Source organism: Dendrobium catenatum, unplaced genomic scaffold (assembly GCF_001605985.2).
Source record: "Dendrobium catenatum unplaced genomic scaffold, ASM160598v2 fragScaff_scaffold_133, whole genome shotgun sequence".
NCBI lineage: Eukaryota > Viridiplantae > Streptophyta > Magnoliopsida > Asparagales > Orchidaceae > Dendrobium > Dendrobium catenatum.
In genome coordinates, this window is record NW_021318595.1 from 7337161 (window position 1) to 7409249 (window position 72089).

At 32.8% G+C, this 72089-nt stretch overlaps 4 protein-coding genes across 8 annotated transcripts in view; 3 read left to right on the forward strand and 1 right to left on the reverse strand.

Moving 5' to 3' along the window:
- Window positions 1-156, forward strand: part of LOC110096926 (trihelix transcription factor ASIL2-like) — a 1663-nt gene extending 1507 nt beyond the window's left edge. Inside the window, exon 1 of the mRNA XM_020823076.2 lies at window positions 1-156. This exon is cut by the window's left edge and continues 1507 nt beyond it. The gene's annotated coding sequence lies outside the window, so the exon portion shown is untranslated.
- A 6665-nt stretch (window positions 157-6821) lies between these two features.
- Window positions 6822-31491, forward strand: LOC110096928 (homeobox-DDT domain protein RLT2). 5 transcript variants are annotated; one of them, XM_020823081.2, is made up of 20 exons: window positions 6823-7367; window positions 7446-7931; window positions 12697-12776; window positions 15060-15159; window positions 15252-15341; window positions 15440-15546; window positions 15658-15738; window positions 15821-15976; window positions 16384-16603; window positions 16988-17088; window positions 17456-17542; window positions 23678-23830; window positions 23931-24077; window positions 24209-24418; window positions 24495-25181; window positions 25275-25739; window positions 27861-28460; window positions 28542-28646; window positions 29482-29733; window positions 30420-31491. In XM_020823081.2, exons 1-20 carry the CDS (start codon window positions 7241-7243, stop codon window positions 31032-31034), a joined length of 4869 nt encoding a protein of 1622 aa, XP_020678740.1. In that variant the 5' UTR covers window positions 6823-7240; the 3' UTR covers window positions 31035-31491. The 5 variants fall into 5 exon arrangements, with proteins under 5 accessions (XP_020678744.1, XP_020678740.1, XP_020678743.1 ...); XM_020823084.2 differs by having other exon boundaries at window positions 15821-15910; XM_020823082.2 differs by having other exon boundaries at window positions 6824-7367; window positions 15443-15546.
- Window positions 31492-35266: 3775 nt separating this feature from the next.
- On the forward strand, window positions 35267-37589 carry LOC110096924 (multiprotein-bridging factor 1b). Its single transcript, XM_020823075.2, has 4 exons — window positions 35267-35524; window positions 36296-36379; window positions 37107-37189; window positions 37274-37589. The coding sequence occupies exons 1-4, from the start codon at window positions 35383-35385 to the stop codon at window positions 37391-37393; spliced, it is 429 nt and encodes a 142-aa protein (XP_020678734.1). The 5' UTR covers window positions 35267-35382; the 3' UTR covers window positions 37394-37589.
- A 5919-nt stretch (window positions 37590-43508) lies between these two features.
- Window positions 43509-48641, reverse strand: LOC110096930 (tubby-like F-box protein 1). Its single transcript, XM_020823087.2, has 4 exons — window positions 48155-48641; window positions 47828-47915; window positions 44854-44983; window positions 43509-44439 (listed from the first exon to the last, which is right to left on the reverse strand). The coding sequence occupies exons 1-4, from the start codon at window positions 48500-48502 to the stop codon at window positions 43857-43859; spliced, it is 1149 nt and encodes a 382-aa protein (XP_020678746.1). The 5' UTR covers window positions 48503-48641; the 3' UTR covers window positions 43509-43856.
- Between the last annotated feature and the right edge of the window lie 23448 nt (window positions 48642-72089).

Consider the following 72089-nt stretch of genomic DNA (forward strand, 5'->3'; position numbering starts at 1 on the left):
CTGATTTAATTTGGGTACTTTCTCTTATCTTCCTTCGTGTTCATCTGTCTGGTGATGATGTTTCTGTTTATAAAAATTCAATCTACTATTGCTTGTTTTTGTATTTGCTGACACTTCGAACAATTCTATTTTAATATTGGTTTAGTGTTCCACGCATATACTTTGGATTTTGGATGAATATCCCCTTTTTTGCTACCATGCTTTGTGTTTTTTTGTTGCAAGTTGCAACTAACAACCAAGTATATAATAGCTTTTAACTCAACCTGTTCGGCGTTCTGGGATTTCCTTTAAATAAATCTTTCATACGACGAAGGGTCACCACAAAGGATTTTAATCGTGATTTAGAAAATGGAGTTGCTTTAGTTAGGGCCATAAACATTGAGATTTTGCTACTTTGCTACTAAGGCGGTTTTTGGATTTTAGTTTATGAGGAAGAGATTTGAATCCTACTAAGTAATAGCCGAATCATTTGGTTGACTATGAAGAACTAAGTGTTTCAGATGCCTTGGTTGAGGTTTTGCTACATTGCTCTTGGGAAATGGGAAGCTTTTATGTAAGGGCATCTCCAACCGAAGTCCAAACCCTTGAATGACGTCGCTCGTGAGCTCCAGCCGAACACTAAAACTTCCGCTATTTGGTTGCGGGTGAACAGTGGGACGCCAATATTGGCGTTGCACTGTTAATCTCCGCTATTTTTTTTGTCTCTACCGAACTTGCCGAATATACACGCCAAAAAAGAGAACGACCGTTACCTTCACAAAAGGGGGTAAAATGGAGTTTGGTCGCAGACGAATCACAACATTTTTTAGTGTCACGGTATTTTGGAGTGAAAAATGAGATTTTTGGTTGGAGATGCCCTAAGGAAGTTTGGTAGTTCGGATATCAAGCTTAGAAAATCTTATTTTGTTACTTGATCATATTGCTTTACCTTCTCCATGAATATGTGAAGAGTAAAAGGGTGATCAAACTTGCTAGGGTTCATTTCCAGTGCATTTTGTTTTCTTTGCCTTAATAGTTTATGATGGATTCTTGCACTTGAATTCATTTGACGATCGAGTAAAAGGGTCTGAGTAAAAAGGCTGATGTATGTGGGTGGGTCGAAGTATATGCTATTATTAGTAATAATTTCTTGTGGGAGTTAGGGAAATTCCTGGTGCTCGCTTAGTCAGCTTGAATAATGTGTCTAAAACATGGTATTTCTTCCAGACATTGCTTTCAAGCATAGTATATTATGCATTCAGTTAGAAACAACTGTTACGGCATCATAGTTGACATCCCCACTAAATTTAGAGAAATTATTACGTGTGGCCATTAGACGTCGTCCAGCGGCGAATCAGGATGCAGTAACATTACCATTTGCTGTGTATCGGTGCTGTGTACCACTATGTACCAGAGTGATATGGCGCATCTTGATTCGCCTTTGAACCGTCCGGTGACTGCACATAATAATTTCTCCTAAATGTAAAGTCCTCTTTATAGTTCATCTATGATGCACCGACACTTCGTTTTAAGAGGCAGTGCAGTGTCGGACACGTGTCGGACACGGACACGCGCCCGACACGGCGGGGACACATGTCCGACACGGTTTGAGCGTGTCCAGAATTCTTTTTGAAAAACTTAAGTCGGACACGCGTGTCGGACATGCGTGTCCGGCTATTTCATATTTTAAATTAAAAAAAAAAAACACTTAAAGCACCGGTTCACTCCCTATTCCGCCCTAATCCCATTTCCGTTGTTTGCTTCCATTCGAGCGAAAGGAGCAGCCGCACACGCGACTCGCGAGCAGCCGCACCCCACCCACGCACCGGCGAGGTTCTTCCCGCACCATCGCCGCACTCGCGACCATACGTCGAGGTTCTTCCTTCTCCGTGCTGTCGAGGTTCTTCCGCCGCACCCGCGACTCGCGAGCAGTCGCACCCCACACCCGCGCACCGGCGAGGTTCTTCTCGCACCGTCGCCGCACTCGCGAGCAGCCGTCAAGGTTCTTCCTTCTTCGTGCTGTCGAGGTTCTTCCACCGCACTCGCGAGCAACCATCGGCCCTAAAAAAAAAAGAAATTTACTGTAAGTTAGATTTCTTTTTTTTTTTTTTTGCTTTTGGTTCATATGATTGTGTTTAAATGCTGAAATTTCTTTTGATCAAATCCTGCTAAAAAAAAAATTAACAATGGTTGAATGTAAAACATATTATGTCCTAGTTCCTATTTTTTGGGAGTTGCATCAATTAGTTGCAGATTAGATAGATTTAGCCTTTCTATTTAGGTTTTACTTCATAATGGCACCCTTTAACATTATTTGCATTGCCAATATTTACTTGTAATATCATTATTTTAAATTTGTAGAAACTTTCTGTGGCAAATCCTGAACTTCCGTTGGTGGTCTTTAATTCCCATGAACTCTCTATTTACATCTAATTTTATTCTTATGGTATAGTTATGTAGGGAAGAAAGATAAGCTAAACAAGTTATCCTGACTTTGATTTAATATTGCTTGCCATTTTTAATATAATATTACCTTAATTTATATATATTATATTTAAAATTATTATGCCGTGTCCACGCTGCACCCGTGTCCTATATTTTTAAAAAATGCCGTGTCCCGTGTCCGTGTCATGTCGTGTCCGTGTCGCCGTGTCCGTGCATCTTAGTAGTTCATTCATATCATACAACTTCAGCATTTTTGTGCTGTTCTGCCAGTTGACATTTTCTTTCTTTTCTCACTAAGCAGTTGATGTGATAAAGTGGTCTCATGGCATTAATTTTTATGTCAGTCTATATTTCATGATTTTGGTTTGTTTTATTGTGTCTTCTCCTTGACTTACATCATCTCTTTCTTGGAAATCCAAATGGATTATTGCTTAATCATGTCATCACTGAGCTAACTCTTCTATATTAGCTTTAGTGTAGTAATAATTATTTATGTTGTGTTTTTCTCTGGTCTCAAATATAGCAGGATTAGATGAAGCAATGTTGGGATATTTTTATTTTTCAAATTTTAAGATTTTGTATGTGATAATTTTTATGTCTAATTATTCTTCTGAAAGGCATTTGATTTTTTGTATTAAATTTAATTCTCTTACTACTTTAGGACCTTAGTAAATTTCCTATTCTTGTTGTCTAGGCTAGAGAAAATTTAGTGATGGTGACCCGTTTTTGCAATTCTTGATTTTAGGTGCTTTTGAAGCCTTGAGTTTTCTTTTTTAGCTCTTTTTTCCTTTTAAGTAGCAGGACTAATTAGTAATTAATTTGTATGGAAATGTTAGTGTTGTTAGTAATTATCATTTATCTCTATCAGATTTAGAATTTGTTTGGGATGACTGCGACATTTTATATATTGGGTTGTTGAGTTGCTGAAGTAACTTAGCTATTTTTAGGCTTCGTTTGGGACGGCTTTTTTACTGCTTCTTAAAATAGTTTTTTAGTGCAAAAGATGCTTTAGAATACAATAAGAAAGTTGTCCCAAATGAAGCCTTAGGCTTCGTTTGGGGCCGGCTTTTTTTCTGCTTCTTAAAACAACTTTTTAATATAATTTTTTTAATTTTTGCACTAAAAAGTTGCATTATGAATCAGTAAGAAAGCCGTCCCAAACGAAGACTTAGGTTTCGTTTGGGACGGCTTTTTTATTGCTTTCTAAAACGGAGTTTTAGTACAAAAGATGCTTTAGAATGCAATAAGAAAGTTGTCCCAAATGAAGCCTTAGGCTTCGTTTCAAAAAGCAGCTTTCCACCTCACAGAAATATTTGAAAAGCAATGAGAAAGTAATAGCCAAGTGAACACATGGCTCTCTCCCTACTGCCAATCTATAATTGCCTTGAATAATTTTATTCATATGTATAATTGGATTATATATTTTAAAAATTTCAGATTAAGCTCTGAATTACAAGCATATAATTTATAACAGTAATTTAATTAATAAATTAATAGAGATGAATTACGTTACTTTCAATGATTTTGGTTATTACAGATTTTCAATTTTGGTCATAGATATTTTTTAAATTTTAACTACATCTAGATATAAAAAAAAAATGCAAAAAAGATAGGAAATAATAGACCTTTTTGTTATTTATAAATAATTTTGGATTACATATGCGATTGGAGAATAATGACTGCATTTTGGAGTGGAAAATGGGTTTCTAGGCTGCAGATGCCCTAATGGTCGAGATCCAAGTTCTACATATAAATTACCAAAGTGAAATCCGCATTCCCGAAGATCTTAATGCGATCTTTCTCTTGACTTTGGCTTTGTTTGGGATTGTTTTTTACTGCTTAAAGCAGTAAGAAATTTGTCACAGACGAAACTTTTATCCCTTTTGAATCTTAAGCTAATCCTCTCATGCCGACTCTCTCAAAGATTTTTGATCAAAGGTTTAGCCTTTCGCTCTTGAGAGTTGCCTCCCTTCACAAAATAGTAGTATACGTTGTTTAAGGTTTCGTTTGGCGATTTTTTATTGCTTTTTAAAACTGTTTCTTAATTAAAAAAAAAATTTTGTACTAAAAAATTGCTTTAAGAAGCAGTAAAAAACCGTCCCAAACGAAGCGTTTGATAGCTTTCTTACAGCTTCTTAAAACATCTTTATAATAAAAAAAATTTAATTTTTTAAGTAAAAAAATGCTTTAATTTTTGTATTAGAAAGCAACTTTAATTTTTATATTAGAAATTTGCTTTAAGAAGCTGTAAGAAAGCCGTCCCATTTGTGATAACTTTTTACTGCTTTTTAAAGTAGTTTTTAAGTACAAATTTTTTAAATTAGAAATTTTTGTAATGTTTTAGAAATCAAGAAGAAAGCTGTTCCAAATAAAATCTAAATGAAACTATGATTGCGTTTGAAAAATAAAGTAGCGATCTGCCTCAAACAAAATTTTAATTATTGCAAAGTTGTGATTGATTATATCAAATTAATATTCTTGTACTCAACATATCCATTAAAATCTGTTTACATATCAAAGTTTAGTTAATATAAAGAATTAATTAAAAAATAATAATATTTATTAGCAGATTTTACTATTTTAAGAACGTTAAATTTTAATTTAAAATACTCAAGGGAAAAAAAGAGTGTCTCACTCTCATCTTCTGAACTTTATTTGGTCCGGTCACCTGACGTAGCTCTACGTTCGAACGCCAGTAAAATAGTGCCATGTGTTCTCACTATTTACTGCGCGGCCCGACAACCCCGACCCGAAACAGAGACGGGATTGCTATGTTCGCGTGTTGCTAGGTATTGCTCGGTATTGGTCGATTTTGCTCGACAATAACGAGAAGTACAATTCTGTGAAGACCAATACCGCGCAATATCAGGCAATACTGAGAAATACCGAGAAAAACTCTCAGTATTGGTCTTCACAGAGCGATATTTTTTATTATTGCCAAGCAATACCTAGCAATACGGGAACATAGCAATCCCGGGTCAAGTCGTCGGGCCGCGCGGTATTAAGTAAGACCACGTGGCGATATGTTATTGGCTTTCGAACGTAGAGCTACGTTAAGTCACCTGACCTAATAATTGTTCCATCTTCAAAGCCAAACATATGTGAAGTGCATAATTGAAAAATGATTTTGAAAATTTATATAATATATCTAATATAATCCATGTATGTTCTTTTTTATTAGTTATTTAAATATAAAATTGATTACTATAAAATCAATCTAGTTAAATATTATTTAATTTAATGACTGGATTTTAAATGTTATAATTTATAAATTGAATGCGAAATGTTAGAATATTAATTAAAGTTAATATCAATTTAAAATTAATTTTAATCATTCAATGTATTAATTTATCTTTCTAATTTGAAAATTGAGCCAATGTGCTCTAAATTAAATCATTAATATCCTTACAAAAAATATTCTAAATATGAATTAAAATGACTGATTATTTTTAAGAAAAAAAATGTATATAATCTTAAATTTTATCTAAAAAATAATCTTATCCGATTATTATAATATTATTTTTCTTATTTTAATGAATTTAAATACATTATTATATGTGCATTATATTAAAGTGAGGTTGTTACATCTTTAATATAATATAATAATATTTTTTTATTTAACTTATAATTATAAAATAATTCAAATTTAAATTTATTATCTATTAATCCAATTAAAAATAAGTTCTAAGATTTTTTTATAGGATTTATGTATAATTGAATTTCTATACCATAGTACTTATATTTATTTTATGTGAATAATATGAAAAAGTTATGAATACTAATTCTTCTAAAATGCAATAAATATTATATTATATATATAAATATAATTTAAAATATACATTTATAAATAAATAAAATTTAATAATATTCATGTAAATTTTTTTAAAAAATGTGGGGAACGATAACGGCAGTCCGTCCCCGAAAACTGGGAGATCCGTTTGCACACTTTTTATAGGGGTGTCAATTCGGGTCAACGGGTTGGGTTCGGGTCAACCCGAACTCGAGTCAACCCGTCCCGACACGAGTGACCCATAGTTGACCTAAAATTGCTAGTTTTTGGGTCAAAAATCGAGTCAATCGTTTATTTTCAGGTCAAAATCAAGTCAAAAACGGGTTAATCTCGGATTTCCGAGTCAAATAGGAGTTTTCGTGGCAATTTCGGGTCATTTTCGGGTTGTTGGGACAGCCCGAACCCGATCCGATTTTTAAAATGGGTTGATTTGTTGAACTCGAACCCGATCCGTTTTGGCTCCGGGTTGACCCTAACCAGAATTTTTTCGGATCAAATTCGGATCGTATCAAAAATTGACACCCCTAACTTTTTAGCTTGTAGCAGGAGGATCCTGCATCCTTAAATTTTTATTTTTATTTTTTTTCCAACGAGATCGAGAAAAAGTGAAAAACCTTAATAAAAGAATGCAGGGGAAAGCCCTACCGTTTTTCTCCAGTTGTTGTCCTGATTACCCTCAGAACACTTCCAAAATCTTTTCTTTTGTTTTCTTCGTCACTTATAGCTGTCAAACCTCTCTTTCGACTTCTGAGCTGCTCCCTTTATTTCTTCCGGTTTTTACGGTTTCAGCTTTACTTTCCCTGTTCTTCCACCAAACTGTTCTCGTCTCTGGTCCCGCCGCTATTCGCCCTTCTCTGGTTTTTGTCCGATGGAAATCTCCTCCCTTGAATCTCTCAGCAGATCCTTGCATTTGAGAAGAGAGGGTCGAGATAGTGGGCTTCCGTGCGAGGAGAAATACTTACCTTTCATCTTCCTGTTCGTTTTGTATCGTGAACCCTAACTTTGCAACAGGGTTCTTGTTATAGAATGGAGTTTGGGGAAGGAGGAGGCGGTGGATCGCCTCGTGTTGCCGTAGATGGTGTTCCTAAGCAGCAAGCAAAGAGGAAGATGAAGACTCCCTCTCAAATAGATGTTCTTGAGAAGGCTTATACTGGTTTGTGGATTCTTTACTTACTACCCTTTAGTCAAAGTTCCAGATTTGGTTACTATAAATTTATTTTGATGCGAACAGTTTCGTCGAGGTTGTCGGAGCAGATGAGGCAGGAGCTGGCCCAGAAGACAGAACTATCATCCCGGGAGATATCAATGTGGTTTGCGAACAAGAGGTTTCAGGGGAAACAGGCCCATTTGCCCAGGGAGCCTAAAAAGGAGGAGTTCAGTCCACTCCCACTTCACTCTAGCCCTAATGGCGGTGGAAGCGGATTTGTGTTAGCTGCTTGCCATTTCATGGATTCCGACACAAACGAATCATCGATTAGAGAAGTGTGTAGTAAGCTTACCCGACCAAAGCCGGCAGCTCCACAGCTCAAAAAGAAGACTCAATTGCAGCATATGATGTCACAACAGCAGCCATCACATGAGGCATTGGATCCTTTGGTGCTGACTTTTATGGAGAGGAAGTTGGGAGGAAGGCTAAGAGAGGATGGTCCACTTGTTGGAGTAAATTTTGATCCTCTGCCGCCTGGTGCATTTGGATCCCCATTGTGTGGTGGCAATGGTATTTAATATTTTCTGCAATTCCCAGGCATTTTTTGACTGAACTTTTATGGTAATTGGGCTTTTCTATTTCTGCGGAGAATTATCAATCATATGTTGAAATGCATCTTATTGTGGTTTGGAGCATTGTGTTATATGGAATATATTATGTTAAGGCCATCTTTGGACATCATGCCATTGGTGGCATATGCCCACTTAAGATCTAGTTAATTTAGGCTTCGTTTGGGATGGATTTCTTACTGCTTCTTAAAGCAGCTTTCTAGTACAAATATTTTAATTTTTGTACTACAAAGCTGCTTTAAGAAGCATTAAAAAAGCCGTCTCAAACGAAGCCTTAACTCATGATTATTATACAAAAAATGCCAAGCACTGTGTTGTCTTGAATTTGAATACTTTCATTAGGGTTGCCTCTTTTAGTTTTGACTTTTAAGTCAACACATATTTACCCATATGTGGTGTCTATAGTATGTATGGCTTTCTGGTCCTTAATGTTGAATTTTGAACTGTAGATTAAGTATTATTTTTTATTTAGAAGTTCATATAGAAATAGTTGAAAAGTTAGCAGTTTGATTTATTCTTTGCGTGATCGATTGTTTTTGAGGTTGTTTTTGAAAATACTAGGCACTAGCAGAATAAATTTGCTGCTTTATTTTACAATTTGATTGGATGGAAGTAACGTAGCTTGGGGGAAGGAAGGAATGGATGGGCTTTATTGAAAGTAGTGCTTCAAATAGGTTGTTATAAGGCTTAGGTTTTATTTATCTTTTATCATTTTTCTTGAGTAAGACTTTAACCATATGCATACTGAATCTATGCTTGTTTGACTTAATATAGATAGGATCATAAAAAATACACACATGTACAAAAGCAATAACATACATGCACAAAAGCAATAACATACATGATGCATACAGACGCACTTGCTTCCACCCACGCACTTAGAGATGTTCATATGCACAATTCATTGCCATTTCACTCTACACAATCAAACTTGTACATATACAAGAATGCATACTTATATAGATTGCTAGATCCATATATTAATCCATACTAAACTTAATTATATGCACTAACATGCATTATGGAGTTGATCAATGTGTTATTCTGACATAATTCTACTTACGTTTTGCTAAGTTCTTTTCACTTGATTTATTAAAAGCATCACTCGACTATAAAGATTCTCTACTTTTGAAATTATTGTTGATTGATTTTCATCTTTGATCGTTATTTTCTACTCAATAAGCTGCGCTTCCATCAAATATTTTTTTCCCCAAAAATGTGGCATGAATTGTAGATGTTAGATATTGGCGTGAATGACTCCTCATCATCAGCCTTAGCGGGATGGTTGGAGGCCAGCTGTAGGGATTATTGGTCTACATTCAATCCTTTAAAGATAATAGGGTGCCGATTTATTTATTTTTTAATAATTGGGAACTTCTTCTGGGCATTTTTAGTAAAGCTGATGCGGACATCAAACCGTCCATGCCTATCCGAGGGGAGCTGAGATCGACGCACGTGATCGTCTTACATTATCTTAAATTTTTATTTGTAATTTTTATTTTAATTATGCATTTTTCATTATTACCCTTAATGGTCTAATCTTATGTAAGCCCTAGGGGCATAATCATCTTATTTTAGTTTATTTTATTTCTGAGGCCTATATATAGAGGCCCTTGTTAGTGTAATGGTATGATGTAGTTTTAATAAAAATTTTGTTATGCAATTTTATTCCTTGGGTGGACTTAGATGAGATTCCTATGGGAGGGAATCGTAGTTTCCACCAGCCGCAGGATAGGTTCGGGCGCGTGGCTTGAAGTCCCTTGGTGAAGGGCAACACATCATCCGTCAGCCGCATGAAGTGTCCGGGCTCACGGCTTATTTTATTTCTCTAATCCCCCACCTCCTCCTTTAACCGCCGGCTAAATCTTCCCCTAGCCGTCGGCATTCTACCTCCCATCCTCTTCCCCACCACCGGCCGCTCACCCCCTTTTCTTTTCAACCGTTGGCCACCACCCTCCCCTTCTTCCAACTGCTGGTCTCCTCTCCATGTCCACCACAAACTGCCACCTTTGGGTTTCCGAAAACCCTAGCCGTCGACGCCTTGAATCCAAAGTGGTCCTTTCCTTTGCTACTTCCCAAAGTTAGGTTATGAAGATTGAGAGGGAAAATAATTCAAATTCTTATTTCAAATTCAAATTTGAAATCTTTCCTAATTTAGCATGATCTTTATTTGAAATGTTTTAAACCATTCGATTTAAATTTCAAATTTAAATTTAGAGGAAATTGGAGTAATCAATTCCTCCTAATTTAATTAGCCTTATTCAGGAAACCCCATTAAACCTTCCCCTAACCCTCCTCTTTGAAGCTGCTGACCCCCTTCCTCTCTCCCTCCATTCAACTAATTTCTTTCCCCTTATTGCTCCCCAATTATAACTCCCATCTCTTTATTTTGAAGTTTAAATTTTGAAAGGTCTTTAATCCTTTTCCTAATTTAAGATTTTAATCAAAGAATCATTTAATTACCCCATTATCATCTTCCTAATTTAGCTCTATCTTATTTGGAAAGATTTCGTAATTCATATTCAAATGAATTTGAATTTTAAATCTTTCCTAAATATCCTACACCTATTTTAAGAAATTCCCCTCAATTAGTGCAAATATGAATTAAATGATTGGATTTGAATTTAATTCTCCCTATTCAATGTATGTGGACACATACATTGAATGTGGACAATTCTCCCTCTCCCTATCTCTTTGGCCGACCCCCATCCCTCCCTTCTCCAATTAATTTGAAATTTAAAAGTTCACATGACACCCCCCTCCCGTTCTATATAAGTTTGGTATTAGAGCATGGTTACCCGGGATGCGGGCTCGACTGAGTCGAGCTTTTTTCCACCCTGGGAGAATGAGGCAGACATCCAACCATCCATGCCTATCTGAGGAGCTGAAGATCGACGACCATGATCATCCTACGTTATCTTAAATTTCTATTTGTAATGTTTATTTTAATTATGCATTTTTCGTTTTTACCCTTAAGGGCCTAATCTTATGTAAGCCCTTGGGGTATGATCGTCTTATTTTAGTTTCTTTTATTTTTTAGGCCTACATATAGAGGCCCTTGCTTGTGTAATGGTAGGATGGAGTTTTAATAAAAAATTTTGTTTTGCACTTTTGTTCCTTGGGAGGACTTAAGTGAGATCCCTATGAGAGGGAATCATAGTTTCCACCAGCCGCAGGATGAGTCCGGGCTCGTGGCTTAAAGTTCCTTGGTGAAGGGCAATACATCACCCATCAGCCGTAGGAAGTGTCCGGGCACACGGTTTATTTTATTTCTCTAATACCCCACCTCCTCCTTTAATCGCCAGCTAAATCTTCCCCTAGTCGCTGGCATTCTACCTCCCATCCTCTTCCCCACCACCGGCCACCCACCCACTTTTTTTTTTCAACTGTCGGCTACCACCCTCTCATTCTTCCAACCGCCAATCTCCTCCCCATCTCCACTACAAACCACCACCTTTGGGTTTCTCAAAACCCTAGCCGTCGGCCCCTTGAATCCAAAGTGGTCCTTGCCTTTGCCACTTCCCAAAGTTAGGTTATGAAGATTGGGAGCGAAAAAATTCAAATTATGATTTCAAATTCATATTTGAAATCTTTCCTAATTTGACATGATCTATATTTGGAAAGTTTTAAACCATTCGATTCAAAATTCAAATTTAAATTAAGGGAAATGTGAGTCATCAATTCCTCCTAATTTAATTAGCCTTATTTAGGAAACCTCATTAAACATTTTCCTAACCCTCCTCTCTTTGAAGCCGCCGGCCCCCTCCCTCTTTCTCCCTCCATTCAATTAATTTCTTTCTCCTTTATTGCTCCCCAATTAACTCCCATCTCTTCATTTTGAAGTTTAAATTTTGAAAGGTCTTTAATCCCTTTCCTAATTTAAGATTCTAATTAAAGAATCATTCGATTACCCCATTATCATCTTCCTAATTTAGCCCTATCTTATTTGGAAAGATTTCATAATTCATATTCAAATGAATTTGAATTTTAAAATTTTCATAAATATCCTACACCTATTTTAGGAAATTCTCCTCAATTAGTGCAAATTTAAATTAAATGATTGGATTTGAATTTAATTCCCCCTATTCAATGTATGTGGACTCATACATCGAATGTGGACAATTCTCCCTCTCTCCTCTTTCTTTGGCTAAACCCATCCCTCCCTTCTCCAATTAATTTGAAATTTAAAAGTTCACATGACACCCCCCTCCCGTTCTACATCAAAAGCTAACTCATTTAGCTTCCAAGATGTTCTTTAGTATCTCCACTGCTGTGCTTTTTCTGTTTCTTAAATTGTTAACAGAGAATAGTTTCGCTAATGTATGAGCAACATGCATGCTTCTGTATTTTGTAGTTTGAACTGAAACGCCTTGAATTACAACTTAAGTAAAATACCATCCATAATACGTTGAATCTGACCTAACTATAAGCAACTCACTGTGAGTCACGAATATATTCATAGCATATTCTTTATGCCTTTTTTTGTTTTGTTTTAATTTCTTTCGTGGAACCTACCATGAAATAGTTATATTAGAAAAGCATTGAGATGCTATGCTGCTGTATGATTTTACAAGCTCTTTGAAGATTTCACTTTTGTACTCTTTCCAGCCAAACCATTACTTATCCTGTAGCTGGTCAATTTGAATTGCCATTCACAGCCTTAAATGAGTAGTAATCTTGGCTGTGTTAAACTCTTTCTCAAGCAGAAACGGTGAGGAAGCTAAAACAGCCAACTCGAGCTCCAAAAGGCAAATCTATTTTGAAACAGAATGCGGGATCCAGTAAGGTACTTATTTAATTAGCCACTTGTTTTTCTTGTTCTTGATCTTTATGGGTAATTAGGTTAGCTGTTTCATGCTTCTTGTGTTCATTTAGTACTCCATACAATGTCAGTGATATGTTTTTTTATTTACTGCATCAGACATAAGACAAAAAAAAAAAAGTCTTATTGGGTTTTTAGTATACATTGGACTTGAATGCCTCAAATTTCTCTTAAAAAAACCTTCCATTTCGGATTCTAAGCTGGAATAAGAAAGGTTGAGGGCCAATGTTTGGTCAAGAACTAGTCACATACATTTTGTCAAAATTAACGAAATAGATTTAATTTTAAACCGTGTTAGTACTAATGTGTAGTCTAAAAGTTAGTTAGTTGTGGAGCTTAATTTTTTGCATTATGAAGAAATACATTACACATACTTGGTATTATTTTTATATTTTAAAAAAAATGTATAAAAAATGAATAAGTATAATATTAAAATAATTTAGAAATAATAAGACATTTAAGGTTAAAATAATTAATATTGGGGTATCGAGAGTCGGGCTTCGATGCCGTGTATCAGGCATCGAGAGAGGAGACGATAATGCTGTTGAGAGTCGGGCATAGATGTTATGCAGTAAGTAACTAAGTATCAGACACTTGTCATTGATGTTGAGAGGGTGTTGGTCGTCAATGTTAAAAAGATGTCAGACAAAGATGAGCTGTCAAGTTATGGGTGTAGAAATTGCTGGCGTTGAGCATCAATTTCAGTAAAAGCCATAAGACTTATCCAAATATCTAATGTTTGGGAAACTTCTAAATGAAGTAACAGTTCTCAAAATCAAATTACCGGACAACTTCTAAACAAAGACGTAGCCCCAAACTAAACCAAATTTTCGGGCAACTCCTAAATGGAGCCATAAGCCCCATCATAAATAAAAAATATGTGCAACCCGTAAGTGGAGTCGTAAGCCCCGATCTTAATCAAACATACGGGCAACTGCTAAGTGGAGCGGTAAGCCCCGACCTAAATCAAACATACGGGCAACTCCTAAGTGGAGTCGTTAGTCTCATCCTAAACTAAACCCTCGGACAACTTCCAAGGGAAGCCGTAAGCCCCAAACTAAACCAAATTACCTGACAACTTCTAAGGAACTTATAAACTCTATTCTAAACCAACATAACGGGCAACTCCTAAGTGGAGTTGCAAGCCTTGAACCAAACTAAACAAACGTGCAACTTCTAAATGGAGTCGTAAGCCCTGACCTAAATCAATCTACTGGCAACTCCTAAGTGGAGCTGTAAGCTCCATCCTAAACTAAACTCCCGGGCAACTTCCAAGGGGAGCCATAAGCCCCAAACTAAACCAAATTATCGGGCAACATCCAAGGAAAGCCGCAAGCCCTATCCTAAACCAACATAACATACAATTCCTAAAAGAAGCCATAAGCCCCAAACTTAAATAAAAAATCAAAATCAATCTCTAACCACCGCAGCCTATTCGGGATCCCTGAGAGGAGGCAACCTATGACTGCTAATTAGAGTCCCTGGACGCTACAACTAATGGTTTGTTAACGTTGGTTGATCGAGATTTACAGTATTCTCGAGATGACGAAACCATGGGATCTTAATCGGGTCTACCTCCATCTCCCACAAATGAGACGAACTTAAAATTTCTAAGTTATACTAAAGTGATTCATCCTTAATTGAGTGTTCTCTCCTACAAAGTAGGATGATAACTATGAGAGCTTGCGCTCACAGGAAGTAGACCTTGATCTAAATAAACCATGATACATGCATCGGGGGAAATTTGGTTAACTAAAAATCAATCTACCTTAAGGAGAACGGAATTCTAAGTCTGAAAAGCAGGATTCATGCATAAGCGCCATTTTTCTTAAGCAAATAAAATCATACAAACCAATCTAATACTAGGAAAAAATCTAATAGAGAGCGCATGTTCTTCTTATTATCTATTCATCTCCTGCATGCTCCATAAATAGAAATTGACAATTACAAAATAAAATAAAATAAAATAAACTATCAAATTAAATCAGATAAACTTTGCTCGAATTTTTGATTGAAGCGATGCTTCTGATGACAAACAAATAATACAATTCAAAATGAGAATGGATAGACCTAAGGTAAGCTCGATAGAATCTATTGAAAATGATTTGTGAAGAATGTGTTTAACTCCTTATGTATCAAATAAAATATGAGTATTCATAAAGCTAAATTTTAAATAATTGGGATGTGGCGAATGCTGCTGTTGATGATTATTTTTTATTTTCTAAATTTGTAATTTATTTATTGCAGGTGTCATCTGTATTCCAACGAACAGATTCTAGCTGTATGCAAAACCCAATTTGGAGAATGCCAATTGATGAAGTTGGTTCTTCAGTTAATCTTGATTCAGGTCTAGGAATATTGGCATCCCTTTCAATGAAGTTAGACATTTGTCAAGGATAGATAGAATCATTATTAATTCCCATCTTCATGAATTTTCAGTTCATAATCTTGGTAGTAAGTTGCCATGTTTTTCTTCTGGGAAGCAGCATCCTCAAAAAAAAGAAATGCATCCAAGCCATTCTCTTCAAGGTCAGATATCTCTAGCAGCCTTTGACTCAACAAGAGAGGTGGCTTCTTCTGATTTCAACAGTTTATGGTAGTTATCTACATCACTACACATTTTGCAGCAGATGCTCAATTTACCATTTACCCAGTCAATGATATTGTGGATAAATTTGTATTGACTGATACGCTGACCAATGATGTTACTTCTCAAATGGAGAGGCTACACAAGGTATATATGTGGTTCACTTAAACAACTCATGCTCTTTTATATCCATTATGTGCTTGCAACCAGCTTATGCTTTTTTATATCCATTATGTGCTTGCAACATTTACTACACAGAGTAAAGAGACTCAAACAACAGACAAAGTTGAAGTCTTGGATAGGTTGGTAGCATGTGAGAAACAATGTATTAAAAGAAAGGTGATTATATTTGTACTAAATATACATCTATCATTTACTTCCTTTATATAGAAGACTAAATCATTAAAGGTTTTTTTGCTAGAGTGAGGTGCAGGCACTGATTGACAAAGAGATGTATGATCATGAAAGGCACAATGGAGAAGCTGTTATTCTTGAAAGACGATCTAATGAGGTGACTTTGCAGTATGTTGATCAACCTGTCTGCTACAAAAAGGCACTGAATAAAGTAAACATGGAAGTAAGATATAATTTGATAGCAGAAATTCATTTAGAGGGTTCTTAATTTAATTTTAGTGATATAGTAGTTTTTAATATAGTGGTATTATTTAGGTAGTACTATTATTGAGATAATATTGTTTTTAACAGTACTAAATATTTTCAAGGCTTATCTTGGTTAATAATGCAAAACTATCTTGAAGAATCAATGATGGTTCTAGCCTTTCTTTTCTCGTGAGTCGTGTCTTTCACCTATGACAATTGAGACTATTAACGTTCATATTACTGTGTTGAAGATAGTAGCAAACCAAACATCTTTAATTGCTATTTTGATAACACTGTCATCTATATAACATTGAATCAAACAACCCCTTAGCACATATTTTAGTGGCAGATCAATTATGTACATAAATCTCTTATTGTATTTAGGAAGAGAAGGTGAGGCAACAAGAAGAACTGCAATTGGGGACAACTGCCATGGAGGAAGCTGTTAATAAAACATTTATAGCTCATGGAAATATCCAAGGGAACATGCAACTTATAGAGGATGAACAACTTGAATTGATGAAGCTAGCTGCGTCAAGTAAAGGCTTACCATCCATTAATTTACTTGACAATGATACTTTGGATACGCTTCATTCTTTCCAAGGTACATTTTTTTGTTTTGTGTTGTGTTGAGCTGTCTTGTAACAGATTGCATTTTGTTGTTTATGTGGTATTATGTCAAATAAAGTGATATCAATGCCAAGAAGCTTGAAATGATTTCTTGAATAATTTCAATTGTACTAACCTGTCATAAGTATTTATTTGTCCTATTATAGAAATATGTATAAACCAGTTCCTAATTTTTATGTTCTAACATTATTGATAGGTCCATTCAGTAAGTACTTATGGACCTGTTGTGATATGTGATACTTTTGTTTATTCTAATTTATGAATCATTCACTTTTTTAATACTATTTGTTGCTTTATTAGTTTATTTCTTTCAAATTTATACTTCAAGTTTCTGATATATTTTATGCATGTGCTTCAGATATGTTAGGTGCATTTCCTCCCGAATCAGTCTTAATGAAGAGGCCTTTTGCTGTTCCGCCGTGGACAGATTCTGATGAGAATGTTGGAAACCTGCTCATGGTATTGATTTCAGTGATAATTATTTTTAAATTTTATACAAGTTATACATTTTGCTTTTGGTGCTATTATCTTTTTCCGCCAATTAGCAAGCGGAATTTTTTTTAGGCAATGAATCGCTTTAATAAATTATGCATAAATCATATGAAAACAATTTGCTATTTTAGTGTAAGCTTCAAAACATTTTATGAAAATGTAATATGTTTATTTCCTAAACTTGTAAGCTCCATTGTTGAAGCTTATTTCTTTGTCAGTGAACCTTACAATTACTTATCATCTTTTTTATACTTAGTCCTTTTCTGGTGATCTACATGCGCCTAAGAATTTTACAAAAAATCATTTTCTAATTTTTGTTTGTATGGAGTTTCAGGTTTGGAAGTTCTTAGTTACTTTTGCTGGTGACTTTGGACTTTGGCCTTTCACCCTTGAAGAGTTTGCACAAGCTTTACATGATCAAGTGAGTGGATTATTTTTATGAGTCAAGTTTTTTTTAAAACAAAACATGATTTTTTTATATTAATGGGCTATTTAGGTGGATGTTTTTAAAATACATATATTTAGAAATATAGAGTAATTGAAATATATATATTTTAGAAATGCAAATGTTATTTTATTGGAAGCAAATCAAATGCCTGGAAAAATATTTGTGTTTGTTTGATTCATTTCAAATGCAATAATGGAAGTTCAAGTTGTGATCACGGATGGCAACAAGTGGTGGTGGGCCAACGATGGTTGTGGAGGTGGGTGATCGTAATATTGGTGGGCAACGATGGTGATGATGGGCAACAAGGTGGTTAGAAGCCTTGGGTGGGTGCGACTATATCGTGGGCAGATCTTTTTTTCCTGCAATTGGAATTTACTTGATTTGGATGAATTCCAAATTAGTTAGAAATGGGCATTTTGGGGTATTTTAAATGCTCCATATAAATACTTTTCTTTTGTTCTACACTCTTAATACTTGGAATACCCTTAAAAGGAAGAAAACTTACTAGAGGTTTCATATCTCTTTTTCTTTTGAAGTGTACACCACGAAAAGCAATAATGCTATTAATTGCATAAAACAAAAGAAAATGAGATTATAAAAGAAGAATAAAAATACTTGCACCCATGCCTAGCTTGCCTCACCCTGTCAGCGATATAATCCAAAACATCAGAAAGATTGAAAGCCAACACATAATCACCGCGATGTGAGTCACTCACTTGCTCTCTTTCTGGTTAAAACCTTGCACAACACATGCTTTGGTTTTACTCTCGCATGCCCAACTTTACCTAGACTCATTTCTCTTGATGTCCACTCGCCTTGATCATTTGATTTTGTTTTTTCCTAGCTCAAAGCGCCCCATATCTGACTCTACTTTGTTGCACAAAATAACCAGTGTCATCTCCTTCTCCAATAACTTGCCCCATCTTCCTCTAGACTTACATGCCCATGTCTCACCTTTGACATTGGTTTCCTTTGCATGAGATCTTCTCTCACATCTTCTCTATAATGATTTATTCCACACTCTATGCTTATATTGAAGCCTTCTTTTAATCATAATCATGAACTCACACGACCTCTCATGTGGATTTCTCTTGATTATGACTTGTCATTATCCTCAGCCAAAAAAAATTATTAGGGGGGCACAATTTAATAATTTTTAAAATACTCTTAATATTTTCTGAGTGATTTTTTTTTGCCTTTTCATTTAGTAGTTAATAGTGAAATAATATTTAATCTTCAAAAAATATCAATATTTATATTCAAAATTATTAAATTATACATTTTATTAGTTGTATTAGACATAAATATACGATTATCTTATTTCACTTTAAACACTTCGGTATTAGTTTTATTAAAAAAAGAAATTTATAAAATACATATAATTTTCTTTATATATATATATATATATTTATGATTTTAAGTGATATAAATTTTAGTTTTTTCTAATATAACTCTTATGAAAATTATATCATATATAAAAAGTTTATCATAAAGTTCCTTATTTTAATAATTATTTGAAAATATCTTCATAATGATCAAGACAAGAAATTAGGAATACTTTTATAATATTTTTTTGATAATTTAAGTTAAGTATAAAACAATAAGTTCTATATCAACAATTTTCGTCTATTGCAAAACAGATGAGAGCTCCTTTGTAAAGGAAACAAAGGATTATGAGGTGCCATTTTGATTGTAACTTAAAGCAATGTTATAAGTTGTTTTAGGCATTTTTTGATGGGCCAGTGGGTCTCTGGTACATCAGGGAAAAACTTGAAGCAATTATTTTTAATTGTTTTTGGCTTTCTTGAGGGGGCATTGGGGGCTCGTGCCATTAGGCCCCCCATTATAGCTCCGTCTATGTCCATATCCTCTAGTATTACACATAACTTGCACGATTGTCCCCAAAATCCCTATTGCATCATATCCCAAACCTTTTATAACGACGCAATTCCCTTGGTCGCGTGCACACTTTGTTTATTCTATTGGTATGGAGTATGGACAATGTTGGGTTGCTAAAAAATTCCCATGGTTTTTCGGGAATGTATCTTGCATGCTTTCCATGGCCCCCACGATTAGGGAAGGAACACTTGTGGGTTATCGTTGAGCCTACAACCAAACACCCATTCTGAAAATGAAGGATTTAACTAAATCAATCCTTCAAAAGAAGTAGACCATATATCCATAAATAAAGAAAAAAGAAGTAATTACTAAATCCCACTAAGTTGAGCATCACTATGGATAACCATTATATGATATGTTCCTCAATCAATTTATTTTAGTTGATCATTATTATGGTTAACCACTATAGGATATGTCCATTAATCAAATTATTTTCTCAAGCTGCCCACATTAAATCATTATAATGTTGCAATGAAATTATAAACAACATTTCAACTTCTTTCTATTGCATTGAAGGCAAATTAGCTTGTTCTTTATAGGATTATCTAAAAAATTTTAACCATGCAAGATTTACATATGATCAAAAGTTCCATCTTCTTATCTCCTAGTTGACAGGGTGAGTCTCTCATGATGCAAGGTTGTAAAACTCATACTTAAGGGTCATCCCAAGTTCAAGACAACAACATATAAGCTCATAAGTTCGAACCTAGGAGTCTTTCAAACAAATCAAGTAATTGATGAAAATACTAATTAAAGTTCAGAATGACCATCGACCCCATTTTGATCAAATTAAAAGAGCTGACACCACTATTTAGCTTGTTGAACAAAAATTAATCATATGAGCTATCTTGCCTTTAGGGTAAGTTCCTAAGATCTACTTTTGGGTTGGTTCTGATATCTGAGTCTTAAGTCCCATATTTGGACCCCAGCCTTGCAAGCAATTCACAAATAGATTAATAAGCTATAATTTTGAATAAAAAATTGGGGTAATTAATTATGGGGCTAAAATTGAGTTTTAGTGGCCATTTTCAATTGAGAGTGCTCTCCCATGAGCTAAAAGGATAACTAATAATGGGGGACATCACACATTGAAATTTTGGTTCCAGATTTAAGTAAACTTTGGTTTGAACATTAGGGGAGATATTGTTAAATCAAGTTTAGCCTATCTTATGAAAAGTGAACTCTTAAATTTAAAGAAGGGGTTAACATTCTTCCTAAGAATTGATATATATATATATATCGGCAAGGTGTGATTTCTTCAATAACCATTGTAGTACCTCTATCAATCCAAATTTGAATCTTCAGAAAGAGTGGTTCATTACTGAGCTATGCCATTTAGTGGGCCATGTTGGGTTATGTCTTTTGGCTTAGTTTGTAGCCTCCCTACACAATATATATATATATATATATATATATATTACGCAAGGCGTGTTTTCTTTAATAACCATTACAATTGTGACACCTAGAATCTCAATTCGAAAGAATTGTATTATTTATCATTTATAATAATACATAGATCTATCCAATTTCTTTTCAATAATATAAGTATCAATGGAAATAAATCTATTGATTAAAACATCAATATAAATTTGTATTCATTGGTCCAAAAAATTATATATAGTACCCATGAGAAATACAAATACATATAGTACCCATGAGAAATATAAATTTGTATTCATTGGTCCAAAAAATTATATATAGTACCCATGAGAAATACAAATACATAAACTCATCTTTTCACTCATGAGTACAAAATAATAGTAAAATTTGAGGAATCCTGTGACTAATCAGTCTCACACTCCCAATCCTCTTCTTCGACTTGAATTCATTTAAATTACATATAATGAACTAATAAGCCCTACATGTAACTAAAATCTTACAACTAAACTCAAAGAATGATAAAAAATTAGTATACATGTAATCATTCAATTAATAATAGCAACAATTAATATGATCATGAATATGTACAGAAATAATAAAACACATAATATATGATAAAATTTGTGAACCGGTAAATCACGAAGGCTAGCAAAATAGTGCAGTACGAAAATAGTAAAATCTTTAAACTAGTTAACCATTACGAATTTCAAATCAATAAAGCAATAAACAATCATTCTTTTTAATCATACGTCGTAGTAGTGTTATCAAATCAATAAATAAATCATATAAATCAATAAAATTGAAGCCTCTATGAAGACTATCATAATCAGTAGCAGTGCAATACTATCAAATTTGTATACACATGCTATTCAATTATTCTATATTAGTATCAAATCGGTATCTTATATTACATGCTCAGTAGTAGTAATCACATACTTAATAACAATAAGTTAGTAAACAGTAAATCAATAGCAGTAATAGTGGTAGTGAATCAATAACAGTAACATACGTAGCCGTAACAATGAAACGGTATAGTAATAGTAAACCAATACAGTGAACTCTAGCTTGCGCAGTGTATTTCCAATAAATCAGTAACCATTGGCTCAGTAACCCAGTCGTCACTTTTTGTCCGTCGGCACAATAACCATCTCCTTATAACTCCCAATTAATGAATCATGTAAATCGGTAGATGATAGCATCAAACCTAATTAAAGGAAAGTTTGTCAGCCCAACATCTTGTACAAGTCAGCGAGTCTTCAGCCAATGCAATAAATAACTAGCCTTTATTTATCTTCGCACATACTATTATTCCGATATAATAAAAGTAATAGCGGCCAACTATTACTTAACCACATGCCAACATTTATTCACAGTGCTTATATTAACAGTTAAATCAAATTAAAATGTCAAAATGACTATGCTTATTCAAATCGTACAAAATACAATAAGTTTCATTTTACTCGGTGAAATTTCAAAATCAACTAATCAAAATTTTCAGAATAATCAATGCTATAACATATAAAATATTACGCTGTGGAAGTTCACTAAATCTAGAGAAAATGCAATAAAATTATTTTTGGATTAAATTTAATAGTTGAAATCAAAATTTTTTAAAACAGAAATATGATAAGAGTCACCTACAATGATATGAGATATTTATGTAAAAATGGTGAAGCAAACCGACAGCTAAAAATGATGCTTTCTCTTTCCTCTCTCCTTCCTTTTTCTCATTCTCTTCTTTCCTTCCACGACAAACCACGGGTGAGTGAGGGAATGTAGCAAATGACATTTTAATATATTTAAAAACTCGTTTCAGTGCATGGCACCCAAGGAAGCCAGCGCTGCTGTGCTGCATGCTAAATCCATAATTATTGTACAATATAATCTTCAATATCGTGGCTATAATTTCTAGGGCCTCTGCTCTCTAAAGCACAACATCGCAGTGCCCACAGACACAACGTTGCGTGATCCAATTCATACAGAAATTCAGATTCTCATTTTAAATTTATTTTAATAATTTTCAAGTTGTTACAATAATACCTTTATCAATCCATATTTGAATCTTCAGAAAGGGTGCTTCATTACTAAGCTATGGCATTTGGTGGGCCATGTTGGGTTTATGACATTTGGTTTAGTTTGTAGCTGCCATACACCATGAATCATGGTTCTAATTACTCTTTTTACGAGTACTGTTATCGTGTGTCCTTGCACATGAAAGTACATGATTGTTGGATCCTATAGTGTTAATTCTTGTTGAACTTTTTGGATTGCTTCTCTCCTTTCACATGCATATTATTCTTCTTTAATAATACATGAAATACGCATACTTCTGTAGGTTGCCATGTCTGAACATTTAAACTTATATAGAATTGTTGGAAATACCTTCCATTTTAATATTTGAGTTCTCTTTACTTTTGGACATATATTGGTTGCACCTAAGATGGCTTGGTCATACATGTCTTGATGAATTGTTCCTAAAGTTCTTAGCCTTCACTTCATGTTAATGATACATTTTAATGCACATAATACTCTGCGCAAAAGATTGTGTGTGCAATGATCCGCCATCCTAGACCCTACTATTCAAGATTTTGTTTGCACCATTTTTTATGTTTGTTTTTTACTCCATTGTTCATGGTTATAGTTGGTATACCTCATTTTAAATGATGTTGCAATCCTTATAAAATCTATTTTTTGTGATTTCCTGTGAAATCCTAACATCTATTACATCTAGCTCATAAGCCAAACATCCCTTATGCTCAAATTATCCAATACAAGCCACTACAGTTTCAGAAATTTCATTTAAAATGTCTGTATCTTATTTTCATGCAGGATTCGAGATTGTTGGGAGAGATACATGTTGCCCTGCTGAAATACATTATTAGAGATCTTGATGATGTCAAAAATGCTCGTGCCTACATACCATGCGGTATTGAAGATAATTCTGATAAATTTGGGATTACGTTTTTGAACATTGTTGATGGGGTCTGTTACTCGAAAACAACTTTTACATGATTTTTAAAATAGTGCCCTCACAGCTTCGGTATGAAATCTTACATACTGTATTCATGTTTCCTTGCGCCAGGCCCAGGAATGGGGTTTTGATATACACTTCTGGAAGAGCAAATTAAATTTCTTAACATGGCCTGAAATATTACGCCAGTTTGCTCTGTCAGCTGGATTTGGGACTAAATTGAAGAAGGCAGGCTATGCATGCTGCCATGGCGACAAGGTATTCTGTTAAATTTCTCAATGCATCTATGCTTATGTTTTTGCACAGTACAAGTGTCATGGGACATGTCGAAGCTAGTTTTTATTGTAGCCTTATTCACGGCAATATGACACTTTTTTCCATCTTTGTAGAACGGTGTGAATGCTGGTGATCGGGTTGCAAGTTTAGATAAAAATGTTGGTGGAAGTAATTCTGCTCTTGTGCAACAAAAAGATAAGAGCTCTTCCTGTGACAGTAGTTATCAATTAACTACTGGAACTTTGGAGTTTGCCGTATTTCATACTCTTTTACTCATTGGAAGTGAAGGACTGACACCAGTTGAGGTTGCAGACTACATTAAGGTAAATCCTCTTCAAAGTAAACCACTGGATATCTTTTTATCATGGCATGTTTGTTGAATCTTTGAACTTATTTCAGGAACATAGATTATACGACCTTACAACAATAGAGTCGGCACATACATCTATTAACAGTATTCTAGCAAAAGATGCTGAGCTTTTTGAAAGAGTTGGTTCAATCACATATCGTGTGAAGCCTTGTTTTGGGAAAGATCCTTCCATTGTTGAGAAGATATTAAATGGTGCTACTAAAAGCATACAGTTGTACGGGACTTCGCATTTTGCAGTAAAATTATCTGACCGAAATTTTGAGGATCTAGGTCTTGCTGATAGAGATGAAGACTTTGGGGACAGTTTTGATGAACACCCTTTAGGCGGTAAATTTACCAGCGAAAGCTCGTGTGACTTAAATAGTACTAAAGTATCAACTTCCTTGAATAAATCAACTCAATATTTACATCCTGATGAGCCTGGACTGATAAATGAAACTGGGTTCGAAAATGTGGATGGAGTTTCTTTGTTGTTTCTTGAAAGTGCGGAAGATGAAAATTTTTTAAGCATGCAGAATGATGAATTCTTTGAATCCATTCATGAGGTTAGCAGTGCTAGTGGAGATGTAAAGAACAGTGAGCAATTTTCTGAATCATGGGTTCAAGAATTGATTGAAGGAGAGTATTCTTCTTTAAGCACCGAAGAGCGTCTCAAAGTGCTAGTTGCTTTAGTTGGTGTGGTTGTTGAGGGAAACTCGTTCCATATTTTTATTGAGGTATGAATTTTCCCCTATTTTATTGAGTTATGGATTTTTTAGTTTTTCTGTTTGCATCATTTCTATTGCTATTTCTGAAGAACTATATTACAGGAACGCTTGAAAGAAGCACAGGCCTCTAAAAAGATGATGTTGGCAAAGATGCGATTGGACAGAAAGCTGCATGAAGAAGTATATGGTATTATGGACGATAGTACTTGTGTTCATGCAAATCCAAAATCTTTTAATAAGCAGGCTCCTGATTTATGTCGTTATAGTACTCTTAACGATGTCTCAAGTCAGAAAAAGGAATTGGGGCAGCAATTTTCCTCCAATTCAAGCTGTATTCTACCCGAGCCGCTTGAACATGCCCCAGCATCGGATTTATCACAATTAGAGTTGTACATTGACCGGACTGCAGAAATGCTACATCCATTCAGATTTTTACCGTTGGGTCTAGATCGTAGGCACAATAGATATTGGCAGTTTTCAACATCTTCATCTCGGAATGATCCAGGCTCTGGAAGAATCTTTTTTGAGTCTAAAGATGGGTTTTGGAGGGTTATTGATTCTGACGAGGTATTCATTTCTCATTCTAGACATTTGAAGATTGACGCTATATATATTAATTGTGGAATACTCAATTATACCTTTGATACACCACCTGCAGCTTTCAAGTGTTTAGTTGCTAGTTTGTTCTCGGTATTGCTGTTCAAGCTATTACCACTATTTTGTGGTTGTCATTATAATATAGGACTTTTATCATTCAAATACTTAATTTTGTATCTTTGCAGACATATTATGGAAGTTTAGAAACTTAAGTGCTCTGTAGTTGTCTTCCTGCATTTTTCTCCAAAACTGTGATTCTCTTAGATATAGCATTGCATTTAATCTTGTTGATGCTTTGATGCAAGATGTATGGTGGACTTTGTAGTGGTATATTGAGGTGAGTAATTTTATTTGATGTCAGAGTGTGGAGTGTAACCTGATGGAAGTGATTTGTGGCTTATGAGTCTTTGGGAAGTTTGCTTCCGAAGGTGTTTGAAACCTACAAAGGGGATTTCAGATTGCTGATTTTTGTGTAGACTTTATGATGGGAATATTTAGGGAAATATGATACATGTAGGTGTTTTATGGATAGTTTTAGATTTTGCGAAAAGATTGCAATAGTTGATTAGGATTGTTGTTAGGAAGTTTTAGTGTGTAGAGTTGAACAACGGGAAAATGGTTGGATTGAGACAGATTTTGTAGAGCTTACTTATGTTGGAGAGAACTTCGAATGAGAGTGTGGAAATTTAGAAAGGTCTTGAACACTCAAGGGCAAAATGACAACAGAAGCAATTAAAATACTAGAATAAAATAAAGATACACACCTCACTAAAGAGAGGGAGATCCAAGACACCAAACCAAGGATCGGGGATTAGCCACGAAAGTTTTTTGAACGAACTAGAACATTCAAGTGGGATGTAGAGGAGAAAATCACAAGTAGAAACAATTAAAATATTTGAATAAAATAAAGATGCACGTCTAGCCAAATACAAGGAAAATCCAAGACAACTAACCAAGGATCAAGGATTAGTCACCAAACCTTTTTGAAGGAAGAGAACTATTTTTCTTAAATCAAATCATCAATAATACTCTCTCATTATAAATTTTCTCATATTTAACAATATTATGCAAGAGATGAATTCAAAAGAACACTAGGAAATCTAAGGTTGGTAAAACTATAATCATTATATCTTAGAACTATCTTCAGACTTTATAACTCCATTTGAAAATTAAAGGACTATTAACCCTGTTGAATGCTGGTATTGTAAAATGAAACATCACACTTGGATCCATAAAAACAAGGTGACATGCTTGCTTTGATCTAGGCTTTGATGACTTCACAATATAAAATGACAATGGTGATATGACAGTTGACTTGTAGCTCACATTTAACTTAGTATTTTCACTCAAATTACATCAAAACTAACTTTAAATAAGTTCAAATAAAATCCCAACACAAAAAAGTAATTGTTTAGATATTATTTACCCTGGCCAAAGATCTAGTAATTGGCCCCAGCTACACCTATTCTACATCATGCTTCCTTTCTTTCATAGTTTTACTTCTAACACGTAATGCAACTGAAACGAACAAATAATCTTTGTTTTATTAAATAAACGTGGCAAAAAACCCTCCTAATTTGTTTGAAAGTATGAATCCTTGACTAAAAATTAAGGAAATTCTTCATTCGTTTTTTGTCTTCTAGTTAGCTTTTTAATTAGAAGGTGAGTCAGGAGCTAATAGATAGTTTGATGCAAATTAAGATTTCTAGGAGTTCATGGATTTTGAATATGATAAGTAGCCGTGGCTATTTAGGGGCAATGCTGTACCCATCAATCTCCCTTTCAAACTCCATATTTTTTGTGCTTTGAATATTCACTTTTAAATTGTTAGTTTTAGATCAGGGAGTCGGTAGGTAGGGTTTTCTGCCTTTTAAAAGTTCAATGTACTTGTCTAGCCATATATGCACTCTGACCTCTTGCCTTTTTGATTTGTGGCGGACTTTTTATTTGCACTTGTAGCAATATTTGGATGTTTTCCAGTTAATAATATTTTTCTGCGCATATCTCCTGCATGTCATATGCATGTTATGTAATTCTTAGTAATTTGTGATTCTAGGTTAATTTATGTCCCAATAACTTAAGTGTGTGTAGGCATTTGATGCTCTTCTAGCTGTGCTGGACACCCATGGGATCCGAGAATCACATTTGTGTTTTATGTTGAAACGAGTTGAGATAATGTTCAAAGATACTACCAAAAGGCGCAAAAGCAGAGAATTTTATGCGGAATCTACAACTGATACTCTGCAAACGACTCTTGCTCCTGATTCTTGCACTGCTAATCATAATATTAGTAGCATTTCAGTTCTTCCTGCGTATGACACCATACAAAGTTCAGCATCACTAAAGATTGATCTTGTCAGCAATGAGGAGAGTTCTGCTTCAAAGAAGTACCTAAACTTTATGAAATGGATGTGGGAGGAGTGCTTTAATCCTCGCTTACTATGTGCAATGAGATATGGAACCAAAAGATGCCTTCAGCTACTTGAAACTTGCCATATCTGTTACCAGCCTTACTTGGCTGATGAAAGGCATTGTGCGAGTTGCCACCTGACTTTTGGCATCCCTATGAATGGTTATGAGGATTTCTCTGAACATGTTGGTCGTTGTGAGGCAGATTTCAAACTACAAATATCAATTCCCTTTATTCCCATCAGTATCCAGCTGCTGAAAGCACAGTTAGCAATTATTGAGGTAAGGAGTATATTGTGCTGACCGTTCTCTAGTTAATCAAGGTGCTAACTAAAAAATATCTTTTTACATGCATTTATAAAGGCTTCAATTCCAATGGAAGCGTTTCACCCCCTCTGGGATGATAGCTATCGCAAATCATGGGGTATCAAGTTGAAGCTTTCATCATCTGCGAGGGAGATTTTCCAGGTTTGCCTTTTTATAAATGCATGTTAGCTGTACGTTCATATCTAAAATTGTAAATTTAATTACTGTGATAGTGTTATGTTCTGTACAAATGCCGACAAGAAGAGCTATCTTCTTGATATGGCTCCTGATAGTCATCATAAAATTTATATTTTAAAGTACAGTTATAGCAGCAATGCTACTATGGAAGCACATTCCTGGAGATTTGTAGATTTTTTTTTTTTAATTTTGATCAAATTGGTACTTCCATTGAGGTGGCATGTCAGACTAAGGCTTTGTTTGGGACGGCTTTTTTCCCGCTTCTTAAAGTTTCTAGTATAAAAATTAAAATTTTTGTATTAAAAAGCCGCTTTAAGAAACAGTAAGAAAGCCGTCCAAATGAAGCCTAAATTAACATTTTGGATGTTTTATCTCTTATTAGTTTTGCTGTTGCTTACGTAAGACCCTCTTGTTTTCTTGTTCAACTAGATCTTAATATCATACCTTTTTTAAACTAAGATCTGCCCTATTGTGCAATTGGGTTTACAACAAGTTTTAAGTAAAATGTAAATTATATTAGTCCATAAGATTTATTTATTTTTTGTATAAACTAAAGTAAGAGGAACTCTTCTTACTATTTGAACTGTGATTTTAACAGTTTTATAAACGTACTGTATCTAGCATAAGATGAACTCTGATGAATGGCAGTTCATCTACTTGTGGGCATTTTTCATGCGAGTTCAGAGTAGAAATTGTTTATCATCTACATATATTGTACTTAGTGGCTTTCTTTGTATATGCATTGTCACCGTGATAGAACGGTGGATTGGCTTGACGTTTTCTCTTTTTATACTTTCAGAGCCTCACTATCTTAGAGAATGCAATTAAGCCAGACTGTTTGTGCCCAGATTTCGTTACAACTAATGAACTGCTAAGCTCTGAAACCGATTTCCTTGGTAATACATCTACTGAAGCGGTTCGACTAATCCCATGGATTCCTGAGACAACTTCTGCGGTAGCATTGAGACTTTTGGATCTTGATTGCTCCATTCCTTATATGCTGCAACATGGACGAGAACCTTTAGAAGGCACGGAAGCTGGAGAGTTCCTTGTAAGTTCTTTTTTTCTATGTTTATTTTATTTAGAGTGTTTCTTTTTTTTTCTAGAGCAATAACATGTCAGCCAAACAGTTACTGGCATAGAAATACCTTCTGAAGTAGGAAAAAACCTGGAGTTGATGTAATGAACCTTTTTGGCTGTCATGGATAATTATGCTGTGAAGTTGGTAGCTTTATGTCTATTTTTGATTGAAAAACTAAGAGTGCTAGGATGATGGTAGTTTTAGAAACGCATGGTTGTGTTATGTTTCATTAAGAGCAGAATCTGCAAGGCCTGTACGGCTGTACGTCAATTTATCTTTGGTAGTCCTCCTTTTCTATCAGGCTTCTAGGAAGATTTGTTTGCAGCCAATGTGAATTTACTATTTGGTAGTTACATTTCTCTTTGTTATATGCCAATTTTTGGTGGTTAAAATACAACTGGGACAACCTTCTTTTGCAAGCAATTACGCGGATACTTTCATGAATGAAATACTCTAAACTCTTTCTCTCGAAGCTTCTGACATATCTTGTGCCATTTTGTTGGAAAATACCATATTTTTAGTGGAATCCTATTTGCTACTTAGTTTGGTTTAGAAGTGTTCGTATTACTTTCATAAATTTAGGAAGCCATCTCAACTTAAATCCTATTCATATTTCTGAGAGAACATGAAAGTACAACTTTCTATTTTTACTGCAGGTTCTTCCACGCTCTACTGTTGTGGAGCCTGCTCATCAGGTGGAATCAGCCATCTCTGATAACACTGATGACCAAAACGGAGGTCAGGGGTTTCATACTGTGGAGAACTGCTTGCATCAGGAACCCGGTTATGATGGAGGAGGGCAAAGAAGCTGCACTAATATGCAAAATATAATTCATGGTGAAGATAACTCAGACTTGGAGGATTTCAGTTCCAGTGGAAACAGCGATGAAGTTGAAATCAACTTTGAATCCTCAGATAGCTTGCAAGGAGTTAAAATTCCTGCAACATGGTCCTACAAAACGAATGCAGAATCTGCAAATATATATTCTAAAGCTGGAGTCATGGATGATGAAGATGAAGAAAGTGCACATAAAGATGAGTTTGGTGGTGGAGAGGCAGTGGAGAGTAATGAATGCCATCGTTGGCAGGAAACTGTGAATTCTTATTTCGAAGGTTACTTAGACGAACAAGAGAGTGAAGGTAGAAATTCAAAAATTGTATTAGAGCAGCTGGAGGATCGCTGGGATGTGAAAAATAGCCGTTGGGAGATTGCCTTTTCTACTAAAAGTGCAGATGGAGAGGAAAACTCCTCTTCTGTGAACACAAAATAGATAGTTCTTAGTACAGAGATCATGATTCCGAAATTATTTTAAAACTTGCAGCTTCAGAGTGAAGTTCCTCATCTTCGGATAACTAGCAGAAACCTGTTAGTTATTTTCTACAACCTTACACCCAGAATGTTATTAGAAGTAAGAAAATATGCCTCTGATGATTTAATAACTTAGAATAGTTATTGAGAACTCCAGTAATTGTAATTGATTTCTATGATTGTTTAGCGATTGAGGCTACCGGTGGTCTTCATAGGGATTAACAGAGAAACCAGATTAGTGTGGTAAAGCCATTTTTTTTTTGCCAGGGCCACCACTTACATGAAATGAATCATTTAGGAGTATAATGATTTGTATATGAAATTTAACTTATACTGTCTTGAACTGGTTTTTGTAAAGGTTGACAATTCTATTCTCTTGACACATTAGCAATGGACAGAAGAACACACTAATTATTCAATGTTTTGTGCTCGCATTACAATTGAGTTGTGAACTTGATATGGTCCAGTTTCTGATTGACCCTTTATACTTTGATTTGTATCTGTTTCATTTAAACAGGCTAAGATCTGACTGGGTCATTGCATGAGCTTGATCAGATATATGGTATGTTTTGAGCCTCAGCTTTCTTAACATGATCTTATCTCAGCTTGAAAAATAATTTGGAGCAAATTAGTTTTTTTTCTTTCCAAAATATGTTATATTACAACTTGTCATATTAGCAAAGGTACTAGGTAGGGTTGTTAATGATTTGATCGTTCAAAGTCATTTGATTCAATGCAGCTTTTATTTGTTTATTTGCTCTTGATTTTGCTTTGCTTTTTTTTTTTTTTCCGATAGTTGGTTTTTTCATGGGAGCATAAATAGTGATGTAAAGACTTCGTTAGGGGCTGCTTTCTTATTATTTCTTAAAATAGCTTTTTAGTATAAAAATTATATTTTTTAAATTAGAAAGTTGCTTTAAAAAAGCCGTCCCAAACAAAGCCTAAACCATTATCAGATTATTGCACATTCAACAGTGGGAACAAACAAGGTTGATTGCAATAATTTTTTGAAAAAGATGGAATGAAGATTTAAGAATTTTAGTGATGAGTTTCTTCATAACTTTATGTTGAGGTTAAATTATTCTTTTTGTTGGTATGGATATGTTTTTTTATATAGATTGAGAAAAAATATTTAATTTTAAGTTAGTGATGATGCATCTTTTTGGTGGAACACACAACTCCCATATTTAAGAGAAATTGTTATGTTCGGAGGCCGGACGCAGAATGTCATCTGAAGACTAATAAGAATGCGCCATATCAGCGGTGCCAAGCAGTATCGAGTAGCGGTACCAAGCGAATGGGTGACGTAGCACATTTTGGTTGATTTTCGGACGGTGTTTGACGTCACCACTAAAGAATTAATCCACATTTCGAGTTTGCGCTTGAAAATATCTTTAATTTAATAGTTGATATTCGGCATCATTTTGTCCTCATTTCAAGTAATGTTTGGGCATTTTTTTTGAAGTAAAGAAGACTTAAATAAGAGTTTGAACTTTTTATTCAAAGTGAAGAAATAGGGATTCAATGTGAGAAAATAATGTAGAGATGTATGGTATATCTAATTATATTTAGAAAAAGATTTATGGGGCATTTGATCTTCAAATTTGGCAGTCTTAAATATGTTATTTTAGATGTTAGAGCTAAATTTGACTTGTTTTTCATAATTTAGGAGAACTTTAACCTATATGATTATAATTTGAAACTAAAGATAATCATATTATTATATGGGAAGTGAGGACTATTATAATAATTGAGAAAATGATTAAAATGGTCTCTATTCTTTGTGAGTGGTTAAAATAATCCTAAATTATGTTGATGGATCGATTTGGTCTCTCAAACTCTTTAAAAATAGGTATTTTTAGTCCTTGACATCATTAATATCAAAATTTGATGTTAGTATAAAAAATATTCTCATTTAAGGAGTTATTAGATCAAATTAACCCTTAAAAGAGTTGTAAATTATTTTGATCTTTCACAAATAGTTGATGGACTACTTTGATCATGTTCTTTATAATAATTTATCATATAAGAAATTTTGGTGATGTCATAAGCAAACTATGACAATATGTAGAAGATTATAATAATAATAATTTATCCCATCAAGGCATTCCTTGAGAAATTATAATCTAGTTATGCTATGTATGAAAAATTTAAGAAATTATAGTCTTATCAAGTTATGCTATACTCGGAAAATTTAAAAATAATTGTTGATTTTCAACTTGATAGTGAATGATATATTGAATATGTTTACTCCTCTTAGGATATTTATGTTCAAGACTTTAAAAATGCATTTTACCTAGTCTTAAGTATTGATGGAACATTTTTTAATACACGATGATATATTTACCTGTGATAGTGGATAAAATTCGAATACTTGTTTTGACTGACACCAGACTGGAGGGGGCTCGACGAATCCTCGTCGACGATCCTGTGGCGGTCGCCGGAAAACTCCAAGAACTCCTTCTTGGGAGAGGGATCACCACCTGAAATCCTTCATTATACAGAAACCCAAAAAGAGTAAAACTACTCAAATATTATTCATTTTTCCAATCTCCCTATTACAAGCAATGACTATATAATTATAGCCAAAGGAAGCAATATAATAGGCTACACAATACATAAGAAAGAAATACTCCTATACATCCATACAAACTACTAGGGAATTAATCTAGCTTGAAATTAACTTGGTTAAGCATCTCAGCTCCGGCGTCATTGACCTTGTGGCATTTGTTGTAGTTGACTAAAAAATAATGAATCATGGTTAGATTTCATGCCTAAATTGAGGAAGTTGGTAGTCATGCTAGAAAACTTAGTGCTTGTTGGTAATATACATAATAAAGAGATGGTATTTTGGGATGAAATTAAAGTATTTTTCTAAGAAGATAAATAACATACATATTTTTCCAATTTCAAGTTTTATGAGGCAAGTAATATCAAAATTCTCTTTCTAAAAAGTATGAGAGAAATATTATAATTTAAAATTTAAAAGTTTGATTCTCTTATTTTTTTATTTTATACTTGATATAACTTCAGAAAAATCATATGATCTGCTCGTATCTCATGGTAATGTTTAAATTAGAAGTTTTTGAAATTAAAAGATTGATAATTTGAATTCTAAATTTGACATGTGTATAGTTAAAGCAAGTAGCTTGAAGAGATAAATCCAACGAGCTTAAGATCACTCAATTATGAAATCTTTAAGGCACTTAAATTCTGAAAAAAAATTCATGATTAAGAAAATCAATAATGACCGTGCAATAAAGTGTTTTAGATTTTGATTCAAATTATTAAAATACTCATCCCAAAAAACCTATAAGTAAAGCCCCATTCTCCATGTGAGAGGGAGGAAGAAAGGAAAGAATTAAAGAGTTCTCTTGTAGTTTTTAGCTATTGTCAACGACGATCACCACCAGCTATTGTCAATGACAGTCAGTATTGTCTTCGACAATCTATCAGTAATTGCTGCTATCTACAAACTTTTGATTAGATTTAACCCTGATGTTGGGTATAGTCGTCTGTTTGTGAACATTTGTTTTCTATAATTTCTATTGATGAAATCAAGCCCTGCTATTCGGAGTTAATCGTTCCTATGTGGACACTTGATTTATGTTAACCCTTATAAAAGAAATCAGACATCTCATTTTCAAATAATTTTCTTTTTCTTCAAGCATGAGGAAGAAATAAATTTTGTATCTTCTAATATATAATAAAATTTTAGACCTCATTGTTTTTTCCATTTCAAAATTTTTCATATAATTTTTTTTTTATCTTACTATTTTTATCAAAATTTTGTACAACGTTGAGAGATCAACACTCACTCTACTTAACTCAAATTTTGAAATTTTCTAGCATTAACAATATTATTGTATTTATAACAATATTTATTATACGACTAATTTTGACTTTTCAAATTAAACTTTTTTTTAATGGTTTCTATTTTCAAAAAATATATATTTAATTATGTATTATTAAATATTATACATATATACCAACAGATCAAATATAATTTATTTTGAACGACTTCTTCAATGAAAGCCCATCAATTTTAATTTTAAATTAATTAAATTTTGAATAATTATTAATAAATTTCGAATTTTATATTTAATTATATTTATCAAATAGCTCGTTTATCTTTCCCTTTTTTTTGGATAAGATTAATTGGTAATTATAATAATGAAGAAGAATATTAAAAAGCACAAATCAGAACTATACTTCAGGATCTATCTTCTCTGCGCGGAAGAAGCTGGCATTTCTCCTCGAAAACCCTAACCAGAAATCCGATTCCTTTACTCCTTCGCAAGAAAGATTCGATGGCTGGGATTGGTCCGATTACGCAGGACTGGGAGCCCGTCGTGATCCGCAAGAAAGCTCCAAACGCAGCTGCTAAGAAGGACGAGAAGGCTGTCAACGCTGCCCGGCGGATGGGCGCGGAGATCGAGACCTTGAAGAAGTGTAAGTTGTTTTACCATCGCTTCTTCTACTCGCTTCTTTGCTGTTCTAGAGGGCTTTTGCCCGTTTCTGTTGATTCGATTGATTCTTTCCTGTTGTTATGTCGCATATCACAAACCGATTTTGAATCGTTATCATGATCAGTCGTCGGTTTATTTGAATCGTTAGAAAATTTATCTTACAGTAGCTGGATGGACGGAACTATGGTTTTTTTGTAATGTTTGACTAACTGATTCTGATTTGCGTGAGTTGGGAGATGATGAATTGTACGATTATGGATTTATCATCATATAATCCATAGTTGACTTGGTTTGTGGCTAGAAAGGTTATGATTTTTTTTCTTTTTTGCCAAAGGCCTTTTGGATGATTTTTCTCAACCGGGCATGTACTGAATTTGATATGCTTACTGAGGAATTCCATATTTCTCTCCGTCCATGTACTCTGTTACCATTTTAGTCTTCATGTTTTCATCAAGATTTTTTGCTGTTCGCAATTATCCATGGTAGATGTCCCAGTTAACTAAATGACTCAATTGCTATTGTTTTTTCTTGGCATCTGATGGTGCGCCATGTGAAATTTTGCGTCCAATCTATTGGGTTTTTTTTGCAAGTAATATGATGCTTGTTTTGTCTAATAGGATGCTTTTTTTTTTTTGGCTTTTTAAATTGTGTTTGCCATGCATGTCCAGTGAGCTGATATGATGAATATTTCACTTCTTTTACAAGTTCTGCAAGCTTCATCTCTGACCCTTGACTGTTTTATGTTATTTTGTAGCTAATGCTGGCAGCAACAAAGCAGCTTCAAGTAGCACAACATTGAATACAAGAAAGCTTGATGAAGAAACAGAAAACCTTTCTCGTAAGTTGATTTGATGTATTTTTAATTTTAATCTGTATCTTTATCTCCAACTATTCCTATTGAAACATTTGTGTATCTTTAACTTGTATAAAATTTTTTTGTTGGGTTTTCGTTTGGAAGTGAGTACCAATTTACACTTGGGTCAAACAAGATATACTGTTAAGAAGAGTAGGCTACCTTCTTTGGCTTGGCTAGATTATTTGTCTAGAGGCGTAGAGCTACCTATTGGAAAGACCAATTTGTGCACATGAAATGCAAGGGGAATAGGGGATCATCCCACTCCCCATTCCATGCTATCCATTCTACCTGCAGCAACTTTTGGGATTGATTTTTTTGCCCTTTTATGCTTTTTTATTTTTATTTTAATAATTATCTGCGTGTATGTATTTATTCAGTGTAGGAAATAAAAAATCTATGAGCATTCCCCAATCATCTTTCCTTAAAAGCACTAAATGCCAACCCTAACTTGTATGCCTTGCACCTTGAAAGGCAATACTGTTGAAGCATATGATGCTTGTGTTCAGCTAATGGCTTTAATGATGTTTTGGTTTTGTAATTCATGGTCAGTGTATGATATTTGTCTTCTTCTTTTTTGTATCTCTCAAGGACCTACCGTTAAATGCACATTCAGTTTGCAAGATATTGCTTTATCCTCAATATTCCTATGCTTATTATTTAAGCATTCCCTTTTCTTTTAACATAAATTTATGTGTTTATAAAATAAAAGATGATAAGGTTCCGGCTGAGCTGAAGAAGAATATCATTCAAGCTCGAATAGATAAGAAACTAAACCAGTCGCAGCTTGCACAGGCAAGTAATTCTACTAAACTGCTTCTTGATTGCTTGTACTCTGAACTTCCATGCTTACATTGGCCTTTCCTTTTTCCTTTTCAGTTGATCAATGAGAAGCCCCAGGTGATTCAAGAGTACGAGTCCGGGAAGGCAATCCCAAATCAACAGATCATCAACAAACTGGAAAGAGTCCTTGGAGTGAAACTGCGGGGTAAAAAATAATTTTAAGCTAGTATGTCTTACAGATCATGAAGGCATTATTTGAAACTATGTATTGAGTTATTGTGCCGTTAGTTCCTGTGCTGCTTATGTTAGTCAACCCTTGCATGTGTTCTTGTATTACCTTGTAAGTGAATTTTAGACTGTTGATGGCTTTCATGATTAATGTGCATCTGTTTCGCTTAACGTGCCTGCTAAATTGGGATTGCTATGTGGTATGTCATTTCTGAGCAATTATTGTCAGAACACTGTCAAATGTTATTCTACGTGGATGAAACTTGTGGGATTTTCGAAGAAGTTTTTTTTTTTCCTCTAAACATGTTGTAAGTATCTCTAAAAAGTGATGCAAAAGTTCAAAAATATCTTATGCACATGACTATAGTAATGGCCAAACGCTATTCTGATATTATTTTGGGGTGCTAGAAGGTAATACCTAACTCTATTACTAGTTAGCTAGAAAGGTAGAGAATAGCAATCATTCTTTGATTTGATTTTGGTGCATCATAATTTTATTAAAATAATATAATATTTATGTTATTAATTTTATTGATAACATAATATTAGTCATACTATTCTATTAATCAAGCTTTTTTTGTTAACACAAATGACCTTGAATCACCCTTTTGCCCCCTTTTCGACAGTTTGTTGCAAGCACACTTGAGTCTTTGTTATGTCTGTTGTCATCATCACTTTCTTGACCTCCTTTTGTTCTTCTTATCGTGCAGTCACTGTCCTCACCACTTTCCTCCCACCGTGTATTGGCAAATTATTAGGTGCGGACACCGGACGGAGAGAACCGTTCGGTTTTCTCTCTGTCTACAGTAAAAGCACCATCAAAGCACAGCTGCTACCGTAATTGCGCTTTTATTATAGATAGAGAGAAAACCGGACGGTTCTCTTCGTCCAGTGTCCGCACCTAACAATTTCTCCTGCGTATTACATTGAACCTGCTCTTCGGTGCTATTTTTTAATAAGTAGGATAAGTCAAGTAATATTAGTATATCTCATAAACTTGGATTTAGTAACTCTTGAAAACTGTTTTACATGAAATCTGTTAAATTTGGTTAAATTTTAGCAAATTGGTTGGATATCTACTTCATAATTTACGATTTGAGTATATAATTGGTGGAAGAGAAGCGGCAAGATCTCGGTGAGATGAGCATCACAGAACAACAAGAATACAATGGAGATTGTGATGAGGGGGAAAATAGTCCTTGCAGACGAGAACCGCAATATACATACCTCTATAAGGATGAAAACTAACAAATTGGGTGGAGATTTCGGCTTACGTCGTTATGTAGGCTTTGTTTGAGATGACTTTTTAAGAAGCATATTTTTAGTAATTTTTTTTCAATTTTTTACTAAAAAGCTGCTTTAAGCAGCGGTAAAAAAGCCGTCCCAAATGAAGCTTTAATCGGCAGTCAGATTTACCTACATGAAAAGTTCTGGCTTGATTTATCTTAATTCCATCTTAAATTCCAATACGAAATAGTCCCTTGCATTAAATGGTGCTTTCATTGTTTCTCTGAACTTCTTCGTGTGAGAGCAGATGTTGCCCTGCCTTTGCATATCCTTTTGCATCTTAGCGCCATGGGAGCGCCTCAGTTTGAAATCACTAACAGTTGGATAACTCCATAAGAAAAATAACTACATTGCTGGTGTTCAATCTTTGCGCATTCACAATTGTCATTGAGCTTTACTCTATATGAGAGCAGTTTTTTACTCTCATTGTTAGGCAAATTATTACGTCCGGTGTCCAGATTCGTTCGGACACCAATCCAGACGCGCCACGTCGCCAAAATGCACCGGGACCCAGTGCATTCGGGTGACGTGACGCGCCTGGATTGGGTGTCTGGACGTCCGGTGACCGGACAGAATAATTCACCCATTGTTATGGCTTTCTGTCCTTTGTAGCTTTCTTTTATAAATATTCAAGATATGTGGGGCATTTTTTTGGGACATTTAGGCCATTTAAGGCAAACTCACACACACAACGCATACACATAGACTCGAATCTGAACCTCTTAGTTGGAAGCCTAAGCTCTCAACCAATAGGCCAAGGAGAGTTGTGTATGCGGGGCATTAGCTTCCTCAAGTTTTGGAAGTAGCTCAGATTGTCCATAATATTTTTAAACTTTTTGGTATTTTATCAGGGTTATGATTAGACTTCTGAGATATGTAAATAAAACAATTTTTTATTAGATTTATATAATTATCACTATCCTTTTAATTTATCATTAAATTGATTGTTTTCTTCATTTTTTTGTTGTTTTTTTTTTGTTCTATAAAAATTTCCATGAATTATCCAAATTATTATCATCCATATATGCAAGGATTGCACAAATTATTCCCTAAAAATTATATGTTGATTGTAATAATTAGAGAGCATTGTCTTAGATGTTTTGATCACATAAAATATCAATCTTTCGGTAATCCCGTTTGGAGATTGGATGTTTAGATTTGGCTTATGTTAAGAAATGAAAAGACATTCAAATAAATAATTTGATTAAAAATTATTAGAAATGATATTTTTATTAGATTTAAATGAAAATTTATAATTAATAATTTATATAGAAAGAATTAGTGGTTAAAATAAATGTGATAAAAATAGTTTATATTCATATTTTAATTTAAATAGGACCATAAAAAATGCCTTATATTCTCTCTTCCTAATCATTATCAATTTGGATTCAAATACCCATTTTGGTTTCCCAATATTTTCTTAAAGCCGGTCAAAAATGGAATAATTGATTGAAATATTCATTCCTTTGCTGATTTCTTCTGTTCTTGTAGGTGGAGATGCAAAGCTTGTGGCTTATTTCATTTTCAAGATTTATTCTTTTTTTTTTTTAAGATGGAGTTTAATTAATTGTTTATTTATTTGTTGTTGTTGTTGTTTTTGAATAAATTTTTACATAATTTTTTAGGTTAAATATTTTTATATACCAAGCTTAAATATATTTTTTCTAGTTTTTCAACACCCTTTTCCATATGCAACTCTGTCAAATCCCTTAATTTCAGTGTTTTGTAATTCAGCTGTCCAATTATTTCATATATTTATTTCAAAGATTTATTTTTTCACTTCCCTATATTAATATAAGAAAAATTGGTTGTATAACTATAATTTTATATAGAGTGAGTAGGGGTGTCAATATTGGACATGACCCGAAATCCCGACTGAAATTCGACATAGAAATTTCAGGTTTGGGTCAACCTGAACTTGAAACGGGTTGGATTTGGGTTAGAGTTTTCAACCCGTTTGTAAAAACAGGTTTCGTTCGGGTTGACCCGGAAATTCGAAATCAACTCGGTTTGATTGCGACAATCTGTTTCCCGTTCTTTGTCCATCCCATCGTGTACATCCAATCTTTGGGTCAAGCAGTCGCGTTCGCGTCAGCCGTCGCGTCCATCTAGCCTTCTGCTTAGGTAATCTCGCATATCGCTCGGATGCTTATAGGGCATAGCTGTAGCACACATAGCCGCATAAGGTTGTGAGGTCGTCTGGTCAAGTAGTCGGGTCCGGGTCATCCAGTGTCTCGGCGTCTCACTCCCAGTCTCCCACGCACCGCAAGTCCGCGACGCAGATCCACTCATAGGGTCGCCAGTCGTTGCCTTAGTAGTTTGTCGACAGGTAAATGTCCGCGTCAAGTCAGGTCTGAACCGTTGTTGCTAACTTCTCTCGCTCTTCAACCAAATTGCGTAAATCCATATAGGGTTGGGTTGAACCTAACCCGAAGTGGGTCGGATTCGTGTCCCAAAAATCGACCCGTTTGCAAAAAAAGGGTCGGGTTGATTGGAACATGAATAGTGTCTGGTGAATTCCGGGTTTAACCCGAACCCGACTCGTGACTCAAAATTGACACCCCTATATAGGAGTTTTACATATATGTGATTGTATTCTTTTAAATTTGATACCTAAATCATTATATTTCTTGATTTAACATCCTAATTTCTAAATCATAAAAAATATCACATATTAATTTATTTAAAGTGAAATATACTTTTTTATGCATGTATTTTAATGTGGATATCTAAATAAGGTATTATGAAAGGGAATATAATTATATAGTCATTATATATAAATATATAAGAATTTAGTTATATGGATGTAAATTTTTCTTTGTTATTTTTTTATAATATAAGATCTCTTAAGGCATTTTTCTATTCTTCTTTGATCTTATCCAGGAAAGTTATATTCTAATTTATTTACCAAGTTTTCTACAAATATCTGAGATATTTAAACTTATCACTTAGCTATAACTTTATTTTTATCAGAATTAATTAATAATTGTTAGCCCACTCAAATTCGTATATCATATGCTCCATCTTCACTTTATTAATTCTCAACCCTTTATTATCTAAATATTTTCTTTTTATTCTAATTTCTTACTTCTTTCAATAGATATTTATTGATTAGAGATTTTTCTAGTTGAAAAAATACACAAAATCTCCTCAAGTTGAGCATATTTTATAAACATCTTTTTAGTTAATATAAGAAAAATATGACTTAGGCTTTATTTGTGATAATTTTTTTATTATTTTTTGAAGTAATTTTTTAGTACAAGAATTTTTAATATAAAAAAAATTGACTAAAAAGTTGCATTATAAAGCACTAGGAAAGTGACAGTCGGCTTTCTTATTGCTTCTTAAAACAGTTTTTTAGTACAAAAAATAAACTTTTGTATTAAAAAGTTACTTTAAGAAACAGTAAGAAAGCCGTCCCAAATGAAACCTTTATGTCGATTATCAATGACAATATTTCAATAATTATTTAAAATTTTATTGAAATTTGATTTGAATATGCTAATTTCTAGTTGAAGTATTAAGATTTGAATTTTTCAGTAGGCTCTCCCTAACACAAAGCAGGCTGTCTTTTTAGAGAATTTTTCTTCATATTTCTTTCTTTTCTTATTGGAAGATAGCGACAAATTAAATAAATTGTTTCAAACCTTTTTTTTTAATTAAATTTTAATTATTTATGTAGCTTTTATGACTCCTAACTTTTATCAGTAATTTTTATTAGTTTATTTATTTTTACAAACAATTTAAATTTTATTTTTTATGTTCATAAAAATAATAAATAATTATTTTAATATTAATAGAATATATATATATTTTTTGTTTTGCATAAACCTAAACGTTAAAATGTCATAAATTTCCTATTTTGCACGCCACCTTCACCACCTTTAGTCAAAGTTAAAAATAAATAAATAAATAAAATTTGGCTAAAAAATTAAATCTGAAACAACACGTTACGATTTGGATTATATTAATTAATCAGCTTTTGAACATATTTTTTTATGTTTGGGCCAAACTCTGATCTCATACTTATTATTTAATTACTATATAATTAATTTCTTAATCTCTGCGATTATTTTCTTAATCTCCTCTTTCTTTTGACTTGCTAATGCCCTCGCATCATGTTAGTTAGGTGCACTTGTCAACTGCCTTCGCCCAATTATTTCGAGGTGGACCAATTTTATAAATATTATTAAAAATTAATAAAAAAATATCAAAGCATTATAAAAATATTAATGGAGTATTTCAAAATTTATATAATAAAAATATATAAGACAATAAATAAAATTTTGGTTATAAGAAACAAAATAAATATTTATTTATAGATATTTTATCCAATTCCTTCCATGAGAAATGCAACTGCACAAATAGTATTCCATTAATGAAGTTTTCATGTGAGCAAATGAGAAGGTTTCATTTGGGATAATTTTTTATCAATATTTTTTAACTAATAATATTTTTTTACTAAAAAACTGCTTTAAAAAATTGTCCCAAATAAAATCTCAATTATAATGACGAACTTAAGTCTTTGTTTGAGGAGAGATTATTTTGTAGTTCACTGTCCGGAGACCAACCAAAATATGCCACGTCAATAATACGAAGCACGATATCGAGCGGAGGTGACGTGGCGCATTCTGGTTGATTTATGGACGACGTTTGACGCCCGCACAAAATAATTTGCTTCGTTTGAGACAGCTTTCTTAGTGCTTCTTAAAACAGTTTTCTAGTACAACAAATAAAATTTTTATACTAAAAAGCTACTTTAAGAAGCAAAAAGAAAACGGTCCCCAACGAAGTCTAAGATTTTGAAAGAGAAAGATAATAGAACTACATCAAATTTGAAAAGGATAAAATTTCTATAATACACATCATTACATGATAATTTAAGAAGAGCCACACCTTAATGACTACCTGAGATTCTACCAGTGTTCAATCGGCCATTAAAAATGCTTAAACACATTGGAAAATATGAGAGCCAATAGTAGAAGATCAAGTTAGATACATAAGGCTTAGCATGATCTCAGGAAGTGCAGTGAAGATGGCAACTGAACTCAGTTTGAGAACTAAGCAAGCTGGAGAAAAGCTGGGAATCAGAAGAACCCAAAAGGCCCTTCTTGTTTTAATAGCTACCAGAAAGTAATACAGAACAAGAATCAAGTGTATCAGGTTATTCGCAAGCTAACTTAGTTCCAAAGCTTGAAAGGCAGATGGCAAAAGCCTGGAATGCAGAGAGTGGTTCTCTGTAATCCATGGTGAATAAGTCATCCCCAACCTTTCCAAACTGGAGAAGCACTGTGTCTTCCTCCAAGGCTCCTCCTCCAGCCTGGTTTGGATCTGCAGCTGCAACTAGCTGGAAATTCTTCACCGATGCAACGGTCACACGGCCGTGGAAATTTAAACACCAACATTGGAGATGTTCATGCCACCTCGGAGATTTGTTCTTGAGAACAATGGAGCTCGCCGTTCCGCCCATGGCGGTCTTCGTCGGGCTGTGGTGGCCTTCTGCTGCTGCTGCTGCTGGTTTTCCTCCTGCTGGACAATGTAGTGTGCATAGCATCCTTCTTGGTCCTCTTGATTTGAGAAGGTTGAATTTGTATGTAACCTGGCCGATCTCAAAGTTTCCAGTCCCAACCTGGGGGCTGATTCTCTTGCTAGCCAGTCGACGGCTTGCTCGGCTGTTTGAAGGCTTCGCACCGTCGTATGGTGGTCTGCTGTCATATAGCATGAACTTTGTGCCCAGGAAATTTGATCTGGTAAATGAAAGATGGAATTGTATAAATTTGGATAGCATTTTAACATTTCATATTTAGTCATTAGGTATTCACTTGTGAAACCGAAGGCAAAGAGCAAAAAGGCAAAGTAAACTTAGCATCAATAAAAGGACATGTCCTATGCCCATACTTCTCTACCAAGTGAATTCCTATATCTATGAACCACATCATCTTAGCACAAAAATGTGTCTAGGATTTCAGTTTTCCAACACAAAATGCGCATAAATCGAACCAGTGGTGGAACAATAAAAATATGAGATGCCCACTGAATAGTACAAAGCTCAAGGAGACTTATGAGCAAAGCTTAATAAACTGAGACTACAATCAGAGAGAAATATGTGATGCGAGCTAATTTTTGTGAATAAAATTGAAACAGAATATAAGAAGCCTCACCTCAACTTTCCCATGTAGGCCTTGCTTCCCTGAGAGAGATCATCAGCATCAAGGGAGATGGTATATTCAGTATGATACCCACGTCTGACCCTCCGTGCTGCCAATAGAAACTTCCCTTTGTCCATAAAAGCTGCAATAATATGTTCGTTAGCCAACTGTAATACTTAAAGCAAGAAAAATAGTTATCTTAGCAATGTGGATTCATTTAAAAAAAGAAAAGAAAAATACTTAGAATCTGTAACCAAAGCCGTATGGCATAAGAATAATTTGATTTAAATGTAGGAGTTGAAAGAGGAAAAATTCTTTTCGGAAGCTAAGATAACACTAAAAAACAAAGGGTCTAGGTGTAGAAATTGCATTCTTCCATTCATTTATTTATGCAAAAATCTCAATAATAATTGGTTTGAGGCACATATGAATACCCCAAAAATTATAAAGCACTCAGATTTTGTCTCAAAATTCAATTCCGATATATTTTTTAAATGGAAGTTGAAGATGTATAACAAGAAATATGATTCAAGCAGGCTCGAAACATTAAACACATACTATTTGTAATATTTGGCACATAATTTTCTCAAAGAATTAATAAGTTCATTTATTGCAGTAGAGGATTTTTATTACATGGAAGGATGTTAGGATAAAAAACTCCTACACTCTTGATTTCTAATTTCAAGCAGACTTTAATTGTTTCCAAAGTTATCAATTTCAAGAAGAATTCACATTAGAGATAACTCCTGACACATCGACACCTATGCAATTAATTTATTTTAAAAGAGCATTCTACCTACTTTTAAAGAAAAGAATGCTTTGCTTTATTATTGGAAGAAAAATATAAGCCAAATTTTGGTGTAAGCAGTGAAAATGACTATTTTGTCCTTACATTTGTCATTTTTTTATGAAAAATAAAACCAATTTAAGAATTAAGAGTAATTTCACTCTTTTGGTAAAAAATGAGGCCATCTTTTTCATTCAATATAGAATTAGTCTGAGAAAATAGGAAGTGTCATGGGGTGTAGAGAAAAAATACAAGAAAAATAAACTGCCAAAATGCATAGTGACCAGCTAATAGACCAGGCTTGGCAAAATTTCATTTTGCAGGTTCTCACCATCAAAGGGAAATAATGTCTCTCAAGATGCATAATTAAAATATAAGATGTCTCAAACTATTCCTAAAAAAAGCAAGATAAAAACCCAAACATACAAAAGAAGAGACAAGTTTAAAACTATGTCAACAATTGGAAAACTTGTACATGAATGTAGTACATATATCATAAGATCTGTGAAATGGAAAGACAAACAGAAAGAGAAGCAACTAATACATTCCAAGAAAGCCAAAATCACTGAATAAAAGTTATTATACCATAACAAGACAACTTCTGAGCATGAGTCCAAGTCAAAGTCAGTCGGGTATCAGAATTGTAAATCCAAGCTAAGTCAATCCTTGGTAAAATTTTTAAAAAGAGCCTCAGGAAGCAAAAGAAGCTAAAAAAATTAGTAAAACAATAGTTTCTGAAGATCATTACACATCTTTAATCAATGGTGATGAGGTATTGTTCAACAGGAAACGCCATTGATGCTTTAAATAATTCAACAAGGCGGAAGTCAAGGCAACATTGCATGGGAAATCTTAGGACATATTAAATGCTTTGATTTTCCATAATTAGCATGCTCAAAGAACAGCTTAGGTTCTATTGATCAAGGCTGGCAAGCATTCAACTGGTTAGGGTGAAAGTTGGCAGTAGATCTACCATATTCTTCATTTATAAGAGATATCAATCTCCCTAAATTTGGGGCAATTAGCAAGATTACAACTACAAAGCTCCTAATGAGCAAAATAATATTAGGTGACTCCATACTTCAATAAGGAATTGTTCCGTTTTTATTCTTAATAATTTGTTTGTTAAGTGATTTTTAACTATTTTAATTTTTTATTTAAAAAAAAACAAGTTGTATTTAAAAACATTCAAAATAATTTTGAGTATTTTTAAAAATAATTATTAACGCAAAGCAAGCCAAAGCCGCTATTATCACCTCGTCGGTTGCTGTTGTTGCTCGCAGGTGATTATCGCTGCCCTACCGGGCAACTCTACCATCACCTCATAAATCAACTTATTCGTTATTAAATACAATATATATATATTTTAAGATACTAAAAACGATTCACTTAATGGCAAAACATAACTAAAACAAAATAAAAAAATAAAGGTAAACCCAAACAGCACCTAAGGAAATAACATATGCTAGAACATAAGAATATTTGGAGTACAAATTGTTCTTTGTCTCCAACATTTCTGCATTTCTTTAGGCTCCAGCAGGTGCATATCTAAACAAGAGTAAATACAAGCCTCTTTATTACCTAATTCGAGCCCTCTGATAATTTTACAAATCATACAAAATCTTAGTTTTAAATCTTATCTTTAACAGATGCTTAATTAATTATGGATCTTTTAATCAATCATCTAATCTTTTATGCCACAACAAAGCTACTTATAACAACCGGAGTGAGGATGAAATATTCTAACAACTGGATGGTGCCATCTCTAAAAGAAAATATACACAAAAAAAGAGTAAAAACTCCTGTTTAACAGCTTAAATAGACAATGAAAACATACATTAGCTGAGGTAAGGTCACAGTCGAAGGATCGCAAAAGCCTGAGAAAGGTAAATGCATTCAAAACGTGCTGCTAGATAGATTGGGGTTCCTTTTATCATGTCAGGAGTTCCAAGGAGTAACAGAAATTCCGAAATTAAGATAATAATTCAAGTTGAAAGGTGCAAAGCGAGAGCTTTAATTTGTCGGTTTACAAGGTAGAGAATTGCTTGGGAACCTACTGAATATTAATCGAAGAATAGTACTTGACAACAAACATACGCAAGATTAAGCAAAGAAAATCCTAGTCGATCAGTAAGACCAATTATTTTCAGAAAGAAAAAAAGTTACAAAAAAGCAAGCCAGTTGCGGCAATTTACTTACTCTGGGTGAGACTAAGATAGAGATAGAACGTCGAGTTCTTCTTGTTCCTCTTAATAAAGCACTGGATAGGCAATTCACTCGGCCCCGGCTGCATTCGAATTAAAATCACGCCAAATTTAGTAAATTCCATACATATAAAACTAAAACCAGAAGACATCAGCTAAAAGGACAGATCCGCGCATCTAAAATGCACAGAAACGAATCTCACACCAATTCGAAACAGAAAATCAGAGCTCACCCAATATTTTCAACCCACAAACACCAAGAGTGAAAATTCATGTCCAAACAAAACCAAATTCACCCTAATTTACACAGCCTAGAACCCACCTGCTTAAGAGAGGAAGGAAAGGTGATCTTTCCAGTTTCCCGAGTAGATCCGACCATTCCGGTAGTGATCTCCCTCCACCTCCGGCACACACAAGCGCAGGAAACTACGTTCTTCCGCAGAGGCCACCGGTCCTCGCTCGACTCCACCCTCCCTATTATATCCGCCATAAGCTCCGGAAGCATCCTCGACCACCGGTTTTCCTCCATCCCCGCATCGGAGGCAGCATCCTCCCCTCTCTCCGGCTCTATCGCCGCCTCCACCTCATCACGCAGCCGCCTCCGCTGCTCCCCAAATAGATCAATCGAAGACCCCGAAAAACTACAAAGAAACCCCCTCGACCTCGACATCTTCTTCTCTCTCACACAGATCGATCGATCGGTCGCTTCAAGCTTTACTCTCTCTCTCTCTCTCGATCTCTCCTTTCTCTCTCTTCCGCCTGAGTCCTTCCTCAGACAAGAGAGCGGAGATGTAAACGCACGCGAATGCACCGGGCTTTTAAAAAGATCACATAAATTACATTATTTGCCATATTATATATATATATTAAAAAGAAAATATAAATTAATATTGCCGAAATTGAAATAATTATAATTTTAAATATTTTTATCATAAAAAATTTAGTCCGAATATCCACACGAACCCAACAAAATATTTATTTATTTATTTAAATAATATTAATATATGACTTAATTCGTAATAATATAGTAATAAATATTTTTTGTTATAAATTTATGATAAAGTAACAAAATAATATGATATTCAAATATAATTAATAATTACAAAAAAGTTGAATAAAACATCCCCCCAACATATAACCGATTAAATATAAATTATAAAATAATTCCTTTTTGATATTTTCCATTTTCGCAATATTATTATAGTACGGCTAATTTTCGTCAAGCAAAAAATAGTGGACGTTGAATAAGAGGTGTTTGACGGTAGAGCGACCCGCAATTGGGACCAGAAACGTGCCCTGGAGAAGTGGTAAGGGTAGGTGCGTCGGGTGTTTTTTTTAATTTTCGTGGTCTTTTCGTTGGGCACTAAATGGACTGTTAATTATAATTAGGTAAACACTAATTAGTAATTATATTTAAGGTGATTAGCGATGGTGACGCTTGTCAAGCTTCTATCCACTGTTGACTGCATCATTCGGCAACGCGCTTCTTTTAATTTTTTTTGTCTCTGAATTACCGTCTTTGCCAGAACGTTCGGTCACCACTAATATAGTGCCACGTAGCATGCACAATACCTTGGATCCGACCCGACAAATAGTGGGTATGTCGCACATGCATATTTTGAATCCATGACGACCCGATCTTGCTAGATATTGCTCGGTATCACTAGATATTGGTCGATTTTGCTCGACAATAATAAGAAATATTATTATGTGAAGACCAATACCGAGCAATACCGAGTTTTTCTAGGTATTGCTCGGTATTTTCTCGGTATTGCTTGGTATTCGTCTTCACAGAGCGGTATTTCTCATTATTGTCAAGCAATACCGAGCAATACCTAGCAATACGTGAACATAGCAATCCCGGGGTTCCGGTCCGTGTCGGGTCGTCGGGCCGCGCTGTAAAAAGTTAGAGCACGTGGCGACATGTTATTGGCGTATGGATGTAGAGCTACGTCAGGTCACCTGACCTAATAATTGTTCCTTTGACAGGGAAGTATATTTCAATAATTTTTCTAAGTAATATATATAAATATATTATATTTATGTACGTATGTATTAAGAACTATTATTTTATTTTAATAGATGAAATAAAATATTATAAAATTTTGAATCAAATTTCATAAATAATTGATTTGAATTGTTCATAGGACTGATTAAGGTTTCTTTTGGGATGATTTTTTTACTATTTTTTTAAAACTACTTCAAGAAGCAGTAAGAGAGCTGTATCAAACGAGGCTTAAAACTTTGAAATCGCATAAAACTTGGAGCTATTCAAAATCAAATTGCTCCAAGTTTACTCTAATGTTAAAAAATTGAATAACTAATTAACTTTTTTTAAAAAATTCAAACTTTCGACAATCAAATTATTCTACAGATTTTAAGAAATTATAGACATTTTGTCTTCATTTGGAACAGCTTTTGTATTACTTTTTGAAAGATGCTTTTCAGTATAAAGTTTTTTTATAAAAAAAATTATTAAAAAACTGCTTTATAAAATAATACAAGAGCTATTCCAGATGAAACCTTAAATTAGGGTTGATGGGGAAAGACCGATTATATGTTGCAATGTTGGCATCAACATATTTATCTCCTCAAGTGCAATGCAAGTATTTTAATGGTTCATGAGAGTTTTTTGGGAGCCATAATAAATATTGGAAGGCATATTGATGGAATTTGGCACCAAAAAACAACAACAATATTTCTCTATCTTTTTTTCTCTATTTTTCGAAGCAAAGTGTTCATCTTCTCCAATGCAGATCTCTGTCTCAAGTGAAAATGTAAGAATTTTGAAGAAAATGATATCTTTTTAAGCAAAGTACAGGTAGACGATCAAATTTTACAAAGATTAGAAACCATGTCACGTAGAAGCTTGCATCAAGTAGAGGTTGTGGGGGCGTAAGCCATATCCTCGATCCACCTCCACAAAGATGTAGAGAAATTTTTCAGTGCGGACACCGGACGATTCAGAGACCAACCAGAACGCTCAATGTCATCCTATACCGAGTGGTTCCAAGCACCGATAATGATCAAAAAAGAAACATAGATCTGCATTGGAGAAGAAGAACACTTTGCATCCATATTCATATGATTTTGATGACAACCGAAATAGAACGACAAGATAACCATTTTGACTACAAGCCAACCCTAAATTTGATGGTATATGTTGATCTACTATCGTTGTCTTTCACATCTTCAACCACCTCAAAGGAGTCCAAATAGCCTAAGGGTTAGTGGCTCTTCTGTTTGACATTGGAAAGCAAGATTGAACAGGCTACCAAATATGCCTTGGATTTGTCGAAGTACCATAGGCCAAACCAATTATTTGCTGTGTATGAACAATTTAGTAAAACTTGACACTTTTCTCTATTGGAAAAGGAGAAAGAGGGAGAAAATATGTGAGTGAGATGTTATCAAGTTGGCCTTGGGAGCGAAAAGATAGATTCAAAAGGGAGTATGAGAGGGGCCAGACGCCCTCTCTAAGGTTATAAGATTTCTCTATGATTTTGTTTGGGACGGCTTTCTTACTGTTTCATAAAGTAGTTATTTAGTATAAAAATTCTAGAAAGCTGCTTTAAGAAGCAGAAACAAAGTTGTCCTAAACGACGCCTATATCTCATATATTTTTATTTATATCAATATATTTTTTCATAGAACGTTAAGGTTTCGTTTGTGACAGCTTTCTTATTGCTTCTTAAAGCAGCTTTATAGTACAAAAATTTCAACTTTAAGAAACATTAAGAAAGCCGTCACAATTGAAGTCTAAATTTATATCCTGATCTCTAAAATTTCATGGTTTAGGGTTATGAATTATCCTGATATATACATGTGAAATATATATTATAATTTGGAGTATAATTTTTACTCTATATAAAAAAAACTCATTATATGTATATTTACGTTTTATTTGGGGCAGTTTAAGCTTTATATTTTTTGCTTTTTAAAGCTTCTTTCTCAGTCATAGTTTCAAAAATGTTTTTCCAAAAATAGCTTTAATGATAAAATTTTGAAAAAAAAAAATATCTTCCAAACACATTATTTTTTACTAAACAATTTTTCTTATTATAGAAGCGGTCAAAAAGCAATTTCAAATAGCGCCTTAGGGTTTGTTCGGGATGACCGTAACTTTTGTGAGAAAAATAACTTTTTTGGAAAAGAATAGAGCTCTTCATGATTAAATTAAATTTTACCTATTTCTTAAAAAAAAAATATTTTTAACAAATAATGTTTTCAATGAATTTATTCTTAATTTTTACCTTAATTAGTAGTTTCCTACCTACTCGAATGATGAGCATTCCCTTTGATAAACGAACAAATACTTAAATTTGTGAGGTTAGGGCCGTTAGGCTTGACTACTTCAATTTGTGACTTTGTGTTGTTTCCTTCATTAGTTTTCTTTCCAATAATTTCCATTTTGCCATTAACGTATAAATATAAAGATATTATTGCATTGTTCGTAAGTCATTACCATATGAATAAGTTATACAAAATTACAAACACAATTATTTCAATATATGCGTAGAATTGTTATGTAAAAAATATTAAAAAAATACTATTATAAATTTATCTTTTTTTCAAAAAATAGGATGAGGAATTTATTTATGTTATCATATTCTAATAAATTTGATTGTTTTATATCATAAAAATATGACATTTGAAAAAACAAAATTAGTAAAAAATTAACCCAAATTAAAATGTAATTTTAGTTATATAATTAATATTAAGAAATTATTTCTTAATATAAAATTCTTCAAAAACAATAATAAGAAAAGTATAACTAAAAAAAATATAACAGTTAAAAAAAAACAAAATTATATATTTGTTTTCCAAAATCAATCTTAAATGTAATTTTATTATATATTTGCATAATAAAATAAACTTGATTAGTTGTAGTAGAAATTATTTATTTGACGAAAAGGTGAAGCAATTAAAAGTTAAATAATGGATTGATTTGTTTGATTTATTATTATTTAATTTTGAAGCAGAATATTTCAAACCGAGTGCTATGCATGTACTTGCAAATTACTTTAATAATTTTTATATTTTAATAAAAATATATTTTTAGTTTGACATAATCAACATCCAATCCTTGCTTTGCCACCTCCCGTGTGGAATTTCCAAATATTATATATTTTAAATTAATATATAAATTATTATGTATTAGGCTCATTTTAATTTAGTGATTAATTTTTTGTCCTATATATATATTAATGTTCCTTATTATAAAAAGAAAAATGACTAAAATGTTTGATTTTATAAATTATATATTTATAAAAACTTTAAATGGATAAGAACATTTGGTTGTAAGATAATAGGGACAAAAGACTCTTAACAAGAAAATAATTAAAAAAATAATTAATGTAACATACCTAATCATAAGAGAGCTAAAAAATTGCAAATCAAAAACCACAAGACTTTGTAATTCTATGGCTGGCCAATGTACTAAGTAACCAAAAAAGGTATAAATAGTCTATAAAAGAAAAAGGGTATAAAGGTTTTGGTATTTTATATATATATTATATATATATATAATATATATATATATATATATATATATATATATATAATATATATATATATATATATTTAAATAATATTTTATAATTTTACTTAATTAGGAAGACATATGAACAATGAAAATGATGATTAGAGGATTTATTAAAGTTTTGTTTGGGACAGCTTTTGGTGACTTTTTTCAAGAAATTTTGTGATAGAAAGGTGTTGTAAAAAATAGTAAGAAAGTATTCCAAACGAAATCTAAGAAAGACATATTAAATTTTTTAAAAGAAAAATAACATAAAAAAGAATAAAATAAACATAAATAAATTATATAAAAATATTATAATATAAAAAAATAACTTCATCTATATTTATAATGATTAATTTTGTGAGTCATATGTCACCATTCAATACAATTAATTTATTAAAGTAATTCAACTAAACTATTAGATAGATATATGAAAATAATAATATAGTTGAATTAATAATCATTATGTAAATATCTAATACTTGAGTTCTACTATCTGATATTTAAATTATATTTATCAAATAATTTAATTATATATTTAATATTTAGTTATATTAAAAAAAAACGTAAAGAATGAAATCATATAAACATGCTATAGAAAAAAATTCCCAATCACAATATAATATAGTATAATATATAATATAATATATATATATATAATATATATATATATATATATATATATATAATATATCATATATATATATATAATATATTATAATATATATATATCAAATATTCAAATAATAAGATTGTTGCGGTGCTAGAATATATGCGGTGATAGGAGTCAGGAATTTTTTCGTTTCAAGCGATTGCACGAAATCGTAGCACACAACATAAGAGAAATAAAACACCATGATTTTTTTACGTGGAAAATCCTGAAGGAAAAATACAGAAGCCACGACCAGTAAAAGAAATTTTCACTCTTGTTTATTGAGTTATAAGAGACCGACTTATCTTTTAAATATTTAGGACAATCATATTACAATAATCAACTCTTTAGTGTTAAAATTCAGTTGCAAAACGGATATAGGAATGTTGGCGTCGCAAAACTAAGTGATCCGCGGTTGCGGATATAGTTTCAGCATTTACTTGGAAGTTGAGCGGAACTCTTAAACATCACTGGAAGGTCGTTGGTGAATCCCAACATCACTTGAAGTTATGGATGGAAATTATGGCGTCACTTTTGCGGGTGGAACTCCAACGTCACTTGAAGGTCAGACGGGAACTCCAGCGTCACTTGGTGTTTGGGTGGAAACTCCGACAGTGATCTAGGAGAGCTTCTTCTTGCTTCTTCCCTTCTTTATATTCTTCCTTCCTTGCTTCTTCCTTCGTCCCCTCTAAGGAGAAAGTATGAACTATTTATAGTTTTTTTAGAGTGACATGACAAGTAAATAGAAGGAAGATTCAGGGGTTACGTTGCGAATGATTTGAATGACGACATGTTGAATCCCTTGATCGTGGACAATTTATCAGTCATTTGAAGGCTAATGATATCATGAATTCGAACAATCTTGGCTCGTTGAATTCGTGCTTTCGTGACGCTCGATTTCAACTAAAGCATGTCATATTTGAAAACTATTTGGTAATCGTAAAATTATGATTTGAACCTTCAAATTGCTCTTCGGAGTTCTTTGATTTTGGACTAGTGTGCGGCTCAGACTAAGTTGAGTTGGGTCGTTGGGTTTGTGTTTTTCCGAGAGCGCTTCAATTCGATTATAATGTTTGCGTGAAATCGAAGTTCAGATGCGTCCCAGATTTAATGTTTGAAGCTTTCCAACCATTTTGCTGCCTCGAGATTTAATCATTGCCTGATCAAGATAATTTTGGTTGATGATATTTCCACTATAAAATCTACTAAATAAATCAAAAATAATAAATTAAGTACCCTTATTTATTAAAAATAATATAAATAAAATCATAACATCTAAAAAGAGCTATAAATACATATAATACATATAATACAAATAAAAGGAAAAAAAAGGGGCCGGGTGAGTATATCCTCCTCATCACTTGCAGGTTTTAAAAATTATTTTACTTATTTTAATAAAATTATAATAACAAGTTGATGAACTGTCTATATTTTATAATTATTATAAAATAATTTAATAATTCAAATTTTGTTTGAATCAAATTTTGATTAAAATATTTTTCACCTATCACGCGTTTTAAATTTAAAATAAAAGTATTATTTATTTAGCAACTTTAAATTTGAAATGCATCCACAAGCCTATTTATAATTATAAGAATAATAATTTTTATTAACTAAAAACTTATGTCTTACGCTGCAAATAAAGAAATAAATTAATGTTTTATTTTCATTGAGATACTGCGTAACGCTCTTATCATTGTATCCAATGGTTATTTTCTTGTTAATTATTGTGGGTAATTAAGTATTCGTTAAACCAACTTTGTTCTCTATAAGCGTGTATTAAGCTTATAAAATTATTAATTAGGCGTTGCCCAAACTCTTAATTAATTAGACAGTTCAGGCAAAAATTCCAAGTATCAAGTTGGGCAGTCAAATTTGGATGAACTACTTAAGAATCTTACCTATTTTACTGTAGATGAAAGAGAAAAATAATGAGCATATTTAATTATATATAATAATAATAATAATAATAATAATAATAATAATAATAATAATAATAATAATAATAATAATAATAATAATAATAATAATAATAATAATAATAATAATAATAATAATAATAATAATAATAATAATAATAATAATAATAATAATAATAATAATAATAATAATAATAATAATAATAATAATAATAATAATAATAATAATAATAATAATAATAATAATAATAATAATAAATATTTGGTTGATTGTAAATTAAATTTTGAATGCTTTTCTTATATTTATTTGGAAGTAAGATGAATATAAAATGTGTATAAATTCATTATTTTTACATTATATTTTGTATATATTAATATAAATTTTTGTAATGCCTTCTTCTATTTCTTTTGAAAGGATTTGGTGGCGAGGTTGTGAGTAGGGCTGCAAACGAACCGAGCCGAGTATGTGAGTGTTCATGTTTGTGTTCATTTAATATCAGCTTGTTCAAGTTTGGTTCATATTTGTTCGAGCTTTATTGTTTGTGTTCATGTTTGGTTCATTTAAATTAATGAGTGTTCAAGTTCGGTTCATGTTTAGTTCATGTTCATTCGTTTAGTGCTTATCGAGCTTATTCGCGAACATATTTAATGAATTTTTTTTAACTATCAAACAAACACATTCATGAACATAACTATGAACAAACACGTTTATAATAAAAGCAATTGTCTATGTAACAAAGGCAATGATTATTTATATTTATTAATTCTATAGTCAAATATTAATTATTTTTATTGAGCTTAGTCGCGAGTTCAAATTCGAACACGAATCGAGCTTCTTATCGATTTTAATGTCGAGCTAGTTCACGAACTTCAAATGATGTTGTTCGTGAACATAAATGAGCCGAACGCATTAGTGTTCAAGCTTGTTTATTTAAGAATCGAGTATTTAAAATATTGTTCAAGTTTGTTTGTTTAGTTAATTAAACGATCACAAACGAGCTTTAATCGAACCGAACAACGAGTAGCTCGTCGAATGTTTGGTTCGCTTGCAGCCCTAGTTGTGAGGTTGTGAGATTAGTAGGGGTTCAAAAAGGGTAATCTTCAAAGGAATAAGAAGACTCAATAAAATTAATGAAAGGACAAATAACACCATCATTCATATAAAGTTAATAGAATTTTTTAATATATTATGATAACTTTGAGTACTACACCATCGATTATATTATGTCAATATCCTCCCAAAAATCAGACTTGAGAAGCAATATGGTAATTCTTATTCAAATCATAATGAAAATTTAAGGAAGAAAGAAGATTAAAGATCATTTAAAATCCAATAAACAAATAGATATTTGAATATGAATTACTATTTTTTTCAAATCGAAGGAGGAATTGAAGCTAATTAAGAAGGGCCAACATTTGGCATATTTTTAGAAAAATAATATTAGACTTGATGGAACTAATTTTTATACCAAAAGTAATCACAAATAGGAAGGGGGTTGTTATAAGATTAAGAGAATTATTTAGGTTTTGCATCCTACAAGAAGTAAGATATATGTAACATATGCAAGTTGTAAACATGAATAAATTATAACATATCATAATGAAGAGCATCAATCCACTTAGTAGAAGATGCTCTATGTAACATCTTTAGAAGGACATTCACTACCAAACAAATCTCTCTCTCTCTCTCTCTCTCTCTCTCTCTCTCTCTCTCTCTCTCTCTTTCTCTCTCCATTATGATCATATCAAGTAGCAAATGCATGGTTAGAAAATTCTCCTAAAGGATTAGACGAGTTAATCTTTGCGATCATCTTGCTATCAGTTTTGTCACAATCCTCAAAATAGATTTTAAATTAATTCAATATTGATTATTAATTAAGTATACATAAATATAAGTCTCATTAGAAAATTCATCCAATTAAGTGTAGATTTTCACAAAATATATGAATATTTTTTTTAATTAAATTTGAGGCCACACAAACTCCAATGTCACCAAATTTATTGTTAAAATGAATATTTCCCCCAACAATATTAATAGTGCATTGATTTTGAGTATTAATTATGATTCTAAATCATGCTCTTCAAACATATTTGAATATACAATGACAATATTTGGGGACCAAACGATATTCACATCTTGTATACTTACCATTAAAATGAGTGCATTGATGAGAGGACTCCAATCCAACAAGTTCAAGATCTCTCAATTCTAATATTGTTAGCACATTTAAATACCTATAGAATAATATATGATTAAGATAATTAATACATTTTGATATGATGTTTGAGAATTTTTGTTAAAAATGTGACTCTAAAAATTAATAAATAGTCCCCTATTCTTCATATGAAAAGAAATGTGATTTTATCATTTGAACCGAATGTTGAACTTGGAGAGAACTCTACCTGATAACGACACTGATGATCATCAATGCTATCATTGCCTAGCTATTATTGTCTAGCTAACTACTGCCACCCTTAAATCTTGTTTAAACACTCATTTGTTTATTAGCTTTGTTAAATGCAAGAACATTCACGACGTTATAATGATAGTTTAACATCTTCAATATGTACAAAGATCTAACATGCACCTATTCAACTATAAATTTATTTTTTTTTATAAAAATCTAATATACACCTATTCATCTATTAATGATGTTCAATTCAACTATAAATTCGCCGGAACCATAGTTCATATTATCAAGAATTTGATCTAGAAGTTTCCAATTCAAATATTGTATTGATTTTTGGGGGTTGATTGGATTAATTTTCTGGTGACGAATCAAATTATTTTATCAAAGCTAATTAATTATATATTTGATGCTAATAATTTAAACATTAACTTTACTACTAAACATAAAAATATATATATATATGTTTTATGCAAAGTTAATATAATGCACTATTATATCATTTATTTTTATGTTATTTGATAAGGTTTAAACATTTAATAAAAAACATTGTCAAGCTATATATTTTACTATAGTTTGAAATTTTTTATTAAATTTATATCTCAAATAATATACTCATTTTTAATGCATTTTTAGAATTTGCCATATAAATATTAAAACATGAATCTAATGTTTATAGAAGAAATCTATGATCAATATTATTAAAATATATACTCATTATAAAAAATATTTTCACTATTGTCTATATAAAGGCACCATCATATCACAATAATATTCAATTCAATAAAACCATTAAAATTCTATCTTTTTTAACACACTTAACATATAAGAAATTAACTCAAGAATATAAAATAGGCTATGAAATAAATGACTAAATCATTTGCATAATAAATAAATCAATGTGCAAAATTCTTTTTTTACATTTAAAATTCTAAAAATTTTGTTCAAAATTATTTAAATGAAAAAAATACATGAATATTATATCAAAAAATATTGAGACCAAACTTATATTAAATATTATGAATATAAATAAATTCAACTATTTAAATTTATGAAAGTTTCATAAGCTTCTCGAATATCTTCCTCACATGAGTTCAATTTCTTCTTTTTTGGTCAAATTTTAAATGATTTGACAGTCTCATATATAAATACATGAATTCAATAATAATAATAATAATAATAATAATAATAACATAACACTAATTTTGTAAATAATTAAATTTGAAATGTTGTATATGTAAATTTTCCTTCTATTCCTCCCGCATTACAGAATCAAAGAACCCAGATAATCCATAATAAAAGCCTCCATTGTTCCACCCATTCCCTGCACTTCTCCAACGGAAGCTGAATCCTGAAGGAGTGGACTGTGGACAGAAATCTAGCTTGCCACCGCTCGTCGTGGTCGCGCGTTCGTCTCCGGCCGGCGGTTCTTTCCCAACTCCTGCCATGCCAAAACCACGAAAAGTATCTCCTTGAACCCCTTTTCACTACCATTTCAACACTACGCACATAAAAATTAGTTGAAACTACTGACATTTTCTCCAAAAATCTTAAAGCCCAAAACTCGTCGGATGGATGCGGCCATTGCTGCGCTCACTCCGCTTGGGTTCGAGAAAACGCGGATACGTAAGACTGTCAATATGCTCGTAAAGGTGCAGTCTTTCCCCATTTTTCATTGTCAGTTAGTCGTGTTTCACTGCGAGCATGGGCTTATAGAAAATTTGCTTGGATGATAGGCATATAACGATCCTGAATCTGGCTGGTTTTTTGTTGAAGAAGATTATTACAGACTCCCAATAGAAACGATGATAAAAGACGAGGATGAAGAGCAGCAAAGATCGAACGTGGTAAATGAAGAACAGGAGAAGGAAAACGAAGAGGTAACATAGAAATTAGTTACATTATTTTTTTTTTATTTAATCTTCTTGCTATCATTAATCTTGTTGAGAGCTAGAATATTTATGATGATTGAGTAAGAGAGTTTAATTAATATCTTATAAGTATATATGGACATCCAACACATATAGATGAAAAAAGGTTTCAATAGAATACGAGTTTTTACGTCGAAAACTCGAAAAAAGAGTAATAACTCGTGATCTGGCCCAACTGAAATGAATCAACTAACATTTTTCTTTGATCACAACTAATGTCATTTCTCATAATTAGAAAAGATGTTGATACAATATGATAGATTTAAGGTGTATAGAACGAATTATATGATGGCAGTTGGAAGAGATCGACCTATGATATAGAAGTTATTGTCAAGGGACTCTTCGTTGTATTTTTGGTCATACTCCATTGAGGAGGGGAGACCAGAGATTAAAAAGTTCAGAATAGATATTGGTGCTGACATCGGGAGCCAAAGTTGGCTTCGATGATATGCATCAGAGTAATTGTAATTGATAACGACATGCATTCATGTTGCTGGCAAAGACAAATGATCAAAGCCAAAAATTTTTTTCCTATGAGGGCGCACTACAGGAAAATCATTCATTACTGACGGAATTTTCCAGCGGCCTTCCGGCGGTTTTACGACGGCTTATTTCCCAAAGAATTTTCCGGCAGATTTTCTGGCGGTTCTTTCAGTTTTCCTGCTGAATTTAAAAAAATTAATTAAATTGATTAAAATATTAACTATTTAAATGATTTAAAAAAATGATTAAAATAATATTAATTATTTCCTTAATTTAAGTAAAAATATCTAAATTAAAAAGTATTATTTAAATTTTAATTTTTTAATTAAATTAGTTAGAATATTTAATTTTATTTAATAACTTAATTTTCTGTCAAAATATAGTTTCAATATAAAAAATTGATATTAAAAATATATTTACATGTTCAGCAATTTAGTTGGGGTGTGAAACTTCCCCAAATCAACCCAGGTTCAAAACACATGGCCTATGCGGGAGCGGGCTGCTGGGCGAGCGCACACGGGCCTGGTGCGGTCGCACACGGGTCTGCCAGGCTGGCGTGGGCCTGCAGCGAGGATCGGGCTGATACGGGCATGGATGGCGGGCTTGCCGGGCTGCCGCGGATGGCGGGCTTCCGGCCTGAAGGGCATGGCGATTTTTTTAATAGAATTATTATTATACTCGGGCTTGGGACTGATATTAATGGTTATAAATATTTTTTAATATAATTATAATTATAAAAAAAATAAATTGTAATGAAATTTTTTTTAATAATCTCATACCAATTTGCTTTAGCTATTCTATTATAGTACTTCTTCATTTCTAATTTAAATAAAATTTTCCTAGAAAATATTCTTTAATGTGTAATAAATTAATAAAAAGAAGAGATTCATTTTATTAATATAATAATTTAAAAAATATATGACAATTATAATAAGAATAATTTATGTTATTTGAATCGAAGATTGTAACTTTTTCACAGCAAAGTATAGGACTGTAATTTATCATAAATTTCTTATGAAAGGGATTTAGTTTTTTTTTTAATATAAAAATTTCAATGATATTTTTAATATTTAAAATAATAAAATATAAAATTTCTATGAAAGAGAGAAGAAAATTAGAAAGAATAAAAAAAGTTAAATAGTTCAAGCCCTAGAAATATAAAGTTTGGTTGATTAAGAACAACCAAATAAATAAAATCTTGATAATAAATAGAATATATAAGATTGATGAAAAATTATCCCTTAAAAACACAGAGTTATTTGGCCGCATGTTTGCTTTTCCTCTTCTCTGGCTGTTCGTTTCTATTCGACTTCCGCGTAAGAGGTAGTTTTAAACGGTTGCTAATGTGGGGAAAATAAATGCCACATAGATCAAGTGTTCTCTCCTATTTTGTAATCAAATGATGCATTGAAAATAGAGTATTGTCTTGAGAGACTAACACAATATTCTATAATGAATTTAATGTCAAAATAATATTTTAGAAAATAATATTTCTATAATTAAACATAATTTATAGAATAACATATCATCTTAGAGGATGATTATGAAATTCTATAGAACGTGTTTAAAAATAGAAATTGAGTTTTGAAAATCTAGTCATTCTTTTTTATTAAATGCAGCAAAGAGAATATTATATCATCTTGAAAGATGAATATAATATTCTTCAAGACATCCAAAAATAAGAACAAGTTTCATAAAGTTTATCATTTTTAAGATCAAATATAATAAGGAGAATATTATATCATATGGGAAGACTGTAATGACATTGTACAAGTATAATTAAAATTAAAATTAAATCTAAAAATAAATCTGCATTTCCAGAGATTTTCTTCTTTTTTTTAGAAATAAAACAAAGTTTAATTTAATCTAGAGTTCTCAAATTCCTTTAAGGGCTTAGTTACATCCTAGGATGATGCTCCTAAGAAAACTCTCGATCAAAACAACAATTTCATACGCTTTGATTAGAAAGTAGAAGACAAAGAAATAAATATAAAATTTTCAAGGAGAGCACAATGTTGAATAGTTCTTGGCATGTCAAAGGAGAAAAAGTAAAATTTTCCAAATTCTGAGAAGCTTAGAGGCAATCACAGTCTATCATATGTTGGCCTTTATATTTTAAGAGAGTATTTATTATTCAAGTTGGTACATTATTAGAAAGGCAGGATTATATTCCCGGAGGATGGATACTTATAATTTTGGATTTGCCCTTGATCCTAAGTCTAATTCGGACACTAAACAATAATTGTCTGCACCTAACTAATACAATACAAATATGGTTTACTCTAGCTTGGATTGGGGAGCCAGCAAACCACCTAGATGCTTAAAATCCATAAATTCGATCTCTTTATAAAAGATGGATATGAAAGTTGTTATTTAAATTTTGAAGAATTGGATCTGACATCTAGAGTAGATTGTAATTGACCATTTAACTTATGTAGGGCAATTGATGCTTGAAAATATAATTAAATTTTGTTAACACTTTTAATTTATTTTTAATATAATGCATGCTAATCGACCTTGAATACATAAATGATATGAACTAATTTTATAATAAGGCTTAGAAAGTATATTTTTCCCTAGAGATTGCACATCCCCTTGTCAAAATTGCACCATAATAGGCTAGGTAGTCTGCTAGAACCTACAGGCGGAGAGATACCTAACAAAGAGGAGAAGATTTAATATGATGTATGTGAACTCTCAACAATCCCAAGCTTACTTCTTAAGATAGATTATCTTTTTATGCGAGCTTAAAAATTTTATTTATATTTTAATTTAAAAAAAGTTTTTAATTGTACCCTCACAAGTCTCCGTGAGTATCCAGGCTAAATCAAAATAAGGCATGTAAACCTAAAAATCAGATAATTTTTACTACGCAAATAACGTAAATAATCAATCAATTATTAAATAAATTCAAATTCCATTTGGCAAGTGCCACTTAATTACAACTAAGGGTCTGCAAAAATTAAAAGTTTACGCGTACCACTTATAACAACTCAGATTCAATCCTAGAATTGATGCAAGTGACTTTGAGAATGAAATTTTTCTCTATCTTCACTTTTTGTCCTTCTGCGAGCTCCTTAGATTTATCGGGTATGTATATCCAGATGAAAAAAAACTCCTCCATGAATGGGTGTTTTCTGTTCTCTTTGGATGTTAAAATCATCATAACTTAAATCTCCAAATGGAAGAGAACTCACCCATAACGGATGTCCCTTCTCTTTAGGTCTCAAGTAGGATGGCTAATATCCCAACTCAAAGTTACTTTAACAACTTGATTATATTAAAATACATTACATATCAAAGCATAAAAAGATTTAGACACATTCTATGGTTATCCTAAGAAGTTATAATCAAAACACATCCAAGATAAATATATTTATATTGCTCAAATTTAAAGTAAAGTTATACGTGGCCATACTCTTTAAATTTTAAGAGGGCTTAGGCATATAAGCATGGCCAACTGCTGAAAATTCTATGAGCATCCAGATTGTTTCTAACTTAAAGATAATTTAACGCCCATCACCTTAATTTACAGATTACTTTAAATTAAAATGTAAATAAATAATCACATCAATCAATTATGCAACCATCATGCAGTGAAAATCATAAAAAACTCGACATACAAGTATCAAAAAAGTAAACACCAGCCCTAGAGCTAGAATTGGTTGTTCTAACAAACAATCTAAGTGTGTGTAGTAGATTGTGTGACTTAGAGGTATCCAAGGCTTACTATTGGTTGAAGTTTTCTATAAATTGAATTTAGTTTGTTGAAAGGTCAAGGAAATTTTATATTCAATTTTAAATTTTAATGTCTTTAATATTTTTGAAGTTTATTTTTAGGTTGAATTTTAATTATTAAAGTTGATTAATAATTGATTATTTAGGATGTTTTAATTAATCATTTTTAGTCTTTATTTATTTATTGATAATTTATTGACAAAATATTAGTTTCTTATTTGATTTGATGATTTATTGGATTTGATGATTTTACTTTTCTATATATATATATATAGATATATATATATGATTTTTAATATTTATGTTAATCTAATTGTATGTTATTATTATTTATATATTAAAAAAATCATCTGAATTATTATTTAGTTTGTGTATATCATTTTTTTTAATTTGGATATTGATTTATTTTCTTTGCTTAATAAATGAATGTTATTTATCCATTTTTATTTTTGTTTGTGTATGTAATTTTGTTTTTATTTGGAAGTTAATTTATTTTTATTTAATATATGAATGTTCTTTTTAATTTTTAAATTTAATTTGTGTATGTCTTTTTATTTATTTGTAGTAATTATTTTAATAAGTCATAAATGATTTGAAACCTATTAATCTAATGGGAGACAAATTACTACAAGAAAATGCCCTGTTACCGGGGGACAAATTCTGTCCGTAACACTAGAAATTCGTCAGAAATTTTATTTTTCTGGTGAATTTCTAACGAAAAATGATTTGATAGTAATTCGCAAGTTGGAAAATCTAAATCGGTGAAAAGTTTCCACCATAAAAGTTTCCGCCAGAAAAATTTTCGAAGGCGTTTTCGACGCAAAAATTTTGGTAAACTGGCGTCTTTTCTGTTAACGTATTCTGACATTTTCTCCACTGGTAGTTCCGACGGAAATGGTACGCCGAAAATACCTGCGGATAATCCACTTCCATAGTCTGATGCAAAATTACCAGCAGAGTAGCTGCCAAAAATTCCAGCGTACATTTACACAAGAAACATTACTTTATTTTCATTATATCATATTGCCGGTGACATTTCTGATGGAAATCTCACTGGAAACCTATAGCATAAATAAAAAATAATAACCTCCTGACTTTTCAAATTGATTTCCATAATACAACCTGCATAGAAAAAAATGCAATACTATATACATTCAAACATCTACCTCTAATCAAGAACATCACCAAATATTAAATATAAACATATATACAATAATAAAATAATAATAATATCATCAACAAATATCCAATAATAAATAAGTGCAGTTGTCCAAAAAATTAAATAAGTAAACATGTCCAAAAATACATAATTATAGATGTTCACATCATTAAAGTAAACAACATCTACTCTGATTCAATCTCCTCCTCTGCTGATGTTGTATTCTTCATACTAAATTGCTCCTTCATCTTTTGCATTTCCTCTAACAATTGAGTTTATTGCATCTGCCAGTCAGCTTGTGCTTTTCTGACCTTCTTTAGCTCAGCTGTAAGTGCAACTACGTGTTGGTTACATAAAGACTCCTGGGTATTTGCTAAGAAACTAAAGCCATCAGATGTCTGCCCCTCATATGCATAGGCTTGCGAGCCTAAACCGTATACTCTGTCATACTGCATTCCCCCTACTGCTTGCGACCAAGTGTGATACTCATAATATTCTGCTTATTCACCAGAAGAATCTTCACTTGATGCAGTCTGCCTCTCTCAAAATCGTACATACTCCACCTATGAAAATTAATAAAAATTTAAGCAATTTAAATATTACACCAAAAATATTAAACTTATATACTTACATAGGCTTCCCTCGCTCGCTCATCAATCCATTGATGGTCCTTCTGCCACTTATGGGTATGACTATGCAATTCAACAGGGGTCGATTCTCTAGCTAGCACCTTTTTCTGCAACAAATATATATTAATATTCATATTAAAGTAAATTATGTAAATCTTTAAAAATTCCTTACCAAACGTCATCTGCGTGATAACCTTCAACTAAAAATACACTATATATATTAAGTTTTAGATATATTTATGCGAAAACATTTAGACTCTAAGTTTGACCTACATAATTCAAGTTTACCTTCAACTCCCGCTCTATTATTATCAACAAGAAGAATATCATTAGCAAAAAGCATACACCAAGGTACATTCTCTTGCAAATGTATAGTGAGAATATACATAACTAGAGCAAAAAATATACACCAAAATACATTCTCTTGCAAATTTCTAGTGAGAATATTCATAACTAAAGCGAAGAGCGTGCATACACCACAATACATTATCTTGTAAATGTCTAGTGAGAACATCCATAACAAAAGCATACTAAAATCATACATCAATATATATTCTCTAACAAATGTCTAGTGAGAACATTCATAACAAAAGCAAAAGCATACACCAAGGTTCATTCTCTTGAAAATGTCTAGTGAGAACATTCATAACAAAATAAAAAAGTATACACCAAAATACATTCTCTAGCAAATGTCTAGTGAGAACATCCATAACAAAAGCAAAAGCATACACCAAGGTTCATTCTCTTGTAAATGTCTAGTGAGAACATCCATAACAAAAGCAAAAAGAACACACCAATATACCTGATCTCTTACCGGAGGCACCAACCTTCTCTTACTAGAGGCACCAACCTTCTCTTACTATAGGCAATCGACGACGGCGAACGGTGCGGTGAAAGTCGGCGAGGGTCCGGTCTTGCTCGGGGCAGCTCTCGAATGCGAGCGAAGCTATCCGAAGGAAGAGGGAAAGAAATGAGAAGAAAGACGACGGAGGGGTCGAAATAGGGCTCTTTCCGTCGAATTTTCTGGCGAATTATTCGTCGGTCATATTACCGGCGGATAATACGTCGATAACTATTTGTCGAGTTTGAGTAAGCTGGCACAATATTCACCTATAATTCTGCTAGTAATAACCTGTGGAAATTGAGTCGGAAAATTTTTAAATACCGGCGGAATATGCGCCAGTGTTCTAACGGCGTAAATTTTGTCTAAAATTTTATCGTTAAGTTATCAGTGTATATTCCGCCGGTTAGGCCGCCGATGTTTCCGACGTATGTTTATCTGCCGGAAAGTCCGACAATAATGACATATTTTCCTATATTGAATTAAGGTTGATCAAAATCAAATTCCAGCACTCCTAGTTACTAACGCGATCGCCAAATATGCAAGCGATTGAGTTCAGGTTATATTTTATCAAAATAACAATAATTTGTAAATTAAATATAATTAAAAACTACATAGTAAATTAAATACATGTATAAAAAGCCCTAAGGTTGGAAGAGTGGAAAAACACATCATGGGGCTTATAAGCCTTAAGTCTATCTATGTTTTAGAATACTCACTACATAGAAGCTAGTGTTCAGTGATATCTGGCCATAGCACCTCCATATGATAACAATGGAGGCGATTGGTCTCCTTAAGTTCTCTTGTTTATTTGATCATCACCATTCCTCGCAATTCATGTAATGTTAAAAAAAAGTAGAATATTGGTTAGAAGAAATGATTTATCAAGTAACAAATATAATTGTAATTTTAAAAGGAAATAAGTATTTACATCAGTGGGAAAGAGAAGATGTGGAGAGGGAAAGAGAAGAAGAAGAATGGGTGAAGGACATGTATATCTATATATATGATTGAACTAATAAGTAAAGAGAAATAAAATCAGGATAATGTGAGTATCAAAACAATTTTCTTAAATTAATCCTACACTTACCCACATAACCTTATAATTACTGCCTCTTTTTATTAACAATTATAATCGAATTGCATACTCCAAGTGGTGAAGAATAAAAGGCATTAGCTGCATAATAACAATGCTTTTATTATTTCTAAGAATAAATGGGCACAAATATTAGCAGGAAACAAATGTGAAGAATAATTCCTTTCCCTTTCTTTCTTCATGACCTGAACACCACTTAACAAGACAACCTTATATTTATATGAAAATATCTAACCATTTCAAAATGATACCAATAAATGTATGATTAGATGAGGTTATAAAAGCTTAATTTCTTCAGCTTAATGTTGTTTGAAATTTTAAATATTTCGAATATAATAAGATGTACAAAGTTCACAACCCTCAAATATAATGTTTATTAAAGTATTAAGATGAATTCTTTGAACTTGAATAAAGATAGGAAAAAGCATGCTTGTAGGAAATTAAATAGGGATGTCAAAAGTTGACAAGACCGTGAAACCCGACCCGGACCAAAAGAAGTTTATGAAGAAAAAAATTGATGGTGTGTTGGTGGAATTTTGAAAGCTGGTTTTGGAAAAATATTAGTTTTCTTTGGGGATTTTAAAATTGAGATTTAATTCTAATTCTAAAGTCGAATCAAACCGTTAGAAAAATTATATCACCCCGAAGGATAATGAAAATAAAATCTCATAGCGGCGTTCAGACTTAGAATTATGGAACTCATCTTGAATATCATGATCGGATTCTAAAGAAAAAATTTCATATGGCCCAGAGGGAACATAATGAAATTCAACTAAATATCCAATTATAATATTCAAGAACTATGATCGTCGAATTCACATCCAAAGTCTTATCAAAGAAGGATGTATCTCCCCGAAGGGAGATAACACCATTCAATGATAATCCTCCTAATGTAATAATGACAATCATTTTTTTACCTTTTCCGAAAGAAATCTAATAAGGTTTTGAAAAATCAATTTTAAAATCAGGTGCATGTGTGGTTCCAAATCTCCTACGAGCGCAAGCCCTCATAGTTAATTATATCGTAGGTAGATAGAGTCTCCTACGAAAACTCCCGATTAAAATGGTGGCGAAATTTTGTTAGATTTTCTAGGAGTGATATCAAAAAGAGATGAATTTTGGAAATTCAAAATGGAATGGATCAAAATAGAGCAGTTATTAACAGAGTTAAAGGAGGAGAGGTAGGGGACACTTTGAGATTCCAGAACCATCCGGAAGTGTCCCAACTTAATCTAAGTGTTGGGCTTTATATTTTAGGATCGAAATGAAGCTTTAATTAGAGTTGAGTATTTTATTAGAAATTTGGGATTATATTTCCAAAATTTGGGATCTTATAATCAAAGATCTGCCCCGGATCCTAAATCTATTTTGGACACTGGACCACAGTCGTCCGATCCTAACTAATGCAGTGCAAGGTCTGGACTTACCCTGGCCTGGATTGAGGAGCCAGCTAACCACCTAATCAATTTAAAAGAGATGAGTCTGGTCTTTTATGAAAGAGTGGTAGGGACGTTGTATTTAAGGTTTTGGAGAGTTGGGGCCGACATCTAGAGATTTTCCTAATTGGCCCCTTTGGCTTATGTTGGGTGCAAAATGCTAAGGACTAATGTAGTTAAAGTTTTGACTCTTTAAGTATGTTTCTAATGCAATGCATGCTGGTTGACAACCTTAAATCAAATATGCTTGAAATTTTAAAAATATGATTAGAAAAGAATTTTTTAGAATACTGGACTTCAGGTCCGGCACCTCGTCCTCATAGGTCAGACTATCCGGACTCTACCCACAGGCGGGGAAGAGTCTAAAGCAAGGAAAGAGTAATGCAGAAATATGCATGCGACCCCGGGGTCGATCCCCGGCTAATTCCCTAGATTCGTTATCTTTCTATGTTATTTAGACTCACTAAAATTTTAGACTTTTAAAGTTATGAGTATAAAACTTTCACACCCTTACGAGCCTCACGTATCCAGGCCAAAATAAAAGTGGCACACAATCGCCAAAAAACTAAGAAAAACAAACAGTCCTAAAGGAAATCAATTCATCACATCAAATATAAATTAATTAATCAATAAATGTCCATAGGCAAAGTTGCATTGCTTATTACAAATTAGAATTTTGCAGAAAGTAAAGTGGCCGGGCACCACAGACAACAACCCGGATTCTAAACCTAGTAATGATGCAAGTAGTTTTGAGTGGGATACTCTCAATTTTCAAGTCTTCAGTCTTGTCCTTCTTTGGGCTCCTTTTCTTCAAGCTCATTCGATTCTTTGTAGTAGACTACCCAAACGGATAAGAGGGCACTTCCTTTAAGGGGAAGGCCACTCTTTCTCCTTTGGGTAGGGAAGAAGTATGGCCCAAATTTGAATCTCCAAATAGAAAAGGAGTATTCCCCTAAGGGGCATCCTTTTCTCTTCGGAGTCCAAGCTTTGGACCTATGTATCCCAACTCAAAATCTAACTTTGACAACACTTAACACTTAATTATACAAATTACATTTATATTAAATCAAAAATCTAGACTCTCCTGCAATGTTATCCTAAGCAGTTAATGAATAAAAAGCAATTATTCCCAAGCAGTTATATATGTACAGAAAAAAAAGTAAATACATTGGCGACGCTCCTTTTTATTTGGGGGCTTTAGCAGCTGAAGCACCTGTGCAAGCATTTATAACAATTGATATTTATTATTAACCTTAGCCCCCCCTTTTTATTGCCCTGCATGAGCGTGGCCACATGCAGAAAACTGTGTGAACATCCAGATCATACCTAACCTAAGGGTAATCTAGTCGCCAAACACATCAACCATCCACAGAGTGCAGTAAAAAGTAAGCGGACACAGCAAAGCAATTTTATCCACAACATGCAGTGAAAACTATGAAAAATCCGGCACACAGCAGTAAAGTAAACACCGGCCTAACCTAGATCTAGAGTTGGTTGTCCTAGCAAATCATCTAAAGTGTGTGTAAAAGATCGTGTGGCTGGGGTAGGTCATAAAGTGGGTGATTAGTTAAAATTATCTAGAAAAGTTCTGAGTTTGTTAAGGCTTAAAAGGGGATTCAGATTAAAGTTTAAGTATGAATAGATTAAGAATTATTTTAATTAAATATATTTTAAAAGTTAATTGATCACTACCTTTGATTCACACCAAGGCCGTGAATTTTATTTCACCTTCCTTGGGGCTAAGCTAATAGCCTCGTAGGCCTGGGTTACCTAGTAGAAATCAGGGTTGATTAGGTTAATTTAAATTGGTTAAAATTAAGAAGTGGATTATTAAAAAAAAAAGAGTTGGTTACTAATTTTAAAGGATTGATTGAGAATTTCATTAACCTATTAAGAAAATTCTGGAATTTGGGGAGTTAATAGATTTTGAGAGTTATCCGGATATGTTAACTAAGGGGTCAAAATTTGATTTTTAAAATTAGAGTTAATCTTAAGGGTTTCAAATTTTTAATAAATTTAGACCTAATTATGAGTTGTTAGAGGTGGTACATTTAATTTGGAGTTTTCTATCAAAATTTATGATTTTTAGAAGTTTTAATCCGATTTTGACCTAGGGTTGACCAAAATGTTGACTTTTTGACTTTGACTAGATTTTGAGGGTTTGACATTTTTGGAAAATACTAGATTTTAATTAGAGTCATTAGCCACTGAATTTGATTGATTTGGAATTTTTTACGATTAGTTATGAATTTTAGAAGTTTGGGATATTTATTGGAATTATTAAATTGTTTCAATTAAGGGTCATTTTAATGATTTGAATCTAAATGGATCTCAAATTTCTTGAAATCACTCCCAAAGGTCAGGGGTGATCTAAGGGGAGATTATCAGGCATTTAAATAATTTTTTATGATTTTTAATAATTATTAATTATTTAATGTTGG

Coding starts and splice junctions, on each gene's coding strand:
- LOC110096928 (XM_020823081.2), top strand. CDS start 7,241: ATGGAGTTTGGGGAAGGAGGAGGCGGTGGATCGCCTCGTGTTGCCGTA. Junction 7,368..7,445: donor TCTTGAGAAGGCTTATACTG/GTTTGTGGATTC, acceptor TGATGCGAACAG/TTTCGTCGAGGTTGTCGGAG. Junction 15,977..16,383: donor TGAATAAAGTAAACATGGAA/GTAAGATATAAT, acceptor TATTGTATTTAG/GAAGAGAAGGTGAGGCAACA.
- LOC110096924 (XM_020823075.2), top strand. CDS start 35,383: ATGGCTGGGATTGGTCCGATTACGCAGGACTGGGAGCCCGTCGTGATC. Junction 35,525..36,295: donor GATCGAGACCTTGAAGAAGT/GTAAGTTGTTTT, acceptor GTTATTTTGTAG/CTAATGCTGGCAGCAACAAA. Junction 36,380..37,106: donor AGAAACAGAAAACCTTTCTC/GTAAGTTGATTT, acceptor ATAAAATAAAAG/ATGATAAGGTTCCGGCTGAG.
- LOC110096930 (XM_020823087.2), bottom strand. CDS start 48,502: ATGTCGAGGTCGAGGGGGTTTCTTTGTAGTTTTTCGGGGTCTTCGATT. Junction 47,916..48,154: donor TTCCTTCCTCTCTTAAGCAG/GTGGGTTCTAGG, acceptor ATTCGAATGCAG/CCGGGGCCGAGTGAATTGCC. Junction 44,440..44,853: donor GCCTACATGGGAAAGTTGAG/GTGAGGCTTCTT, acceptor TTCATTTACCAG/ATCAAATTTCCTGGGCACAA.